Raw genomic sequence first — 72089 nt, 5'->3', positions numbered from 1 at the left:
ACGCTGATAAAAGGAGTGAATGGAGAAGTCCGGAACAACTACCTGTTGGGACACCACGACCAGATTTTCGTCAACAGAAAGTAATGTTGTCTGTTTGGTGGGATAAGACGGGAATAATCCACTGGGAACTGTTGGAAGTCGGAGCCACTATTACAGCTGAAGTCTATTGTCAACAATTAACAAGACTTCGTGATAAGCTTTTCGAAAAGCGTGGTTCATTGATAAGATATTGGGGCGTTAAGTTTCAACAGGATAACGCCCCATCACATACTGCAAAGAAGACCAAAGATCTATTGAAGAAGTTTGGGTGGGATGTTGTGGATCACCCACCATATTCACCAGATATTGCTCCTTCAGATTATTATTTGTTCCGATCAATGCGACACTTTCTTGATGGAAAAAAATTCAAAAATCGAGAAGAGGTCAAAATGGCAGTTCAAGAGTTTTTCGATTCACAACCAGAGGAATGGTATTCCAAAGGAATTTATGAGTTGCCGAACAAATGGAGAGATGTCATAGATTTAAATGGCAATTATATTATTAATTAATAAAAATTAACTTTTTTGTAAAATCAAATTAAAAACTTGCTATTTTATTCTCATGATTATTGCAGCGGATCAGTATTTCACAATCAAATGCAATGCAATAATAAAATTGCGCTAAAATTTTTGTGCCAATAGTTTATACTTTTATTACAGTAATACTGTATATAAATGACGTAACAATTTTCAATTTATTTTTTTTGTGCAAAATTATTGGCGTTTTTTCAGACATCAAACTTACCGTTATGTCTGGCCTACGGACGACCCGTCGGGTAAAAAAAATTTACAAAATAAATCATATTTAAAACTAACGTATAATTTGACAAAATTTTTCTTTAAGTTTTATTCTTTCTGTTTATTTGTTTGTTTGATGAAATCTATCGTAAAAAGTGACTACAAATTCATGAAATTTAATGGCAATAATTGTAGTGAAAAAAACGTTTTTAAAAAAAAACATTTACAGTATTATCGGTAATACTGTATTATAATTTAAGTTTCGGTGTCACACAAAACAACACATTTTTTTACTGATAATAAACATTAACCGTATATCCAAATATACAGTATATATCATAATTTATACTTTTGTCACATACTGTATGCCAAATGAGATACTTAATAAAAAAATTAAATGATATTAATTTTGTGTTAATTCGTTGACATTGATATTGTATTCAATAATATAGATGAATACACCACAAAAACTACATGTAATCAAATCGCTTAAATCCCATATAACAGGTAGTCTTAAACTCGAGATCGGATCATATCGTCATTCATATGTAGACCACCACTTGAACTCCAATTACCCATTGGTCTGATACGATGGTTATCGGCTCCTCCCGATCCGTTGCGGTAATAATTAGTTGACGTTGGCTCCCGTTTTATGTTATTATTATTATGACTGGTCGAAGAATTTGAATGCAAAAACAGCTCAATGTATCGCTTTTCTATAAGATATAATATAACCAAAAATAATTAGTTAACAATAAATTTTTAATTACTGTAATTAATTTATGATTTTTTTACGGATAAAAGCTTTGTCTTTGTTCATGGCTTTTACGGCGTCATCATGAGTGGCAAATTCAACATCAGCCTCACCACTGGGTCGGCCCAAGTCATCCATCAGTATTTGTACGCTAATTGGTCTCAACGGCAAAAAGAACTCATAGATTTCGCCTTCAGTTGTTTTAAATGGCAATCCTCTCATATGGACATTATGTCGATTTGAAAATGGCATCGAATTTTGATGCGAAGGTCCTTGAGGTGGGTATTCATCAAATGTAGCTCCAAATTGATCATCAAAAGAGGAACGACCTATAATAGGATTCAAATGAAAATATTCATAATAAATATTATAATAATATTTTTTATAATAACACTTTCAAAACCTCTAAAATCCATTTCTTCGTAATCGTAGACACGTCTGTATGAACCGACAGGTGGGGGTCCTCTGGATGCTCCTGTTATTGGCGATCCATAATTATCATTACCATTACCGTAGAAACCACTGCCACCACCACCACCACGAAATCTGTTAGGATATGGCACTGGACGTGATGGCGGATGTCCGTAACGCATCTTATGGTTAGCGGCGTATGGCGGAGGCGATGATTGAGGCGGCGGGCCGTAGCCACCCGATGGACCGTCGAGTCCGTAACCGTGCGGCGGTCCCGATGAATATTGTTTAGAATCCATATATGAATTTATTTGACGAAACTCTTGGAACGAACTTTTGAATATTTCAATGTACCTAAACATACAGCACAGGTATGCCATTTATACATATTAATTGTAACATTTAAGCCAATTTAAAACCCAAATGAGAAGCATATAGGCATTGAGATCATTAAAATAATCAACAAAATAAAGGATTTTTAAAAAATTAATTAATTATATAAAAATTAACTAAAATTTGGTTAGTTTTGGGGATTAAAATATAATCTAAAAATTGGTTTTGATATCCAAATATAAAACATTATTCTTAGATACGTATAGTTTTGTATATACATTAGATATTCGATATACAATAGATAATACTATACAGATATGAACAATTAGGAGGTTTAAGTGCCCTCCTGTTTGGTGGTAGTGACAAACCCAACATTTTATGACATATGGGGTGATATAGAGGATAGATTAAGATCCCAGTATGTAATAGCCCACCTGTGCCCAATCTTATCCTTGTGTTTGCTCATGGCTTTGTCTGCATTATCTCTGGTAGCAAACTGTATGTATGCCTCCCCTGTGCTCCGACCCGAATGATCTGTTGGCAGTACGATCCCATCCATCACTAAATCCAACCCTTTATATGAGGGATTTGAGTTAAACATTATAAGCCATTAACCGATATTATACCCACATATTATTATAAGTTACCGTTTAATTAGTTATAATATATAATTATCTAATTATTGTCTTAAACTAAATCGTTGTCTTTAGTATTTTTTAATCATTTTATGCTCTATAATGACATTATAAATGTTTTTATCTAATTATTGTAAATTTTCTAAACTAATTCACATCTACGGTCATCACATTACCGAAAGGATCCATTAGATAACCAAATGGTAATACAAAATACCGTAAATACCGATATAATAGTATAAACGATATGTATTTAAAGCATTAAATAAATGTCATCAACACATATGATGGCCTTAAAAGACATACCAGAAAAAAACTCAATGACATCGTCCTTATTGGCGCTGAACGGCAGTCCCCGAAGTCGGACAAACGAGTCTTCGTGGTGTTGATTGTCATTGAGATCATTGCCGTGTATTCGACCAACTCTTTCCATTTCAGACTTCTTTGAGGCGAACACTTCTATATATCTGTTCAATGGATTTCAATTGTGTTATTATTAGATCCAAATGTTGAAGTATAACACAAACAACAATCACAAAGTAATCTCTTTGATTGTGTCAAACCTCTGTCCCAAATGTTTGTGATTTCTGTCGAGAGCTAAGTTGTAGTCCTGTTCAGTGGCAAACTCGACGTACGCTTCACCAGATGGTCGACCCTCGCGGGACAGTGTCATCAAAACACCATTCAAACCATTCTTTATATTACAACCTTTAGATTGATTATATGACAAGATATATACATTTGATATTATAATCAATTGATCCAATAAAGTCATGTGTCATTTGCATACCATTGAAGAAGTCGACAATCTCTTCTCTGGTCGTTTGCCACGGAAGACCTCGGATGCGGACCACAAACGCTTCGTCTGACATCATAAATATGGTCACAATTAAGCGATTATTGATTCAATAGTCTGTTGTTTTGGTCGTCTATTTCACATTCAATGAGTGTTTGGATCAACTCATGTGATCATACATTACAATCAATCATACAATCAATCAGTCATTTATTATTTATATTCAAAAACACAACACAAAAGTGCCGAAAATGACAGTCAGTCTAATAATAATAATAATAATAATACTCTACTGTATAGTACTAACAGTCGATTTCGTTAATAATGTCTAATATTAGATACGAAAAGTTTGGATACAATTTAAATGATTTGTATTTCATGTAAAACATAAACTTTTTATAACAATTTATAAAAAAAAAATTAATAAAATAAATAAATATTAATTTTTGTATTTTTATTATTTAAATAATTTAATTTGTATTTTTAACATGCATAATCTTTTATTTATCATAAATTTTAATTAATTATTTAGTTACCAAAAAAAAAATTTAAAATGCTATTTTTTAATTTTAACAAAATGTCTATAATTTATCTATCATATATATGTATTAAATTAATATGTTTTATCATGCTAGAATAAATTTTTCAATCTATTCTATCATTCAAATATTATATATTAATTTAATATAATTAGTTGTGTATATAATAATATGATTTGTATGTATCGACAACAACACAAAAAAATGCAATAACATTGAAATCAAGTGAGTCATTGACGAGTATACACATAGTTTGTTATATATTAGTCCACATAATTAGTTACCCAAAAAAACAACTTTTTATTACTGATAATAGCAATGCATTTACTCTTTTTTTGTTGTGTTGTTTCGACTCAATTAATAGAGTAGTGAACAATCCGTTTGCAATAATAATCAATACGTTATTTGTGAAGATTAATGAAAAAAATAATATATTATGTGTTAAACTATATGTTTGTCAGTAATAATAAATACAATAATATTGTCAAACAAACAGTGGTTTCGTTTTTATTGAATTTGCAAACAAACAGTTTGTGTGACAATCAGTGTTGAGTTTGAATCAAATATTAATAAATATTTTATAGTTTTCTCATTTGAATTCATATTTTATTATTAAAATTATTTGATTTATAAATAAACTATAAATTAGTTTTGTTTTGTTTTTTTGATTAAAAAAATTAACGACACATTTATGTTAATGTTTTTGACACCGATTTGATTAACACATCCATCACTTCTTTGGCATTTTGTTGTTGTTTGGTCTGACATATCATAATCAATACACACATCGGCGGACACATTGCGGACATTGACAACACATACCACACATCAACACAAACACTAGCCATGAGTTTCCTATTGTAAGTATAAAACCAAATACAATGATAATTATTGATTGTTTTATTGTCTTCGGATGAAGTGGTGGTCGATCTAATAAGACATTCAAACCTAAGAAGAACATCCCGGAGGGCACCCATCAGTACGACCTGATGAGACAGGCGGCCGCCACACTTGGCTCCGGTAATCTACGGCTGGCTGTTATGCTACCCGAAGGCGAGGATATTAATGAATGGGTGGCCGTTAACAGTATGTCTTAAAGTTTTTTTTTAAAAAATATTTTGATTTTTGTTTATTTCTGACACCAAATATATACCTGTTCTCTGATATCACATATTCAATGATAAATCAAATTTTAATTATCATATAATAATCATTTATTTTAATGTCTCTTATTATTTATATTTGGGTTATAAAAAAAATTTATTTATAATATTTTTGTTTTGTAAAATTTGAATATTACAGTAGTATTTTTATATCAAATATTTTTTTTGCTATATTTTTAACGTTAATTTTATTATTTAAATCAATTATTTATCTATGATTTCTAGTATTGTAACTATGAAAACCTATAAAAAGCAAAATATGTGTGAAATTAATTAGATTTTTTGATTTATTTGTAACATTAGGTATACAGTATTGTCAATGTTATGTCAAATACTTAATGAAACACTTTTATGATGATTACAATATTTGTTTAATAATAAGCTATAAATCATACATATTCAAAAAAAACTTGAAAAGTTTTGTTTTCTGAAATCTATACGAGCCTTTTGTGTGTGTGTGTGTGTGTGTGTGTAGCAATTTTTTTGCGAATTTTGAAATTCTGACTTCAGATTCGGTTAGAGGACTACTAATAATGTATTGAAAAGTTGAATTAAAATTTTGATATTTCTTCGGGAACATGGACAAAATGGCTGCCAAAGTAAAAAAAATTTTAAGAAATTTTTTTAAAGTATAGATTTGAATAAAGCATCAAAAGCAAGCATAAGAAATATGCATTAAAATTTTGATATCTCTTCGGGATCATAAAGAAAATGGCGGCCAAAGTCAAAAAATTTTTAAAAACATTTAGAATTGTATAGAGCATCAAAAATATGATATAATATTTCAGCATATTTTTTAAAATGGCGGCAAAAGTATAAAAAAATTTTAGAATTTTTTTTAATTATAGATTTGAATAAAGAATCAAAAACAAAAATAAAAAAATATGCATTAAAATTTTGATATCTACGGGAACATTAAGAATAAGTATAAGCGGCAAAAGTATAATTATAAATGATTATTTTGTTATACTTAATCATTTGATACCCTACATGACTATAGTTGTTTATTTTGTCAAACCGAGTTATTTGATACCCCACATGACAAAAGTTGAATTTATTTTGTTATACCTAGTCAATTGATACCCTACATGACTATAGTTGAATTTATTTTGTTATACCTAGTCAATTGATACCCTACATGACTATAGTTGAATTTATTTTGTTATACCTAGTCAATTGATACCCTACATGACTATAGTTGAATTTATTTTGTTATACCTAGTCAATTGATACCCTACATGACTATAGTTGTTTATTTTGTCATATCGAGTCAATTGATACTCTACATGACAATATTTATATAATGTATATTTGACCAGTTTTTAAATTTTTATATATTATATAGCCGCTATAACTAATGGTTTTCAATGTTATTCAAGTTTTTTTTCTGAAAATGCTTTCTAGCATTCTTAACTGGTTTATTATTATTATTACATCTATTATATTATTACACATCACTTTATATTTAGACTATTTTGTAAATATAAAAGCATTGTATATTTATAAAAGTATTTTTATTATTAGTTATAATCTTATCTATTATGAGATCTAAATGAAAACAATACATAAAAAACATATTAATATAATAGGATAAAATCATTTGCCATATAAATTGTTAAATGAATGATATAATGAATACATGAAAACATGAATTATATATTTATTTTTTACTTTTTATGGGCTAAGCCTTCAAAACATATTAAGTGAATTATGTTGTTATGACTCTTCCGGGAAACTATTGTTTTTTTGACGACTCATTTGTTTTATTGAATCCAATTATTATACAATTGACTTATTTAAATGTCATCATTTCTCCCCTATGCCTGTAATCATCGCCCGACCCATCAAACAGCTGTCGATTTTTTCAATCAGATCAATATGTTGTACGGAACGATCACCGAATTTTGTACGGAAGAGTCGTGTCCGCTGATGTCTGCCGGACCCAAGTATGAGTACCATTGGGCCGATGGCCAGACGGTCAAGAAGCCGATCAAGTGTTCTGCGCCTAAATATATAGATTACTTGATGACATGGGTTCAGGATCAGTTAGATGATGAGACACTGTTTCCATCCAAAATAGGTTTGTTTTATTTTTGTTGTCTGTTTTTTATATAAAATATTTAACTTTTATGTCGATTTTGTCATTAAAGGAGTGCCGTTTCCCCGAAATTTTAACGCCATTGCAAAAACAATATTAAAACGACTGTTCAGAGTATACGCCCATATATATCATCAGCACTTCCAAGAAGTGGTTCAATTGGGAGAAGAGGCCCATTTGAACACTAGTTTCAAGCATTTTATATTTTTTGTTCAGGAATTTAATTTAATTGATAAGAGAGAGTTGGCGCCGTTAGGCGAACTAATTGATAAATTGGCTACCGGTCCACACACTACTCATCATAGCCATCATAATACACACACTTCCAATTCCGAGAGTACTACTGGTCATATCTCGACACTACCGGCCCGTTGAAACGCGCCTTAAATCTCAAATATGTCTACTTTCTATTACATATAAATAAATAAATATATATATATATATACGTAAACACTATTTATAAGTGCCTAACATTTTGAGAAAACAATAAATCAATCTAAACATAACATTGAATACTAACTTAAATTAAATTATAAATATTAGTAAAAATTTATTTATGTAGACACACATTTTTCTCTGTCATATTACATATTAATTATATTTAATTTTGTTTTGTTATACTTTGTATTTTTTTAGTTTTTATAAAGGAGTTAAAGTGCTTATAATAACAAATAATTAACAAGAATTATATAATTATAGTATATATTTGTTTTTATTACAGATTTTTTGTTATTATATATAAATATATTCAATAATTGTAAGAATGAGTGAAATGTTTTTTCGACATTTGAAGTGATAAGTGATATTTGTTTCTATCTTTAGGTTTGAATTTCTTATCAATTTTCGCACATTTTTTTATAAATTTAAGTTTATATATATATTTATATTGTATTTTCTTGTAATTCAGTTGTTTTGTTCAATACAATTATATAAATTTTGAAAAATATTAATTTTTGTAATGTTTATTTTTATTATCAATGAAGTTATAATTATCATATACAGTATATGAGTATTATTATTATTATTATGTTTTTTAATCTATTTTTTGCATTAATTGCTTATATTTGAAAAATTCTAATAAATTATTTACAAAGTTGTGTAAATTTTTACTTTATTATAACATATTGTTAGTTCATTTTGTTAAACATAGTATATATATATATATACTTTATTTGCTATAATTGCATAGTTAAACACCCGGATATGATATAATATATTCTAATACAGTATATATAATAATATCTGTGTTTTTTTCATTAGAATTTATTTTAGTTTTAATATTTCAACTAATTATTTTTATTTTTATATTTATAATTTTATTAGATTAATAAGTTAACTAATTTTAATTTCAATTATTTTATTGATTTTATCATAAATTTCCTGTTATTATTAATTTAAGTTATTTTATAGTTATTCTTAAGAAATCATTGTATAAACTGGATATTAATAATTTAGTATTTAAATTAAATATATAGTAATTTATATGTGTTAACGCCTTATTATATCATTAACGCCATAACGCCATTAACGCCTTATTATAAATATTTATTTTTATTAAACTTTATTTAGACTCTAAATTTTTGAATATAAACATATAATTTAGCAAAAAGTTTTATGTATATTAATAATATTGATATTATATGTGTATTATATATGATATCTAATTTTTATTCATTTTGTCATCTTTTCCGACATCAATCTTATCATTTGATTTATCTTTAGGAACACTTGTATTGCGATCTTTTGGTGCATTTTGGTCACCAATGGATACAATACTCATATTTATGAGATGCGGTGTCGACAGTATAGCGATTCCCAAGAATGTCAACAAAACGATTATCATATGTGCTATCATTGATGTAAACTGTGGACTGTTTGGGTCACTCCGTATCCAGCATTTAGATAAGGGTTTCAAACTATACTCATTTAACGATACATTCTCACAGTTGGACATTGAATTGTTGACATTATTGTTAATCTAGATATACAGTACAGTACGATATTTTTTTTTAATTTTTATAAATGTTTTTATATTTAAATAGTAGAATAGATAGGAATAAATTAGACATATATATCAGTGATTGACTACAATTAATAATGATTGTGTCAAACCTCGTAATAGCAGATAAAATAAATGTCATCTTTTAGCAGATACAGTGGTAGTGTGTGTTTATATATGTCATCAAAGTATGCAGCATTAAATGGTCCCTCCGATGATATCAATAGCGTATTATTCATAATATATTGCCATTTATTATCTTTAAATCTACACTCCACGGTAACATAATTGGTATCTGATTTTTTATCAAAAAAAAAATTATATCCATAAAACATAAATATAAAGCAAAATCAATTATACCTTGAAATATGATAACTGTTTCATATGCTATGGCAATAGCATCGATACTTTTATGCCAATCGATGATATCTTTGGTTACATTGAATGCTTCAAACTGTGACCACTCCATCAAAGTCCAGTTCCACGGTTTAACAGTTCCGTAAAGTATTTCATTTTTGCCATTTTTTTCGTTAAAATTTAACAAAACTAATTTATTGGTAAACTCAGGCATACATTTAACTGTCGATCCATAATAAATGGATGCATCGATTTTGGACCATTCAGTAGTTATGCCACTTAAATGTTTAGCATTTTTATAAGACACCTCATCCGACTCGCTAACTAACCAATACATTTGATTGTTTGTAGATATGAAATAGTGATTGTCATACAATTTGGACAGTGATGTTATGGTTGTGAGATAGCAATCAATATTATTATATGTGTCATGCGGTCGGACAACTGTCTCTGTTTGACGACTGTCCGTATATTCATAAGATATTATATTGATTATCACAAGTAGTCTAAAATCATACATAATTAGTAGTACTATAATTCAGTAAAATATAAATTAATATTTTGAATAAAATAAATTGAAAACATAACAACTATTTATTGAAAATTGTTGATTCAATTAATATCTCGCGAACCAAATATTTGAATTTAAATATTTTTAATTAACAAACGGTTTAAAAAAAAAAAATATCCGTTAAACTAATGGTAACTCAGAAGACTAGAAGTTTAGTTTATTTACCACTAAAAGACAATTTTTGTTAAATAAAAAATTAGACAATTTTTAACTATTTAAATATAAAATACAGGTTTATTGATATTTTAACAGAATTTTATTGCAAATTTGAATAAAACAAATACAAGAATTTTTTTTGAATAAAAACTACATTTCATTTGATTCTTCGATTGAAATCTGAGACCACTTTCTTCACTCTTTACTCGTCATCGCAACTCTTTCGGCTTCTTCTTCGTCTGCGACGGTGACCACCTTTTCGGCCACCAGATCGCGATCGGCCTCTTCGGGATCGGGAACGCCTTCGGCTCTTTCCTCCCGAATGTCTTCTGCGACGTCTGGTTTCCATAACCTCTCCACCCGAACCACCAGAAGGAAGTGTCTTCTCTTCAGACTCAACGTCGACAGCAATGGATTTCGTTTTCATTTTTGATTTTGAATTTTGTGAACTAATTGAATGAAAAATAAATATGAAATGATTTGAATTTAACCGAAACTACACTTTTTATACGAAACCAACAATTGATGAAATGTCTCGCATTTTATCTCTCGAGATATATATTTGTTAAACAATCAAATCTCTAATTATTTAATATTTTTGTTGATTTAAATTTAAATATTTTTTAATTAACGATTTTTCAAAATAACCGTTAATTTTATGATAATTCGAAGACTAAAAATATCAGTTATTTACCACTTAAAGACATTTTTTAGATAAAAATTAGACAATTTTAGAAAAAATATTTTTAAATAAATAAAATAAATTTATTAATATTTACAAGAATTTTATTGCAAATATAAATAAAACAAATACAAAAAATTTTGAATAAAAACTACAATTCATTTGATTCTTCGATTGAAATCTGAGACCACTTTCTTCACTCTTTACTCGTCATCGCAACTCTTTCGGCTTCTTCTTCGTCTGCGACGGTGACCACCTTTTCGGCCACCAGATCGCGATCGGCCTCTTCGGGATCGGGAACGCCTTCGGCTCTTTCCTCCCGAATGTCTTCTGCGACGTCTGGTTTCCATAACCTCTCCACCCGAACCACCAGAAGGAAGTGTCATCTCTTCAGACTCAACGTCGACAGCAATAGATTTCGTTTTCGTTTTCATTTTGATTTTGAATTTTGTGGACTAATTGACTAAAAAATAATTTTGAAATGATTTGAATTTAACCGAAACTACACTTTTTATACGAAACCAACAATTGATGAAATGTCTCGCATTTTATCTCTCGAGATATATATTTGTTAAACAATCAAATCTCTAATTATTTAATATATTTGTTGATTTAAATTTAAAAATATTTTTTAATTAACAAACGGTTTTTCAAAATAACCGTTAATTTTATGATAACTCGAAGACTAAAAAATATCAATTTATTTACCATTTAAAGACATTTTTTAGATAAAAATTAGACAATTTTAGAAAAATATTTATAAATAAATTTATTAATATTTACAAGAATTTTATTGCAAATTTGAATAAAACAAATACAAAAAATTTTGCATAAAAACTACATTTCATTTGAATCTTCGATTGAAATCTGAGACCACTTTCTTCACTCTTTACTCGTCATCGCAACTCTTTCGGCTTCTTCTTCGTCTGCGACGGTGACCACCTTTTCGGCCACCAGATCGCGATCGGCCTCTTCTGGATCGGGAACGCTTTCGGCTCTTTCCTCCCGAATGTCTTCTGCGACGTCTGGTTTCCATAACCTCTCCACCCGAACCACCAGAAGGAAGTGTCTTCTCTTCAGACTCAACGTCGACAGCAATGGATTTCGTTTTCATTTTTGATTTTGAATTTTGAGGACTAATTGAATGAAAAATAAATATGAAATGATCTGAATTTAACCGAAACTACACTTTTTATACAAAACCAACAATTGATGAAATGTTTCGCATTTTACTTCTCGTGATATTTGTATATATTTGTCAAACAATCAAATATATAATTATTTTATATATTTTATGCTAAATTGAATTACAAATTACCCGAAGTTATACTATTTGAAGGTATTTAAAAAATTCATTTTTTTAGATTTCTTATTAAACAAAATATGTCTTCAATTTGTGTCATATTTTTTATATCAATCAGTTATTATATGTTGTTTTTATGTGTATTATCCGATGACTTGGATTATGTCTATCAATATAGTAATGATAATAAAGACCAAAATGTTGATAAAAGTAATTCATTGGATATTAATAAGAAACTCATTAAAAGTAAAAGTGTCTCAAATGAGTCGTCCAATTCAATGATAGTTTTAGTGATCATTTTAGTCATACTTTTGATGATTATCTCTTTGTATGCATTTTATGATAAAATCTATGACAAAGTCGATGTCAATACTATTAGAGAACAGTTGGGTAATAGTAGTTATCAGTGTTGTCAGCAAATTAAAAATTCAGAGATTTCACAACAACTTCAACAAAAAGTCAGATCAATGAAAGCGTCTCTTTTAGGACAACAACAACAGTCATCCAAAGTAAATCCTGTTTACCAACAGTTGCCACAATGGGACAGTTCTCGGGAGTCAAGTCCCCAACACCTGACCGATCCATTGGTCAAAATTCAAACTTCATTTGGCGGCAAAAAATTAGACAATATTGTCGTCGAAAAGAGCTTTTCCAATGATTCCGATTCTGAAGAAGAGTTATTTAATATTAAAAAACCATTAATTGATATATCAAAAGCTAAATCACCGAAAACTAGTTTTGATGGCTAAAACTAGTTTTGTTTTTAAAGAAATATATATTTATATACTGTATATATATATATTGCTATCTTTATTACAACAGTATTATTTAGATTTAAAAGTATTCATATATTGTTTATTTACTGTATATAACTTTCTATTATTTATCCACAATAAAAAATTAAACTATAAAATTGATAACAAAATTGTAAACAATTTTTCTATCGTCACATGTATTAATATACAGAATAATGATAATTAATTTTTATTGCGTTAGTTGATTACATTAGTTATTTATAGTTGTGTTTAAATAATAAATAATATAATTTATTAAATAATTTATCATTTAATTATCAATTGACAAACACTTCAAATTATATTTTTAACAAATACAATGCATTTTTTCAATTGATTTATAGTTATTCATTAGTACACTGTATCTAATGTTTCAAAAAATATCGGAATAAAACAGAAAATACTGAAACTTGAAAAAATAAGACAAAAATATTTTTAAAAAATAAAAAATTTATGGCATTTATTATAATTTATTCAGCTTTTGGGGTATAGGGAGGCGGTGGGGGCGGCATATGTGCCAAATAATTGTGAGATTGTGATGATCTATCGTTATATGGATATAAGGGGTATCGTCCGTAAGGCTGTCTCATATGTTGTCCCGGTGTATAGTCATAGTAGTCTAACGGTGCCGTTGGCTCTGTTGATGGTTCGTTGTCAATGATATGAAGGTTTCTATCAATATAATTATCATCACATCTGACATTATTATCATCAAATTGAATGTAATCTTTTTGGTTATTCTTCTTCGACGAAGAACTACAGCAACACCAACAACAACAACAGCCACAACAATAGCACAGAAGGAACAGTGCTATAACTATAGCCATCATTACAATGATGGCTACCATCCGACTTGTCTGGCGATCGGCCAAACAGACGGTCACATCGGATAGATCTTCGCAAACTGTATTTCCATCGCAACGATATTTCGATGAAATGCATCGATTATGACCACACAATATCTCATTCTTCTGACATTTTGTCGATAATCTATATGTTGTTAAATTGATGTCAAAATTCTTATATTTTGTTGATTCCGAAGAGCGACCTGTTTTGAAATTAATCTTTACTTTTCTGTCCGTCACATATGAAACAATATCCGATGAGTCAGTGATCTCAGAGCCCGTCCACACGGGTTTCAGTGATTTATTTAGATCGATCTCCAGATGATCGACTACTGGCCTCAAATTGATACGATTGACTGTAACTATAATACCGTATCCCTTATTGACTTCGACTTCAAGGGAACAGTCAATAAAATTGTCATATCTTGAGGCTGTGATCCCGATTGAAGTCAGATCGTCATCCAAGTCGATGGAGGCGTCATCCGAGTATTTGCCACAAAATTTTGTTATATCATACTGTTTGTGGTGATCACCACTTAAGACTTGGTTAGTACACAAACACAATACTAGTAGTAATAGTTTTAGCAAATGGCATATCATTGCAATATTTGTCATAATTTTTAAATTTAATAATTATAATAATATTTTTACTACACTATATTAAATGTGATAATTTTAAAACTCTTTTAAACCATTATTATTTAATTAGTTATATTTTATATTATATTAAATGTATATACAGTACTAAAAAAATAAGTAATTATTAATTACAATAACTTTGATTATAATCCAGACTAAAAATTATGAAAATACTTTAATAACAACTCAAAACCAATTAAAAACATATTTATTGATATCTTATCATTAAATTGACGTAAAATGTTAGTCACTATTAGTGTACAATAAGCTCTCTATTTAGTCAAACAATTTATATAATAGTCTAAAACTAATATAATTTATTTACAATTAATTATCATTATTTTTTTTATTTAAATAAATGCGACATTTTATACATATTAGATACTAAATATTGTTGCAAACTTAAATAATAACACCTTGATAATTTGACAACTAACTTCTTTATAATGATTTTTTTTATTAAAAAAAACATTATGATCATATCATGTCTAAATAAAATTGTAATCATATAAAAATATATACATGTAACTATATAAACTGTACTATAGTTAATGTAAAATATTTCAATTCACCTATAAATTTATGTTTAAAATTTAGTGATAAACAAAATAAATATAATTTAAAATTATATTAGATATACTATACATATACAGATAATGATAGACGTATATAAACTTAGTGCACATTATTATATATAAATTAACAGTAAATTATTATCTTAATAATTATTTAAATGTTTAAATATTCTAAGCTTATTATGTACAGTAATATTAAAACAACACACACACACACACACACACACACACACACACACACACACACACACACACACACACACACACACAAACATACAATTTAAAATATATAAAAAATTTAACACTTTATTTAAGACATTTAAATAACATTAAATTATAGAAAACAAAATGTTATTAAACATAATACTTATAAATTTTATTTTACTTTTTGTTTGTTTATTATAAAGTTTAGTGTTTTCTCGAAAACTTTTCCAAATCAGACCTCAGTTTAGGTGCAAACAGATTGAGTTCGTGTTTCAAGTCCTGTACTTTTTGTCCCAATTTATCAAAATCATTGTCCAAATCAAACTGGTGTTTGGCTTTCCTCAGATCGGTCTGTATTTTGTTGACCAATTCATTTAAATCGATGAACTGTTTTGCATCCAATTTCTCCAATAGTTCTTTCACCTGACCTAATGAATTGTCCACTGAATAGACATCGGAGTCCACTTTAGATGGATTAGTGAACAGTTTGTTTTCATAGTTGTCTTCAATGTCTGCACATATGGCCGATGATACTAATGATACTATTAATACAATTAGTTTAAACATTATTATTGTTATTATGATATATTAATTGAAATTAATTGTAGTTTTATCTAACACCACAAATAGAAATTTTTAATAATTATTTGATTTTTATAATCTCAATTTGATACCTCTATTTTAAACGAAATTGAAATTTTTTTCTAAACCCGTATATAATAATAAAATTGACTTTTAAAATGCTGTTTAATTAATATACAAAAGTTATCTATAGTTACAAAAATATCATATTGTATTTATGCTGTAAATTAATTAAAATTACCTATATATACATATAATAATACTTTTAATGAATGTTTTATTTTTTTAGTTGACGAAAAAACTGGTAATTCATATAAGTTACAAATGAAAAGTTAGAAAATACTTGAAAAATAAAATAAAATCTAAATATATTTAATATATGAGTTTAAAATTCAATATTTAGCTTAATATAGACTATATTTTGATCAATTTGTTTCTTTTCAAACACACATCCATTGATTGTTATGAAATTGGGTTCAAATTCAAATATCCGTTTGCTTTGACTAATCTCTTTGTATAGCAAACCAACTGTAAAACCAATGATCAGATTAATCACTAGAAACATGACATCAAATATTGAGGCCCACGTCCTATCATAACTGTAGCCATAGTCACTAAACTTAAAATCTATTGATAGTAGTTTTTTTTAAAAATAAATTAATTTTATATTATCTATTAATTGATATTTTTTATTAACCAACTTTTGTATAGTTCAACAATTTGTGTGATTAGTCGAAAGTCAAGCAAAAGTGTGGACAAAAATACTGATATAAGGAACAGAAAGGCATACGATAGGCACTGTAGCCAACAAAATATGAAACCAGTGACCGATACGGACAACATCACCAAAATGAACATTATTTGCGCCAAAAACAATATCAAACCAAATCCAGTGAATGTTGTCTTGTGATTGACGTAAACTGTTTCATAGATAACTGATGTCAAATGTATGGCACGGATCAGATAGAGAAGCGAACAAAATGTTAAAAAATATTGCAAATCATAGGTTATGTATTCATCGTCTAAATCCGATTTATAGACTTCATCCAAGTCTTTATGTTCACTCTTGAGAAATGATGTCATATTGTTGTTGTTTTTTTCAATGCTTTTAATCCGTTTGCCTCCTCTGGTGGCCACCACTTGTGTTTTGCCTAACTTATGCATTAGTCTATATCTTTCATTGGGATCACCCATTTTACCGGCCCTTCCGATCACAAATATGTCCGGTGGTGGGGGTATTGTATTAGACATTTATTTCAAACTATTCAAAACCTATGAATCTTACTATCAAATTACTTGATCTTTTTAAAAATCTATAATAATTAATAATAATTATAATTAAAATACAATATTACAAATTCACGAGATAATCGATTTTTTGTCACTTAAATGTTTTATACAATTTTGTAATAATAGCATAGATTGTAACTAATGGATAATACTGTAGTAATATTGAACTTTATATATTAGTCTACATTATATCAATCTACACTAACTTATACTAACTTAAGTGAATATCGATAATAATAATACTGCATATAATTTAAATTAAGTATAAATAATATTTATTAAATTTTTCTATTGTTAAATATTATAAATGTTGATTTTTAAAAAAAATCATAAATACTCGTAGCTTTAACTTAATTTTTCTAAATGTATCTTAATAGTATTGATAATAAATAATATTACAAAACAGTTAATCAAAAAAAAATATGTATAAAATATCAATATTACTTTTTTTATTAATTTTTATTTTTATTTAAAACATTATAAAAGTTAGCTTCAAAATGCATGATGTGTGTCAATAATGTCTGTAATGAGTTTTAATTGATGTGATAGTTGTGGAAACAATAAAATTTTTATTATATTAGAAAAATTGTCCTAAATATGATAAAATTTGAAGTTTATGAGTGAATAAATTGAAAGCCACAATATTTTTTTTAAAAAAAGATAAGATAAATAAAATTGAATTAAATTTCTGACACAAACAATAAATAACATTTTAGAAAAAAACTATTAGATAAAAAAATCAATTATTTTTGATGTAATAAAAATTTATTGACAGATGAATCTTAATTATTATATAAAAATTTATTTTAAATACAATGGGATTCATTTAATAGAATATTTGTGTAAAATAAACAATAATAATAAGGAAATAATTTTTTTTTCATATATAATATAATATATCGATGAAAATATAAAATTTTTAAAATCAAATTAAATTCACGTTTCAAATGAAAGTTTGTAAACAACTAAATTTTAATGGGATTTTTTTAGTGTAACACAAAAAACTGGGAAAATTATTTTGAAGGCTAACAAACAATATTCATAATAAATATATTTAGATTGATTTCATTATGATATATGATATTGATTTATAATAAATATGTTTATTAGGTATCTAATGTAAAATTATACTTTTATTTAACCCCCTACTGTACAATCAAATAATACATAATTTTGTGTAATAAATGTAAATTAATATAACAAATTTTAATTATCTTTATTGTTTATTATAGTTATATTAATTAATTTTGAAAAGTTAATTTTTTTTTTTGAATAAAAAACTTAAATAATTTAAAACACAAATTAGATTTTATAAGTGACAATATTTGTGGTAAAGTTATTGCCGACAACAACAACAACAAAAAAGCCGCTGTCCTTGTCGTGTATGTATTCAATGATCAGTGATCGCTATAATTGTGTCAATGGTCTCAATATATAATTATTAAATAACATTAAACTTTTACTTAAAACGATAATTTCAAGTTTTTTAATATAAAAAAAATATTTTCCTATCAGTAATGCTTAAGACATATACAAAAAAATAGATGTCCGGTAAAAAATTGTTAAAACAATGTTAAAACAAATAATAAAAGTAATAATAATAATATTTATATCAAATATATATATATATATATATATATATATATATATATATTAAAGTTTTGAATTTCTAAAAATTTGTAATATTTATAAATATTTTTGTTGTGTTTTATAATAATAATACTAATTGTTAATCAATATGTTAATCGCTATATTTGTTGATTTGACATTAAGTTTGATTGTCAATATTGTGGATAAATTGCAAATTTTGTTAGACATCGGCAAACTGTTCCTATATTTAGGTGTTACCGATGTCTACAATCATGTAATCGCTTTTACATCATTAAGTCCCTCAATATTAATCAATGCCATTATGTTTTAATTTAATGATCTAAAACAAGTGCTTTACTATATTATTGATGTTATTGACTGCATTATAATATTATTGTAAATTTATATATGCGTGAATTCATGTAATTTTATGTATTGATTATTATACAATATATTATTTTTTCTGTTTCATAAAATGTTGTTTATCTAAAGTATTTATTTAAATAATTTCATAGATATAATGATTTAATAATCTATGCTAATTGACAATAATTTTTCCAAATTTATTTATTAGACATTATAATTAATTAATAAATATAATTTGAATAGTTTTATTATAATAAGCTCTTTATTATAAAGTTTATAAATATATCTAAATATTTTATTTTAAGTAACTTTATTAAATCAATTGTGTTATGAAAGTTATAAATAAATATAACATTAGTAATAATTGCCATTCAATTATAAATATAATGAATAGTTAATAATTTAATTTGCAATTTGACATTTCAATAATTTTATTCAAAACAAATTATATATATATATATAATAAAAGATTTAGATTATGAAAAGTCATTTAATGTATATTTACTGAATATATTCAGTATTAATTAAATCAAATAATTCATATAAATATTAAATTAAACACAGATCAATAATAATAATGTTTTTAAAAAAACTTGAATCTAATTTTAGTTAAAATATAAGTAATAGTAAAAATGTCATAACTTTTAATTGGCTAACTTTATGCTATAATAAAATAAAACATTAAATGTTTAGAAAAATATCTATATTGTTATAACAATTATTTAAAAATATTATTACAACAAAATATAGCAACAAAATATTAACTAATTATGCTATTATTATTATTACCGTTTTGTTAACTGTTTGTAACCAAGAGTTTCATTGATTAAATTGTGATAAATACCTAAAAACCTTTGATAACAACAAATATTTTTCTACTATTTATTTGTCTAATAAATTGTAAATATTTAATATCTTTTAAAATGTTACAAACACTTCAAATGTTATGATAATTAATTTATTAAAAAAAATACATTTACAATATAAATGTATAAATATTTTGTTGAAAATTTATTCTCATCTTAAAGTCAATGGCTTTTGCAGAGTCAGCCGTTTTGAGCTCTTGTTATGCAATAATCAATAGTCTATTGAAATCAATGGACTGTATGTCCTCTCCGATCGACAGTCTCGACGATTTGAAGGACGGATCAGTTTTGGTCGAAATAATGGAAAACTTTGATAACGCGTTTGACATATACTATGAACGCAAGTCTAATAGTAGTTTCATAAATAAATGGTTGGAAAGACAGGGCATATCATTGGGTGCCGAACGCAATGTCGACGAAATCTTCAAAAGCGGTCATAAAAGTCATCTAACAATGTTATGCTATGCATTGGCCACAGTTTTCTTACATAACTGTCCTTATCTGAGCAAAAAATTCAAATCATTCAAACTGGATGTAACACACAGTGAATTACTTAGCATTACATTGTATACTAAATGGCAACTTTGCGATGAGGAACTGGAGGTCAAGGAGATGGAGATTGTAAAAGCCAAACATAAACTACATGTCTATCGTAATGAACGTAAGACTATTCAAATGCAAAACGATTATCTGATGACTGAGTTGACAAAACTGAAGACACAGATCACCGAAATACAAGACAAGTCGAAAAAGACTGAAGAAGAACATAAAGTTCTTGTGGCCAGACTTATGGCAGAACTATCTCATCAAAAGTATAAATCTATGACCACTTCATTTGAATTTCAAATGTAAACATTGTTTTTTTAATTTATATTTTTTAAAAATAAATTAATTTTAATTTATATATTACAGTATAATAATACTATTGTATTAATTTTTATGTTTTAATAGTCTACTTTAGAAAAAATTTATCAAATAAGTATAGCTAACATATTATAGTAAACTTTATATCATATAAATTATACATTATTTTTACTATTAATAATTACTGTAGTGAGAGAGAGAGAGAGAGAGAGAGTTTGTGTTAATGATAATAATAGTACAATATATTGCTGATCGTAACAATAAAATTACACAAAAAAAAGTTATAACAAATATTAATAACAATAATATAAATTATTAGTAAATTATAAGTATGTTTGACTGTATCGTGACTTTATAGTGATATCATTAAATATAGTAAATTTTTATTATATATTTTAAAAAATATATTATTTCATGAAGCTTTAAATAAAATTAATATGATACATTGTTATTTTATATTATATCGCATTTATTTTATTTAATACTGTATATGATATATTTTTTAATTATTTAATATTTGTTGATAAATTAATATATTAAAAATATATAAATTATATACTGTATGTAAATTTGTTATAAATATTTGCTTTAAAAATACAATTGAAATATTAAGTGTTTTTCAGTAGTCTATAATTTATCCCAAAGTTTCATGACTAAGTCAATAAAAAATAAAAGTTGCATCAAAATTGTTTAACAATTATTTGCTAAATTTAATTGTTTAAAAAAAAATATTATTCACAATGTGTCTGTCAGTAATGTCAATAGATTTTATTGTCTAATAAAATAAAGTCTAATAAATTTCAAGGCTAACCATAAGGCAACAAAAAATTTATATTCAATATTTTTTTTAAAAAAAAAACTTGACTTTCAATAGACACCTATAAGTTAGTGAACCATTGGGTCAGCGAATCATTGTTATTTGTATTAATTTTTTGTGTAAAAATAAACAATTTTTTTTATTTATTAAATTACCTGTAAATAAATAACTCATACATTGGTTTATGGTTTTTTTATCACTGATAATGTCTACATAACTTATGGCAATAATTTTAAAATCGTGATCATGATAAATTTTTAGTAAGCATTCAACTTAGCAAAAAATATTGACTTTTTATTTAAACATAAGGATACTTATTATACAAGAGAAAAGTTATTATTATTATGATATTTAACAATATTATAGTTGTTATATAAAAATATTTTTTCATTATAAATAAATTGCCATTAAAAATAATTTTTTTTATTATAGTTTACATATGTTTTTTTATTTATGAATTTATTTTTTTAGCATCTTTATATAGAAATTGATTATTTATTCAAAAAAACCTAAACTGATGTTGATGAACTTTTTTTCTTCAATAAAAAAATATATACATACACTACCTGAGCATAATAAACATCAATATACTGTATAGTCAGCGGCTATATAGAAGCGATCGTGACGTTAGCTCGAGTGGAACCCCTTTCCCTTATTAAAACAATTTTTATTTCTCTATCAATAAAATAAGTATCTATTATATTAAATGCAAAGACAAATGAAATTATAATAAGTAATGAAAGATTATTTTTTTCTACAATTTGTTGTCTTGAGTTCAGTCACCATCACTACCTTACATATGAACTATAAACTGGTTAACAACTCAATCTTGAAAGAAACATAAGTTTTATTTTACAAACATTTGTTTCATAATAGAAATTGTGTGTTCACTAAGCTCTGGGATGTTTTTGATTGCAATTTTTTGATATACTCTATATGTTGTATATTTATATTTTTGTCATCATCAAACTTATCACATTTTCTTTATTTTTAGTTTGCATTATTACCACAAAAAATAGATAATTATTTAATAAACTATAGTTTTCATATACATTAATACTAAATAATACTTAGTTGACGATATGAATATCGGTTTATTAATTGTGATATTAAGTATACTATTAGTATATGTCAAACATGCGGATAGTTATCGCTATGAAAAGACTACAAACATATGCGACCGAAATAAAGGTACCAATAATTCAGTGTATAGACTGCCAAAAACGGTTACTCCTATTAGATATCGGATCAGATTTCGATCGGATAATAGTCGATACAAGTTTTACGGATCAGAAACAGTTATGGTTATGATTAACAATCGGACCGATACTATTGAATTGAATTCATTGGATCTTTATATAGACAGCGCTTCCTTTAAAACACGGAGACTAAGAGGTATGTAATTGTCTACTAAAAAAAATGACTATAAAATTATTTTTAAAAACATTTAATATTTGTGTTGAAATTTTTTTATGTGTAATTAAATAACACTTATTTTTTTTCAGTCGAAGTGAAAAACATTTTTGTTTGTGTGGAGAGAGAGACAATAATATTGCAATTTTATAAGTTCTTGGATAGAGGACAGGGAAATTTGACCATTAATTTCAATGGCAATCTTAATAATATGGTTACAGGATTTTATAGGACCCGAACCAGTCAAACGCTGGCAGACGACGGCTATATAGCGGTAACCGATTTTGGACCGTCCGGTTCGCGCCGGGCTTTTCCTAATTGGGACGAACCGACATTCAAAGCAATGATTGAGTTGACAATCGTATCGCCAAAACATGTAATCACTTTGACAAATATGAATGAAGAAAAAAGAAGGACACATATGTCCGGTATGGATGAGATCAGGTTTTACACTTCACCGCCGATGACCACATCGCTGTTGGCCATTGTTGTCGGTCAGTTTGATTATATTGAAAAACTTACCGATGATAATGAAGTACTGGTTCGTGTATTTACACCATTGGGTCGACAGGACGAAGGAGTGTTTGCTTTGGACATTACAGCAAAACTTTTAATGTATTATAAGTATTATTTCAATACATCCTATCCATTGACAAAATTGGATTTGATTTCGATCACTGACTTTCCCTCATCAATGGAGACCTGGGGTCTCATAACGTTTACTGAATCACAAATTTTGGTCAATAATATGACTACTGATGCGGACCGTCGGACAGTGGCCGCTGTGATAGCACACGCTTTGGCTCATCAATGGTTCGGCAATTTGGTGACACTCGACATGTCTAACGAGCTCTGGATCAGCGAAGGTTTTGCCACATTTATCGAGAACGAAGCCATAGATATTTTATATCCAAATTGGAAAACATGGCACACATTTGCGGCTAAAGAGTTGCAAAACGCTCTGGAATTGGATGCACTCAACAATTCGGTGGCCATCGACACCAAAATAACGGCCGCCACTGTTGATCATCAGTTCAGTGCACTGCCATATCAAAAGTCGGCGGCTATCATAAAAATGGTCAGTGGTTTTGTAGGCAAACAGGTATTTATTATTTTCAATTAATTTACAGTATTATATTCTGTTTGAAATATCAATTATACCCAATTGTTTTGACCATCGGTTTACTGAATTTGAAGAGTTTTAGAGATGGTATGCGAAAATTTTTATCAACACATTCCTATAAAACTGTTTCATCTACTGATCTCTGGCAAACCTTTGAGGAGATCAAAGAAATTAAACTCAAAGAAATTACAGAAAGTTGGGCCAAACAAAAGGGATATCCCGTTATTGATGTCAGTTAATCAAAGATTTTTTAAATCAAACAAAAATTATATTATTTATTATTATAACTATAATAACTTATGGTATTTGTTTTGATAGGTAAAAGAGGAACACCAGAGAGATGAACGAACCTTAACTCTAACACAGGAGAGATTTGCACCGTTAGATAAAAGCAACAAATCTGATCAACTCTGGCAGATACCCGTCCGGATAACTAATATGTATAACCCGTTTGTACCGTCAGTGGAGACCGCTATGCGAAACAAACAAATTAATTTGACAATGAAAGGCATTTTTGAAGGCGAATGGATTAAATTGAATCACATGTATGAGGGCTTCTATAGAGTCAACTATCCCATCGAAATGCTCCAGAAGTTTGCCAATTCAATTGAGGACAAATCGATGCCAGCAATGGACCGATTAAATATTATTACTGACTTATTTGCAATGATACAATCGGGCCGTACGCCCACCCATACAGGACTCATGTATTTATTGCACTATAAAAATGACGACAACTCTGCAATTTGGGATTATATGTTGAAATTGTTGTTCAAATTGGATCTATTGTTTTCGGACACCGATATCAGGGAACAGTTTTGGTTGTTTGGCCGACAATTACTGTCTGGTATTCACACAAAGTTTGGTTGGGATCCAAAAGATAATGAAGATCTAAGATTAACTAAACTAAGACCACAAATATTGACACTATTGGCCACATTTAAAGATAAAAAAGTTATTTCGGAAGGACTTAAGCGATATGAAGATTATAAAAAAGACAATTTAAATACAACTGATAACAACATTATACTTGTCATCTATAAGATTGTTGGCGGCAATAGTGATGATACAGTTTTAGATGAATTTTTTGAGGTAAACTAAATACAATAGTTATTGCATTATATTATGTTAATATTAAATTTATTAGCAAATTATTTTTGACTTAAATTTTATTATTATAAACAAATCATAAATTATAAAATATTGTAATTAATTTATTATGAATTAACAGTTATATAAAACATCTGAAAATCCAATCAAACGAAATCATATAATAACTGCTTTGACGGCAACCGACAAAAAGGAAAGGATTCTCAAAGTATTGGACTTTTCACTATCGGTTAGTTAATTATGTTTTTATTTTATTAAATCATTTTTAAGACAATTTCTTTGATCTATTTTTTTTAATTAAAAATTTAGGAAACAATTCGTTTCATCGACAGCTCAAAGATTATCTCTGGTTTGTGTCACTCATGGATTGGTAGAGACAAGACGTGGAAGTTCTTTGAGAAAAATTTCGATGAATTTGTCCGTATGTTTGGCTCATCGACTGTCGAAATCAATATATTAGTGAAGGTTTTTATTTTACTATTATTTATATTTTTTAAAAATGTATAGTAATTACTCAATAATAATTTCAACAAAAATTTTACAGAATTTTATTGAAATGTTTTCATCTGAAGACAAAGTAAACGAATTCGAGCTGTTCTTTGGTCAGCGAAGTCGAGGAGGAATTGATAAAACAATTGAGACATCACTGGAAAAGATAAGACTAAACGCCAAATGGCTTAATAGAGATATTTTGCAAATTAGAGAGTTTTTAAATCAATACAGTAATAGTAGTGAAGCTAAAAATATTTAAAATGTTTAAATAAATTATTTAATATTTATTAATAAATACTATTTTTTATATTATTTGTTAATTTTACAATAGTTGTTCAATAATAATAATAATAATAATATAACCATTTTTTTTAAATAGTTATTTTGGTAATTTTTATTTATTTAATTTTGTCATATTTTCAATTCATATCATCTTTTAAACAAATATTACAAAACAATAGACAAACCTTTATATTAAATATTATTATTATTTTATATGTACTTATATGTAATTACTATATATGAATTAGCAATAAAATTGATTTTAAATTGTATAACATTGTATATTTTTAATATTTATTTATTGATATAAAAATATTCCTAAAAATATTTACATTTTTAATGATTATATACTACAGTATGTACAGTATTAATAGATTATTAACAAATTGATTATCAATAGATAGTACTCATAATGTATATTAATATTAAATAGGTATGTAAGTATGTAATAATTATAGGTTTTATTTATTAGTTATATTGTGAAACACTATCATTATCTTGGACTAATGTTATGGCAACTTATAATTAGTTTTATTTGTAATAAATAAAGTAATAATTTAAATTATATATAGAAACATGTAATATCATCTAGGTGCATTCTTAATTATATAAACCGATAGAAAATTTACAAAATAATTGTTATCAATAATTATGTTTGCATTATATTTTTGCACACAGTTGTATTGCTATTTATAATTAATGCTATTGATCTTTAATTATTGTATGGATTCAATAATTTATTTATTTATTTTTTATTTTTGTTTGTGACACAAGAAAAATGAAATTATATTTAACATTTAAAAAAAATGAGTGAAACAAATGAATTAATATCTGTAAAAATTGCGGCAAATTATCCGGTTTGTTATCAATAGTTTTTTACTAAAACAGAGCTAATATTAAATATAACAATTAAAATAAATTTATATTTAAATATTATCTATAAAAATATTTAGAATCCTCCATACTTTTATACCAGCAAATTAAATAATAATTTAATTATCAATGGCATAGACTATTGGCTCATCAAAACAATGTTAACATATCTCAACATTTCATACGAGTTTATATATGCCGACAACAAATGGGGTAAACAAGTAGATGGAGTTTGGGACGGTATGATTGGACACATTGTCAACGGTACAGCCGATATTGCATTGGGTGCGCTGTCGGCTGACACTGACAGGGAACTGGTGGTCGACTTTACTATTCCTTATTACTATTCGGACATAACTTTTTTTACCCGAAAACAAAAGTTGAGTTCAATTAATGCCAAAACATTGCTAATTGAACCGTTCACTACATATGTGTGGATAACATTTGGTGCAACCATTGTAATCACAGTATTAATGATGAAACTTGTCAAACAAAATTTGAAAACTTTAATTTCTACTATTGTTAGAACTAGTTTACAACAAAGTTTGTATTATTATTATTAATTAATTATTAATTATAATTATAGTTTATAAATTTTTTTAAAAAATAATCATAATTACAGGTATACCAAATATATTGATTGAATTAAGATTTTACACAATAGTATGGTTGATATTTGGCCTGATATTATCGCACAGTTATGTTTCAGTCATATTTTTGTTTGTTAGTGAACTTTTACCTAAACCAGGAATTTCCACTATTGAAGAGTTAGCCATTGCTATCAATGATGGCCAATATATTCCGGCCACGAGTGCCGGCGGTTCATTGTATAATCTTTTAAAGGTTATACTTATATATTATAAGTTATTATTTGAAATCTAATACTGTATATCATATAATTGATACAATTTTTTTTCAAACAATTATTTAAATTACATAACAGAATATTACGACTATACCAATGAATTATATTTCCAATGAGTTGATAAATATTAATAAGATCAACACTGCCATTGAGTTAATGTTGGCGGATATGCCACAACTAACATATATCTGTCCCCGATTGTTGATTATGGGTCGCATTGCTAACTATGGTCACCAATATTTCAATCTTCCGCCGGAAAATGACGAAACAACTATACTTATGGAACAGTTGACAATAGCTGTAACCAAACAGTACAAACACAGGGACCAAATGAACATAATGTATGTTATTATATATCAGTGTATATACAGTATATTAGTATATATATTAAGTATTGCACTGTTTTAATCAATTTTAATTTTTGTTTAATTAAATTATTATAAAAAACTAAGATTAAGAAGACTGGAATCGTCCGGACATTTGCAACATTGGGAGAGATTATCGCTGAAGGAGTCGTCGAAAAACTCACAGAACAGTACTATAATGGATAGTATGATGTCTAACGAGGATAAGTCAAACGATGGCATGACTTTGAATACAATTCAATATATTTACTATATGTATGGCATCGGTATTATTGTTGCCATAATTGTCATAATAAGTGAATTAATATCTAAACATTTTAGATATATAAACAAAAGAATAATTTATATTTAATAATTCAATTGAATTTATTATATTTATAGTCAAGTATTAATAAAACTACAATATTAGATGTTTTTCCACTAAAGTCCAGTATTAACAACTAATTAATTATTTTTTAGCTTTACATAAAAATATTGATTTTGTTGTATCATATAATATGATTCATATTATCAATACAAATAACATAAATAGTTTGCTTAAACTTGAACTTAAGTTATATAAAAAAAAGTATTGTAAATATTACATCACATACCGGTAATTATAATCCTTACTACTAAACAACTGTTGTTATAATTGTTATATTTATTAAGTGTACTGAATTGAAGCAATTATTTTATTGACATTTTAATAGTCTATAATAATAAAACTAATTAAAAATTAAAATGTTTAGTTTAAAAAGCAGTGATTGATAAAAGTTTGTTTAAAAATATTCATTGAAAATTATTCATTATTACTAAGAAATTCAAGAAATTTGCTAATTTATTGTAAATTAATGTAAATTCACAATTAATACACTTTAATACATAAATTCACCTTGAATAAAGGTTAAACTTATTATGGTCATTGTAAAAGTAAAATTAATTATAGTTTTATATTCTATATTTTTTATGAATTAAAAATAAATTATTAAATTATGAAAGAATACAGAATAAAGTATAAAAATTTAAGTCACATTACAAGTAATAAAACTAAATTTATAAAAAAATCAATTTAAATATATATATATTAATTAATAATTTTTTCAAATTTAACCACCCTGCTAATCAATTAGTAATAGAAACATTTAGTTTCTGTTATAATATATAACATTTTCTATATAAAATTAGACATTTTCTATAAAATATTTATTAAATAATAAGATTTAATTACTATTATTTAATACTATTTATGCTATAAGTAATAACAGTTAAAACTTAAATTATACTAAAAAAATATATTAGAATATTATTAATCAATTATTTAAATGTTATTTTATTTAATAATACTGTTATAACTTGAAAACAGACAAATATTTTAACTCAAAAAAAAAAATTAAATTAACATCAATTCATCTTATATGTATTCAAAAAACCAAAAAAATATAAAATACAGTTTAAAATTATACAAAGAAAAACAAGTCCTGTATTGCTTGGTTTGAATGACTATCAAAAAAAACATTAGTAAAAATTAAATTAATAAAAAAAATTATACAAATTATTTCTATAAAAAAAAGATCAGAAAAAATTATATAATATATAATTTCAGTACAATATGTGTCCGAAATTTTGTCAACAATTTTTATAAGATGTTTGTCAGTTAAAAAAAACAATTTGATTGTCCATTCATCTCAATCATACTATACATATTAACAAACATATAAACAATCGTATATAATGTGGACAACAAGTTAAACATTTGTCTCCTTTAAAGCACACAACAAAATAGTGGATCAAATATACTTTTAATCAAATATATATATATATATCTCATGAATAAACTTATTCTTCTTATTCTTCTGGTGTGACTACAACTTATTGTGTCTGTTGTGAGTCGACAATGCGTTTCATATCCATAAGCGCTTCGTGCAGCTCCTGTTGTAGCCGTACGGCACTGGTCTCTGGACAGCTCTTGTACGACGAGATGGTAAACGAATATTGATGCGATTCAATGCCGTAGAAAAAAGAGTAGCCGTTCTCGACCATTGGCGGTACTGAACCGCAAATATTGAGATAACCGACACAACTGGACGATAGCACAAAGTTACCGTTACCACCGCTCTTCACATACATCGGATCGGTGTACAGATCGGGCACTTGCATACCGTTCTCCAGTGCTGTCAGATAGAGGCCAAGTAAGTGTCGATCACAGCCGGCGCCGTTCGTAGCGCTTGCCATCGTTTGCTGAAACTTTTTGCCAGATTTTATAAGAATTTCATACAATTCCGAGTCCTAAATGGTAAACAAAAAATATATATATAAATAATAATCGGAAAACAATATGTGATAAAATAATTGTTTACATCTTTGTTGCCCTCAGTCACGGCTCGAGCAAAGTCTACAGTCTCTGAAACGCACGGTCTGCACGTCTCAGTACGTCCTCTATAAAACTTGCGTGTAGTGGCCGTACAATAAGTGGGAGCTGCCTTCCCATGTATTCTATAGTAGGCCAACTGTACGGCCACCTGAATGTACGCTTCGGGATGTATCTGGTGTTTGGCTGATACGGATCGGCCGTATTCGGTAAAAACTTTGTAAGTAATTTCAATGGAGTCGCACATCTGCCGGTGCGCGTATTTGGCAATTTCTATCTCATTGACAATTTTATCGTCAATTTTGAACTCCAGAAGCAGCGGTTCCGGTAGAGTGCGCTTTGTTTTTGGTCCGTTGTAGACACCTTTACACTCGCTGAGCGACATCAACACGTATTGCGCTTCTGTAGCTATGGCCAGACCGTCAAACGGTGTGTGATCTAAGTTTGCGGCAAAGTTTCCGTTAACATAAGCAATGTTTGTAAACGACTTATCCGCCCATCTGTTTTCGCATCCCGAGCCTAACAGTGCTTCTCGTAATATCTATAAGACATTTAATGTTAATTTCAAACACTTAACAAATTATGAAATCAAACCGACCTCTTCTTGACCGATGGGTTGGTTATCATCTAAAGCCACCACAAACATAGAGTTCTCAATAGTATTCAATATGTCTTCATTGTCTTTATTTAACTTAATGAGATAATCCCTATTGTCCGCCCATTTAGTCCTATCGGTTGTGGTCAGTGAGCCAATACCTGAACCAGTTGTGCCATTTTGTTGACACCAGTTCTCAATATGTTTTAACTGGTGTTCAATTTCTGGTGCGGTCAGCAGCTGATCATTTTGTACCAAATCAAATGAAAATATGTGTCCCTTATATAGTAGTATAATATTATTGGGTGAAGAGCCTCCCTCTGACTCTATAAAAATGTAATTTAATATTTTAATCAATTGATAATTGAAATGTTGTCTTCAATTAATAGATAAGATGACTGACCCGTCTTAAAGTTTTCAATAAGTGAATCCTTGTGTTTGCCGGGTATACGACATGTATTGAACACCCGATGAAACTGATTCATTGCCAATGGTTGTCCACTTTTGTTTAGCACTGGTTTCAGTTGTTCTCTAAAAATGTTTGAAAAATATTTGTTGATATTTTTAAAAACTGTATCCAATAAATACACACAAAAAAAAACTATCAAATCTAATTGTCTTACTTTCTAAGCAATTGCCAAAACTGTAGATGAAAATAGATGAGTAAAGCCAGACGCTCGAGTCGTGTGCCGGTCTGTACGGGCCAGTAGTCATAATTGGGTAGCGAACCGGTCATATTTGAAAATGGAATCAATGGCAACCGATTCTGGAGATAAGCCACGTCCTCCCACCATAACTCCAACTGTTTAGAAAATATAAGATAATTTCATCGATTAGATGAGCCATCAGTGGATTAATGAGTTAATTTGTACCCAATTTTTGCTACTCTCGGCTCGTTTCATAAGCATCTGTTGCAAATCATTGCCGATTCCGTTCTCAAAGTTGCGGACAATAGTCTCGGTCCGAGCGTATTCATCATCGGTGGCCACCGGTCTCACAGTCTCCAAGTACAGCTCTAGTGATGTCTTGAGCGACGGTACCGGTAGTGCCGGCAGTTTGTCCTCGTTTTCAAATGTCTTGTTTGTGGTCGACTTGAATATGGCATCCCTTCCGATCACTCTTGAGGTGAGACTTTCGGGCAAATATTGAAGAATTCCTGTTAAGAAATTCATTGATTCGTATATTTTTTGTCGTCAATTAATTTTTAAAATAATTTTCTTATTAATATTATATTTAATTATTTCCTTTTTTAAGATTGTTTTTCACACACATACACACAAACTGCTAAATATATTGATTTAATATACATTTGTATTGAAAGTAATTATATATAAATATATTCAAATTAAACTAAGTGTAATAAATTATATTGAATTTCATTATTATTATTTTTTTTACTTTACTACACTCTCACTTTGCAGTAATAATTTATTAAAACAAATTATTTCTTCACCTAATAGTGTAAATGAAATAACAATTTTTTTTTCAATACAAGGTACTAATAGAAATATTATTATTATTATTATTGTAAATGAAATACACTTTTCATTACAGTATATGAATTGAAAGATATTCTGTTTATTGATGTCTTTATTGTTGTTTTTGTTTTATTTTATACAGTATTTTGTCGGCAAATTGAATCAATCGCTTTGTTTGCTATTACTCTACTGTACAGTACTGTCGGATCCAATCCTATTGTATTTTATGCTCTCATTTGACATTAAAGGCAATGAATATATCGATTTTTCTCTTATAGTAATATAAAACTTATAAAATAAAGTGTTAATATATTGTATATTTGTTAGACTGATATACGATTTATTAGAAAACTAATATTTTTAACATACAAATATTTATACAGATTTAAACAATGTATATTTATTAATAATTATACTGTATTTAATGCGATAAAATTATAGTCAAACAAATAAAAAATATGCTAATATGACAAATGATTTGCAAAATTGCAAATCTACTTAAATATCTAATATCTTAATTATATAATAAATATATTATATTATATTCAGGTATATATATTGTAAAGTAATGTTACATATTTATGATAGATATTTTATATGACAATCATAGGTGATTTTAAATGGGAAAACAAATCAAATAAATAAATATATCTTAATCAACAAAAATATCATCAAGAAATAATTAAATTAATTATAGAAATATATAATATATAGATATTATTATATAATTAGAATAATATTAATAAATTGTTTTCAATGAGTTTGTAAATAAGTCATTAATAATAATCACTTTTTTAAATGAGACACATGTTAGGCAATAAAAATATTTTTTAAAAAATAATAAAAACATAGTTTTTATTGATTGAAAAGCTTTAAATTATTAATATCTCATGTGACATCACTTTTCACAATTTATCCTTGATTATTTTGTTATTACATATGATTATTATGTAGTTGTGTGTATTTATATGTGTTTGTGGGCTATAATGTACATGCATTGTGAGTACATAAGAGTACATTTATCAATCAAGTTATATTGTACTGTACTGTACTAGTTTATATTATATTATATTATTGAATAATAAATAGTATAATAATAATAATAATAATACAGTAATTATTATTATTGCTGCAATATTTATTGCAATTACTGAATCATCAAAATATACATATGTTTGTATATAATGTATAGCATACATACAAACATGTATATGAATGTTATAGTACTTATATTAATTATATTAATATCCTCAATGATATAATTAGCGGAAAAAATATGTTATACTTTTCAATATAAAATGGCATAAAAATATTCATCGAAATTAATCTATCTATAAATTTAAATAGGAAATTATTTTTTTGCACATTATATTTAACAATTTTTTCAGATCCTTGATATTTAAAAGAAAAAAAATCTCCAATGTTATCAAACAATAAAATATTATAAATAATATATTTTATAATAAATAATATCTTATAATAAAACATAATAAAAATCAGGGTTTCCAACAAATTAGTAATTTTGTCGCAATTTAAAAATACCCATATTTATCAAAATTATTCCCAAAATTATTTATTATAGTAATTTAATATGCAAATATAGAAAATATAGAAAATTTATATTTAATTTGTAATTTAATTTTGATTTTGATTGATCTATTTAAAGGACAATTTTTATATATAAATATACTTAAATTATTTATCAAATATTGTATTAAATATTTTTAAAAAATTGTAGTATTGTTATTAAAATCTTGTTTATATAAATGCAATATATTTTCAATACTATTTATAATAAATAATAATAATAATAAACAAAATAATATTAATATTAATAAATCTCAAGCCATGAAAATTTTTATTGCAATTCATTGACGTTATTATCATAAGTTTTCTCAACACTTTTTATAGCATTTCTTATCTGAAGAAAATTATTTATTTATTTAAAAACCTCGAAAATGGTTACTGAAGTGGTTTTCATATGTTAAACACAAAAACCACTTTTTATAGATATTTATATATGCAATGAACTTACACTAAATTAAGAAAAAAATATATTCAATAACAAAAATATTTAGTGTATTAATTAAAAATAATATACTTTATATATATATTTAAAAATACATATATATTTTTAATTAAAACTACCAATGGATTCATTGAATGCTAATAATAACAAAATCAAGTATATATACACTGCATCACTATATTATTGCTTCATTGCTTGCGTAAGTGATTTGTTTGTATACCTAATTATAATTTATGTCTCTCTCTCTCTCTCTCTCTCTCTCTCTCTCTCTCTATGTGTATGTGTGTGTGTTGACTAAGATAATAATAAGATATACGTAATGATCATTCAAAATAATAAGTAAAAAGTTTATAGAAATAATTAACTAACAATAAGATAGTAATTAATGTCAAATAAAAATATAATTTTAAAACATTTAAAAAAAAAACAATGATTTGATTTTTGTCTCCCAAACTATACACAGGGTCTATGCTTTAGTATATTTAATCCGACACTAATTGACTTAAAGGACATATTCAGCACTACCCTAGAGAAGGCATCATTAGCTTTCCCTATCAGATCAGCCGGTTATGTAATCGGGTCGCTATCATGTGAGTCCACTCTCTCTCTCTCTCTCTCTCTCTCTCTCTCTCTCTCTCTTTCTAACATAACTTTTACTATAAACACAATTGTGAGCTACAATATTATTTAGTTTCACCTAAATTATTGAAATCATTATTAAACAAAAAAATTTTAAGGTTATATGGTATATGTTATAACAAATTATATAAAATTATAATGTTATATAGTATTGTATAATTTATATTAATCTGCACTCATATACCGTAAACGATATATAAGGTAAATGTTTATAATATCTTATCCTAATTTCAATCACAACAAAAAATTAGTTTTTCTTTTTGTACAAAATTTTTAAAAAATGTTTTTTATTGCCGTCAGGTTTTTACAAAAAATAAAATATATATTTTTAATGTGTTTTTATCACTTGTTTTTTTTAAATAGGAATATATAGTAATAGCATATATACTTTATATATTTAAAAATGTTTGTTTAAATGATGTATAAAAATAGCAAATCAAGTTTTTTTTGCGGGTAAAGTGCACTAAACTTTACAATGACTATTGTGTTAAATTAATTTTAACTAACAATTAATATTTTTATGTACGTAAAAAGCAATTATTAGTTAAATACAATTAAAATATATAATGATATTTTTCCGACTATTAGAAAATAATTAATAATTCAAATCATTTTAATATCAATTTACAAACTAATGCTTTTCATGACTTACTTGACACTTGAATTGTTTTTTTTATTAAAATATATTTTCTCAATTAATAATAATAATTAATTGATGAAATATATTGTTGAATTAAAAATTATAATATATTTAAATCTAATTACTAATATAATTAATTATATTTAAATTGACAACTTAATTGAATGTTTTTCAATAAAAAAAAGGTTAACCAATTTAAAGGGACTTTTTCCAAAATACAGGTTTTAAAACTATAGATATAAATTGCATATAATATCGATATAATTAATATAATAATTACACTAGAAATAACATGACACAAAAAAACATTAAAAACTACCAAAAAAAAAATATTTCAATATAAATATCTATTATAAAATTTTTATTAATAATGATAAAAATTAATTAAATTATTTAAAAAAAATTGTTTATTGTACTGTCAATCTATTCAACTAACAAATAAATGCCATTAGTTTAACCTTTTTTTGTTGCTATATAATAAAATTTATGATAATAAACTACATTATTATCATTATAGAGGTTAACGAGTATGGAGATAGGCTATGATTTATGATTAAAAAATTAAACAATTTTCAAGTCAATGATATCCATTGATACCGATATATTCATTGCATTTTTTGACAACTAATTTAAGTATTCATATCGCTATCATATGTCATTATTTTATTTTGTAAACTAAAATTAAATGATTAGATATTGGGAAAAGTAGATAAATTAGAAATTATTATTAAATATATATATATATATATACATTGCATGCATGTATTATTTATATACATATTGATATAAATAAAACATTTTGATTATGAATAATCAAATGATTTAAAAAAATAAAACAAAATTTTCAAATAATAATAAAGACCTGAAACAAGCCGTTGTCGCCAATTGTTGTTGTTTTTGTTTGCATTGTTTTTAGTAGTTGTCTTGTTATCCATTTATTGAATATTTCAGATATGATTTTAAACTAATAATTATTTTCTCTTTGTCTTATAAGTTGAATATGAAATCTGTTGAAAATTAGAGAAACACATAATAAATATATTTATATATATATTAATTTCACTCATTATTTAATTAATATGTATATATATATATTAGTAAAAACATTTATATATTAATATATAACATATACATATTAAAAATATATAATTCTGATATAAAATACAACATACAAATAAAATAAATATATAAAAATTTATTACTATTAGAAATTAGGGCACAACTTGTATGCAAATGTAATATTATTAAATAATGTGTCACAAAAAAGCCAATAATTGTATTATAACTATTAAATCGTTTGAATAGATGAATGAATGGTTGATTTGCAGAGAGTTTTGTTTGCGATTTGTTATTGATTTGTAGTTTAGAAAAGCGTTTTGATTGAGGAATATGTTATCACTTTATGATATATAATATAAAGCATTTCATTCAAACAAAACACTGAAAGCAAGAATTTTTCAAAACATTTAACCAAAAACCCGACAAAACTTGTCAAACAAGTCGAGAGAAAAACACTGGTTTCACATGTATTTAGGTATTAGGTATATATAAATAAATAAATATATATATACAGTGTATAGACTACTGTATATACTATAGTATTAGAAAACAGTATTTTGGCTATTTTTAGGTACTTTTAATGTATTTTCAACCAAAATATTTATATTATGGCAGTAAATAAGCGATAGTAATATCACACAATCTATTATTAATAATATCATCTAATAAGATAAATATATTATATATGGCAATAGGTCTCTAAACAATTAATGTATACCTTTTTCATTACACCTACTTTACTGTATATTATATACCTGTATATTGTAAAATAAATATAATTTGCTATATGGGTAATAATAATATTATTATTATGATTCACTATATAAGTCATCAAACTAATAATAACTACATATAAATAATTTTATTATGACTATTGTAAAAGTTGTTTAACATTTTGATAACACATGTTATTTGTCTACTCAAACAAAAAAAAGAAATTAGTTAATGTTATAATTGTTTTTTTTCTAAATATATTGTATTAATTTATGATAATAAGTTTAATAATACCTAAACTTAATAGATATATATAGATATAAAAAATGATTTGCAACTCACCATTTCTGTGTGAATTAAAATTAATTATTAAACTTATTATTTATGCAATTAATATAAACTTTAAGTTAAATAATAGAATTTATTTTAGTTGATTATTTTTATACACGTTTATATAGCTGTTATGAATTTCAAGTAAACCAAAATAAATACAATAAATCCAAAGTTTTCAAATCCAAAGAGCAAAGGGTTTTTTACATTAGCGCCCAATGATTAACATTATTAGAGAATCATCCGATTGTATTATCAGATATTTCATATAAAATACTACATATATCTCTAATTTATCAGAAAAAAAATCATTAGTTAAATATATATATTAAAAAAATCGATTAACATTAAACTAACAGGACATTTGATAATCTATGTATATAAACCTTATAAAAAACAATCAAATATATTGTTTAATTTTAACAAACATTTCTAATCAACTGTACCGAAAATAAATAAACTTAGATTACATAATAGATTAGAAATAATGGTATCGTTAAATAGATTTAGTCTAAAGTCCGCAAACAAGTCATTTACTAATCATTTATGTGCCAAATATAATACATAGCTTTATGACTATTCGACAAAATATTTTTTAATAAAATAAATAATAAACTTTAATCTAAATCATAATAAAGACAAATAAAATTTATAATTATTAAATTAAAAGTTTATTAAATCAATTTTTTAGGTGGAATTGTCACTACATTATTCAATAGACAACTGGTTTTAATTATATTATTATTACTAAAGTCGTTAACCATTGCATCGGTCCCCCACTGGCGTAATGTCTATCAATTTTATGGAAACGCCGTATTTAATGGGTTTTTTACGGCCGGTATCGATACAACTGTCAACGTTTGGGTTAACGAAATGTGGGGTACGGATGGCGGTCCCTATATGCAGGCATTGCACTTCTTTTTCGGTATAGGAACCATATTAGGACCGTTACTTTCGGAGCCATACTTATCTCCCAAAAATGAGACTCAACCGCACCCACAAATTGGCCAAATATATGGCTATTTATTTAAAAGTAATACTAATAACAATACAGATTTTGAAAGTAAACTCTATATACCGTACTCGATATCGGCGGCCACTGCCGTGATATCGGCACTCATTTTTTTAATACTCTTTCTAACCATACGCTATAAATCTGATGAAAGTCAGGAAACTGATGGGAGAAGAGGAGATAACTCAGAAGAGACCGAACAATTGGTGGCCAATAGTGAAGAAAACTTACGAATAAAGTTTCGGTGCTTTGACTGTACAACCATTTGGTTGATAGCCATTAGCGGACTCTTTCTAATAGTCTACGCGGGACAGGAAACGGTATATTTTCAGTTTTCGGCATCGTTTGCCACACAAACAGATCTACACATATCGAAAACGACGGCCGCATTTATGGCTTCGGCATTGGCCATGTCCTTTACTATAACCCGAGCGCTGAGTATATTGATAGCCATTAAGATCAGTCCTCAGTATATGATATACATCGACTCATTGGTGATATTTACGGCTCAAATAGTGATCTTAGTCTACGCTAACACCAATGAGAACTATCTCTGGTTCGGTAATATATTAATGGGCGCCGGGTTTGCGTCGGTGTTTCCCAGCTTTTATCCCTTTATTGAAAGATACCTAAAGATAACAAACATCGTTAGCTCAATGTTTATCTTTTGTACGGGACTTTCCTCGTGTATCTGTCCACTAATTGTGGGCCTATTTATTGAGACCAAACCATTTATGTTAATATATTTGTGTCTTTCATCAACAATACTGACAATCGTTGCATTGATTTTATTGCAAATCACAACAAAATTAAGCAATAGATTCCTAATTAATACTAATAATGAACAAAATGAGACTCAAAATTGATATTAAGTACAATTTTAATCAATTATTAATTAGAAATTTTTTATTATTTAAATAAAGTTCAATTATATTTTTTTATAAAAATAATTACGATAATTATATTATGATAGAATAATTAATTTTACATTTATTAAATTTACATTTAGAAATTGAATAACATTTTGCTAACAAAATTAAATTTATATGCATACTCAAAGTTTATCGTATAATTAATTTTAACAAATGCAAAAATAATATAAATAATATATTATTTTGCATTTAAAATAACTAATTATAATATCGGAATACAAACAAGTTTTTATTTCTAGTTATTTAACCTTGATAAGTTTTCTCAACTAATATAATGTTTAATTCATTAAATTTATAAATATTTATCACAATTACTTATAAAAAAACTATTTACTGTAGAATAATATAAGAATATACCTAAACTAAAGTTACAGCAAATATATTTTGATTATAATTTTAAATAGAGACTCAGTCTAATGATTATTTATGACATTATTGTTCAAATAGTAACTTAATTTTATATAAATCAAAATTAATATATAGAATATAAAAATACTATATCTATATTTGGAATAATATAAAAATATTGAGATTTCATTTAAAAAAATAGCACTAATAATGAAAATTTGTTTTCTTTAAATAAAAGACTAAAGTTAATAAAATATAACAAAATAAAAATAATATAAAATTTTTGGATTAAATAAACTTATCAAAGATTGTGTTGAAGTGTAGTTGAGTTTGACTTTTGAGAGTCTAAAATATTTCGCATCTCAAGCAATGATTGACGCAAACTATCATAAAACCGTTGGGCACTGGTATCGGGACACGACTTGAAAGTCATTATATTGAAAGAGTACTGATGATTCTCAATGCCGTAGAAACACGAATAGCCGTCCTCACGCATCGGAGGCATTCCGCCGCATGACTTCCAATAGCCGGAACAACTGGTCGACAACACGTATGTACCGCTGCCACCGGATTGCATGAATGACGAATCGGTGAATAACTCGGGTAACTCTATGTTGTTCTCTACTGACGTAACATATAAGCCGAGAAAATGACGATCACATCCTTGTCCTTAACATTAATTTAAAATTATATTTAAAAAAAAAATATAAAATAATTGTTAAAAAACAATTAAATAATAACCATTGCATGCGTTTGTCATCGATTGCTGAAACTTTTGGCCGGCTTTCAGTAGCAAATTGAATAAATAATTATTCTGTAAAATAAATAAATAACATTAATCTTTTAATTTCATAAAAATTTATTTTCTCAATATCACTATCTAGACTAACATCACTGTTGCCTTTGATCACAGATATGGCAAACTCGACGGCCTCGGGAGTACATGTCCGACACGTTTCGGTTCTACCCTTATAGAAGCGTCTGGTGGTGGCCGTACAGTAAGTGGGTGCAGGTTTACCATGCAATCGATAATAAGCCAATTGCATTGCAATTTGAATATACGCCTCGGGATGTATACGATGTTTGGCTGACAAACTGCGGCCATAATCTTTGAAAACTTCGTGATGATAGTCAATGCCATCACAGATAGTACGATACGATTGTTGCGCTTTTGTTATCTCAGTTCGCAATTTGTCATCAATTTGAAAGTCTAAAAGCATCGGCACTGGTAGTTTTCGGTCCGGTATCTGACCGTAATATTCTCCTTTAGTCTCAAACACCGATAGATTGATATATTGCGAGAGTGTGGCCAATGACATTGCATCAAATGGTGTGTGCTTTAAGATTCAAATACAATATTATTAATACAATATGTGTTATATAGGGGTTATCTAAAATCCATTTTATGTGTTTAACTAACATCGGCACTGGAAGCCAGGTTCCCATTCCTATAGGCAACTAATGTAATAGATTTATCCGCCCAACGATCGACACAATTACCGCACGCTGTTTGATAACATGTCTATATTATACAGTAGTAAAATAAATGTTAAAATTACCGGAATTTTTAATCAAAAAATAAATTTAGTAAAATTAAAACTATTATAAATAATGTTAATTTATGTATATTATAATATTCTGAAATCTACCGGTAATATATTATAATATATGTATATATCATGATACTGTATATACATACACTATTATGCAAGATTAACATAAGGAAAATTTTTACTTACCGGTAATATTTATTAATAAATTAAACTCAAATTAATAATATTGTAAATTATAATTACTTTTAAAGGAGTGTTAGGCTGGTTATCATCGAGAGCACAGACAGACAATGCATCCTCAATAATGTTAAGATATTTTTCATTTTCATGAGTCAATTGTTGCAAATATTTTCTGTTTTCAGCCCATTTGGTTCGGTCTGTTGAAGTAAGTGAACCAACACCGGGACCCGATTGGGTCTGCGATTGACACCAATTCTCAATATAATTCAACTGTATTTCTATTTCCGGTGCCGTAAGAAACTGTCCGTTAACCAGATTGTCAAAAGCAAATATATATCCTCTATAGAGGACTATAGTAATTGTCGATGCAATCGGTCCTTCCGATTCTGTCAACAAACAAAAAATTATAATTTTCTAAAAATTCAGATAATTTTTGAACAAAAAAATAATAAAAATATTAAACCCGTCTTAAATGTGTTTTTCAAAGTATCTTTCTCTGGGCCCGGTATTCGGCAAGTGTTATACAAATACTTGAACTGATCCATTGACCAAAAAGCGTTGCGAACTCGAGTGGCTTTCAATTGTTCCCTAAAATAACAAAAAAAAAACAAAACAATAGTTAACTACACTTAACATTATAAATGTCTCACTTTCTTAAAAGTTGATAAAAATCAAGACTAAAGTGTGCCATCAATGCCAGCCTTTTAATACCAGTTCCAGTCTTAAGCGGCCAGAAGTCAAAGTTTGGTTGAACTCCAGTCATATTTGAATAGGGAATCAATGGTAATCTTTGCATTAGATATGCGTACTCTAACCACCAATCGGTTAACTAAGAAGAATAATTTGAAACTAACAATACAAGTGATGTATTGAGAGATAATGTTTTACCCAATTCTTGCTATTTTCTGTCCGTTTTTCAAACAAGTCTTGCAATTGTTTACCGATTCCCGACTCAAATTGGCGACAAATTTCTTCAGTTGCCTCATACTGTTGTCCATCGACTACGGCTCGCACTGAGTCCAGGTATACGTCAAGAGTTGGCCGCAGTGTCGGCACCGGCAACGATGGCAGCGACTCTTCGTTGGCAAACGTCTTATGTTTGGTTGACTTGAAAAGTGTCTCTTTTAGACTCATTATTATTATTATTATTACTTTCTATCAACTGATGGACACTATTTGTGAGTTTAAAAAATAAGTTTAAAAACAAACAAAAAATACAATTAAAATAACTGTTATTTTTTAATATCTATACAATTAATGGTAATATTATTTATCATAAAATTATCAAATATATAGGAAATTCATATTTACTTAATATTAATAGTTATTTAACTGATTTTTCTTGTGTTGTATTTTCGGTTCAAATGCTCTCAATTTATTTTATAAACTTTATCTGAAAAAAACACTAAAAATTTATATAATTTATTAATTGATAACAAATTGTAATACTATTGGATTATTATATGTATGTATTTTTTTTGGGTATATCTAATGTTTGTTGACAATACATAACACTATTTATATTTATTATATAAACTGTTTAATTAAAGCAAATTTATATGATTTATGATATACTATACAATACTATAGCTGTATATAACTTGACTTACCATTTGATTAGATGACAACAACAAAAAATTATTTAATTTTATATAATTAAAATAAAATTTTATTATTAGTTGTGTTAATTAAAGTGTTGTTTGCTTTTTATTGATTAATAATAATAATTTTTTTTGACAACTATTATAGGTTTTGTAATATTAATATATAATAACTATTTTATTTTACATTTGACACCCATATATCATATTAAGTATATTTAATAAATAATTAAATTTTTTATTAATAATCTTAAATACCTTATTATTGAACATATGTTTTACTAATATATATATATATATATTGTATATCATTTATGATATCCTATGAAAATATAATTTACATTATATTTTGTTACATAAAAATTATTGATAACAATAAGTCAACAATAATTTAAAAAAAAAGATAATAATATCATATTTAAATAAATAAATAAATTTATTAAATTATTTGGTTGTTTGCATTTTTTACAATATAAAACACACAATTGATTTTTTTTTTAAATTGCAAACTAAATAAAATAAATAAATATAAAGTACTTTAAAAATATATAAATGTTTTGATTTGTCATTAAATCTACAAAAACACTACAATATTGTTATGTTTTGGTGACCTTCGAGTCAAACAGTGAACTACTATTGGATGACAACAACAACTACTACTGTATGAAAAACTCTGTCTATTATTAATCATATGAATAGTATTATTCAATAAATAGCAACAATAAACATAACAACAGTATATATAATATGAACACTAGAGGGCCAATAGTTATCAATAAAATAAGTTTTTTTGTGGGTTTTGGTTAAACCCAACACATATTTACTCTACAATATAGACCACCGATTATAAAAAAATAAAATAAAAAAATATATATATTTACTAAACTTTAGATAGTTTATGGTTTATATCAATATATTGATATAATATTTAAATTCATAGGTTTTTATTCAATCTATTGCATAATAGTTGTATTTATGGTGAAATAAAATATCTCTATTGTAAAAAAACCATAAATATAAATAAATTTTAAAAATAAGTTACTAGATTAATTTTTTTAAAAATTTCGACTATTGAGAAATTTATTTATTTTTATTTGTTTGTTTGTTAATTTAAATAAAATATTTTTCATACCAATAACACTACAATTGTATATTAACATAATTATTTATTTTATAAAAGGAAAATATAATAATTTTTTTGACATAAAATGGGTTTATATCGTTTATATATCAATATAATTAATTAAAAAATAAATAAAAATTATTTTAATGAATTTAAATTAATACATTTAATTAATATTATCAATTACAAATGTGTTACTTAATAAAATAAATATTATTTTATTATTACATAAATATTAATAGAAGAAAAATAATTTTTATGTTTATACGAATAACAATAAATTAGACTCAATTTTTAAAGTTTATACAATTATAGTCTATAAATAATAATAATTTAATAATATTTTTATTTTATTATAATTAATATTTATAATTAATAAATTTGATTTTTATAGCAAATCAAATGTCAATACAAAATATAAAACAATGAAATAATGATGACTTTCAATATAATAATAATTAATATTAAAATAGCATTTAAGTTGTCTGTAAAATGTTTTACCAGCATTAAGTGTATGAGAAAATGATAATAACAATAATAATAATAAACTTTAAATTAAAATAATAAAAAATAATTTGATTATCTTTTAGCGGCTAAAACACAGACAGCGATGAACAATGAAAACGATAGGATAGACAACAAAACTATGGCTACAATAAACTTCTGTTCCCTTTCGGTTCGCCGTTGAAACCAATTCTGGCGATGAGTGGACCTAATTGTCATCAAATTAACAAATAAAAACAGGGATTATTAGTAATAATAAATTAGTATTAATTATATATGAAAACAAAAATTATTTTTATAAAAATATGGAAATGAATATAGTTTTCAAACATACGCTATCTCCGGGAAAGGTGACGGGTTATTGATGTATGAACTACTGTCCGTAAATTGCATCGACATGTTTGACAATAAAAGTGAATTTTTTTCAATTGAATTAACAGTTACTTTAATTATTTAAATAAATACGACAATGAATTGATTGTTTTACTAATATATTTAAATACAGTGAATCGTCCAAAAAATAAGAGTCGTATTTGTCTCAGATTTTTATGCAATTAAAATGACAAATACCTTTCAAGTTAGTAGTTATTGAATTGAATATATATTTAATCATTAGTATTGCTATTATAACTATGGAGGCGTTTATTTGTATTAAAATAACAATATAAATGATAATTGTCATTAACAACACCGTCTTATTTATTATAATAAACTTGAGATAATAACTCAGCAAAAAATACCTATTTTATTATAAATTATAATTTTTTATATTTATAAAAGTTATTGCAATAGAATATTAGTTTATTAGATAAAAACAAATGCAATTTACTATTAGTTACAATTATTGATAGTTTTGTTAATAATATCACTAATAATTTATATAATATTAATCAGTTCATTCACTTTTGATTTTAGAGTTTAAATTATAAAATATCTTATTAATTAAATTAATGTTTAGCAAAAAAAATTAGCAATTTAGCATTTTTGTAATTTTTCAGTTTTATGTTATATTATACAGTATTTATCATTTAGTTAATGTCAAAATATGCAGATAAGTATTTAATTTTAGTTAATTTTATTATAATATTTATTATACAATATTAAAACTATCTCATTTGTAAAATACTATTAATTGTCTACTAATGATCACCAAACTGTAACACTGATAACAATGATAACCAATGACAGTACCTAAAATATAATTAATATAACATAATTTATATCAATAAACGATTTAGCAATTATTTAATAAATTATTTAACAATTTATTTATAGAATATAGTTTCATAACATATGATAAATAAATTGATTACAGACTTTACTGATATTTTTCTTTTTAAAGTACATATTATACAGCATAGTATACAATATTAATAATAATATGTTAGCCATAATTTATTATAAATTTAATTCTAGTTAATAATCACAAATAAAATTTTAACAAAATATAGGATTACTCATGTCGTCATCAAAATTACATTTAAATTTTTTGGCGAATTGATCTATGGTTGAAGCAATCAAATTGATTCTGTAATAAAAAGTTATATATATTTATATTTAAATTAGATTTATTAACAAACATATATATATAAATATATAATTAATATAAATTATTACCTGAATTCAATCAAAACTTTATCATCAATGAGTCGTTTTTGATAATTACTGTGTTTATAGTAAGTATTGGCTACAGACAGCCAGAAAAGCGTATCCGCGGTCTCATTGAATCCCATAATACCGGAATCGACACCTTTGGCACCAATGGCTAACTTGTAGGCATCAAATGTCAGACTAACAGTCTCTTTGTCTTTCATAAACATATTTCTAAGAAACTGGATGTGACTCTCAGTCATTGTCTTTCTTGCAATAATAACATCAAAATCGTTCATTTGTTTTTCATAACAATTAGCATAGGTTCGGAAGCCATTTGTTGTGGTACTGTCCCACCAATTAGTGCCATAGATTCCGTGTTCATCATAATGTCGACCCTTATCGTCAAACATCGACAACATTTGTTCACTGATTAATAGACCTAAAGTGCCATAAATAATGGATCTATTGATCAAAATAAAATGTTCAAAATATTTAAGAACAATTATTGATAACAATTTTGTCAATTATTGATAACAATAAACTATCAATATAATATAATATATATATATATATATATATATATATATATATATATATGTTTAAAGAACAATTTTAAACATATATATATTATATTCTATATATCTAAAAATATAAAAATTTATTACAAAATTTTGATATATAAAAAAAATATTTTGTTATATGATATATATTGTAAATACTCAGCAGTAGTGATAAGACATGAAAATAATTTATAAAAATAATACTATAGTTTGTGTATTTTTACTGTATATATATATATATTAGTGTATATGTCTCTGAATTCTACAATCTATGAGATCTATAATTGAATTTAGTGTCAAATTTAATAAAATATTTATTTATTTTTTTATTTGTTAATACTTTGGCAAATCTTGTTTGAAAAATCCATTTATCATTAGATCTGATATCATTACAACATTGTCTTCGTGACGATATTTGACAGCAAATTCTGTTGGTTTCATCCAATTCTGTAAAATTCTGGTAAAAAACAACAAAATAAACAAATATTTTTGACAATTGATTTAAAAAATTTGTTAAAAATTATTATTATTATATATATATTGAATATTAACTAACAAAAAAAATATTGTTTGTTAAACCTGATTGTTGTGTTTTGATTTAAATCAAACAATAGTTCTTTATGTTTATCCCATAAAAATTGATTCAATTTCAGTGTATTGGAAAAGTAATCATCCGTTATCTCAATCTATGAAAAAATATATATAAACATAAAAACTACTGTTTTTTATATCTTAACTAAAGTTTTTTTAAAAAAAAAAGTTTATATAATTTATGTTTATGTAATACAGCACAAGTTTTATTAGATATTATTATTATTATTATTAGTTAATCAATAGTTAATCAGTAGTTAAAATAATTTTTTGTTAAAAAGTTGACTACAATTTGATTATTTTGTTGTTGTAGTTGTTGTTGTTGTTGTTGATTACTTATGTCAACAATACACTACATGAATATACAACTAAAATACAAGAGATATACAGTATATACTATATATATGTATATATATATATATATATTTATATATATAAGAGATAAGGTCATACATTAGGACTGAGCCAACTGTTCACTCTGTAGTTGTGGTGATCCGTGAGTTCAATTGGAAATCCAATTCTTGATTTCATTAATAATATTTTCCTTTTCGCTATCGTCTTCACTGAAGTAGTCATCCATTTATTTTCGTCAACACTTTTAACAAACGACTCCTTAATCTTATCAATCATTGAAATAGCCTTTTGTTGTGCGGAAAAAAAGAGAAAACAAATAATAGACGGAAAAAATTGAGATAAATAATAATAATAATAAATTAATACACATTATAACTAGAAAATAGAGCTCATCTTTTTTTGTGGTAAACTTATTATTATTACTTATTATTATTATACAGTACATATCGATATAGTTTTTACTATAATATTAACAGCTACTAAATATTTAATAATACTAAAATTAAGATTTTAAAAATAATGTACTGATATTTTTTTTAATTTAATATTAAATATCACTAATACTAATAGTTATACATATACTAGTATATGTAAATTTATTTAATTAGATGTTACTAATAAATAATTATAATCATCGCAAATCACAATATGATTATATAAATTTTATTTAAAAAAAATACTATACAACATGTATTAACTATTTCTTATTTTTAATGATTAATTATTTCTAAAAATGTAAATTAGTCAACAATTTATTAATTTTATATCCAATGTAAGAATTATTTATTAATATTATCATAATTATAACAATTAGTTAAACAAACCTCATCTCTATGTTGTTTATTGAAATATTTATTTAGATAGACGTTTGCCATCTCTATCGGCATCATTGTCTTCATTTGTTGTACACATGTTTGCCATCGACTGGGTCTCAGGTAGTCATCAGTTATGAGTCGAAAATTAGTAACAGGTTTTTGCCACTTCGGGCTTAACAGTGAACTGTAGTGATATATAACTTTCCAAATAAGATAATTGGCCAAAGTTCTGGTGGGGGATAAATTAAAATATATATATATATATATATAATATACATGTGATAGCAATTGTTATAATTTATCATATTTACAGTACTATTACCTGGGGTTAGTGTGCGGCAATTTTGGACTTAATTTTGTGATATATAATGGCGCCAATAGACGGACTTCCATATCATCGTTAACATGTGAACCAAAAAATTCAGTCAACAATTGAAGCCAATTAATCTACAGTTCATTTAAATTTATATATTTAGAAAAATAAAATAAAAATATAATAATTTTTTTGATAACAAAAATATATATTACATTTGGAGCCCTATTATATAACTCTTTAACAGTGATGTAATCGTTTGTCAAATTTTGATAGTTTTGTTTATATGAAGGCCAGTTGGATAACAAAATGAGTTCCTCTTCGAACACCAATACCTCAAGTAAATCATTGTTTGCATAATCTTTGTTTGCGCCCATCATTGTGGCAAAAGTGACCATAACATTGATATAATCTTTTGACATTGTTTTAAGCCTATCGGCAGTCACATCAAAGTCAGGTGCGTCGATGGCAATGATATACTGGGAACTGTTCACTTGTCGGATGTCTTTTTCAATGGAAAACTTGATCAAAGTGTCGGCATTCAAACCCATCTTTCGGATCATAACATATGTGTTAATCCAATGATAATGTTTTAATCCCCAATCGTTGCCCTCTAATACTGGCCAACCATTTAGACTATTTATTATAGATCTTAACGGATTCACTTCTTGTGCTATAATGGCGTCTTTACATTAAAATATATTATTATTTTTATTTATGTTATCGTAGTTTAAAATTAAATATTTAATATACCAGTATTGAGACAACTATTGTAATACTTAAATAAATTTGCCATATATTTGTGAGATTCATTGTTTTGTTGTTTTTGTTGCTCTTCAATAGCATCTTTATATAATAATAAAAATAATTCTTGAACTTTTGTATATTTTTTATATAAATCTTATTTTCTTTTTTTATTAAGCAATGGATTTAATTTTAATAATTTTAATAATTTTCATACTCTTAAGATCAACATTTGATTGATATTCAATGGTATCGATGAAAGTGTTGATATCTTGTAATGCAGAATATTCTTGTAAACCACAAGAATATTCATAAAAATTATTGCATGGATTGATATTTGTTTTTATTGGACTTATTAGTGTCGAGGCTATTCAATTATAATTACAAATAAAAATACTAAATATAACGGAATTATATTTTAACAAATTTATTTTTGAAGAGAAATATCAAATTTAATTAATATATAAAATGGTATATATTGTACAATACATAATCTATAATATACTACTGTATGTAATAAAAGTGTGATTTTTAAAAAACATTTTGAGACTACAATACCTAATAAAATGCAATCCATTTGTTGGCATTTTTTCTTATTATTTGTATCGGCTATACATTGGTTCTCATATCGTACCAAATAATAAAGGCATACAATAACCAATGCAACTAATATGAGAAAAATAATGGCCAAAACCCATTTACAGTTACATGAAGACCCCCCTCTACGTTGATCTCTCTGTGGGCTTATTATATTTATTGCAAATTATTATTATAATAAATCAAATAATCTAACTTTTAATTATTTTTATTTATTATAATTAATGACCATATAAGCATTTTTCATACCTAATATCCATATTATGTATTTTATTATAAGTAGTAGTAGTATTAGTGGAAATTGGTCTATTAGTACGGGTATTATGCTGTTGAGTACTCATATTTGGGCGACAATTAATCCTATTATTTTTAAATAAATATAATTTTTAAAATTTTCATATCAATCAATACACACATTTATATGTTTACATTTGTTAATAAAATACAAAAAAAAAACTTAACTTTCAGATGTACACATTTAAGTTTAAATAATATCGTCTGTCTAATATACAATTTTCAATTGTTTTCAAACTATATAATATTGATTATTCAGTTAATGCTAAAACTATTAATATAAAGTATGTATTAATAACAGTAGACGATTGAAATACTTGTTAAACATTGACAGACATTAAGTAACAAATATTATATTATATTTAATATATATTATAATATCATATTTAATAATAACATACAAAACAAATTGTCATGTTGTGATACGAAAAAATAATAAATAACTTGTATTATATATCATTGTTAAATGTTTTCTACTATTATTTTTTAATAAATATCATAATAAAATTGTCAAATGGATGCGTGACTTATAATTAAATATTATTATTATTATTATTACTCACTACTACTACAATATTACTATTATTATATATTTGTTTAATATTACAAAATATGCATCAAATCGTGCAAATCTAATAATTCAAACTTTGTTTTTCAATATTAAGTTACATTATATTTCATATCACACACACATATATATAAAAGTTTATATAAAATTTTTAAGTAATGTGTTGTTTAATTAACTAATAAGCAAAAGAGTTAATTAAACAATTTTATTTGAAAAAAAAATTAAAGTAAAAATTACTAACAGTTTTCAATGAAATATATTTTTATATTTATTCTAATTTATATAAATTACTTACAGTAAAGTAAAACTAATATTAATTATAAACTTTACGGTAATATAATATTAACAAACAAAATATTACTGAATATTGTTAGTCATTGTAATAAAGAAAATATTTACTGCATTTCAAATTATTTAGCTAACAATGTCAATCATATTAATAATGAATCAATAAGTTTTATTAATTTTTAAGATAAAAATTACATTTAATTTATTTAATTTGCTTAACAATAATAACATATTAATTTTGATTTTATGTGATAAAATGCACTGTCATTTCCATACATCCATTATTAATGTATTTTGATAAAAATGTTAATTAATTTTTATTTAATATGATAAAATACATAATAAAATGTGACAAAATTGATACCTAAATATTATTATAATAAAAAATTATTTTAATAAATAACATTTAAATAATATTAATATATTTTTAACATTTTAGACATATTTACAGTAATATTTTTATTAATTATATACAGTATCTTAGCTTAAAAATAAATATACACTCAAAAAAAGATGTATTTAAAACAAAATTTATATCCTAATTATTATCAAAAATTATCTTATCATATGTTTATATTACTAATGAAGTCATGGATACATTTGACAAATGGTGTATTATTATTGTAAATACAAATACTGTTAGATTTAGATAACAATTATTTATTTTGTATATAAAAACAACACACAGAAAATAAATCAATTGATAGTTAATTATAATTATTAATTATACAAAAAAATCGTTAAAACTATGGGTAGAGTTAAGATGAGAGCCGACCGTACCGTCGGATTCATTGTTGTTAAAAACTTTTTGCTAGTATTTAGTATATTTCTATTGATGTCATCGCTGTATGTGTTATATTCATCTATAACTTACTACCGGAGCGCACTTCAGGCTATCAGAGCCGACCCGTACGGACTGCACCGACAACAGCTACTGGTGTGGCGATTCATATCGGTTGTCACCATATGTTTACAAGACTTTACAGCATTGGCCGGCATTATAGGCGCCTATAAAGAAAACTATGAGCTGACCCTAACCTATGGTGTCATCACAAGTGTTGTATTAGTGCTCAATATAGTGGACGCATCGTTGAGGCCGACAATCATCGGTCCAATACTGGACGTCTGTGTCCTTATCATTGCATTTGCTTTTTCACAATATCTTAAATCAACTGATTATGAAATCAACGACAAAAAGGCAGGAATTAAAGTCTAAAAAACTAAATAGTATTAAAATTTTATAATACTATTGTCTCTATATTTTGTACTTAATTTTTAGACATTTTGTAATTAATTTTATACAATAAATATAAATTATAACATATTTTACAAATGATTTATAATATTAAGTAAAAAAAAATTTTTTTTTTTGTTGGTATACATTATTGTAAAAGGTTATTTATCAATTATATATGATATAATAGCAATTTTATAGCAATACTAATGTTTCTAAAACTGCATTTATTTATTATCATATAAATATCATATAATTGCATCTAAATTATAATAATTAATTATCTTGAGAAAAGCCATACAGTGATAAAAATGTTAATTTAGGATCAATTTGAAAAACATATTTATTTATATATAAAAATCATATAAACAGTATAAAACTCAAATCTTTATTATACTGTGGTATATAAGAGTATAAAGTTTATTAAATTTATATTAATAAGTATTTGTAAACATACATAACTATTATAGAAAAACATTGTTTATAAATAGTATTCTTAAGTTTAATCTAATATTAAGATAAAATTTATCCAAAAAAAAATCACTTACTTGTTGACAACAAATTGTTGTTGCAGTATATTTAATATTTATTTAGTAACAAATTAATTTGATAGTGAATATTGAATTAATGCATATTTATTTTAATTAAAAACATTTATTTAGATAATATTTTTTTTGTACTGATAAATATTCAAAAAAAAATATTTAGATATAATATTTTATTTTATTAATATTTATAAATAATTATTATATCAATAATTATAGAGCAACAATTTATTTTAATTTATATATAACCTTAAATTTTGTTTAAACATTTATTTTCAAATTTTTCATTTATTGATCACAGAAACAGCTTTGCTTATGTTCTAAATATAACATATATATTGATATATTATATAATATATTTTATATATACTGTATTAGTATTAGTTAATACAATTGTGCAAAAAAACAAACATTATTATTATTTATTATTATTACAATTTCATAATATTTATACATTTAACTTTTTTTTACAACAAGAGTCTATAATATGTCTGAGTGTGCAAAAACAGCATAAAAATTATATTAACATTTAATAATTATTTTATACGTGACTTATATATAATAACGTGGGTGTACCGGTATATTTATTTACTTTTTTTTAAATATTTGATTTATATATTTTATTGATTATGAATTCAATCAATCAATTTAATAATATTTATTATTTGCTTATTGTTATTATTGGTGTATCACTAATATTTTTTTTAAAAACACAAATGGATAAACACTGTATTGTAACTTACCTGTAATTTACATTACATTATTTTTTAAACAGGTACAATATAAATAATATACTATAATTTATATACAATAAATAGTGTATATAAATTTATATATATATATATATATATAGAAATTTGCATCACATAAATTTCATGCATTAGATATTTTATTGAAAAAACGTGAAAAATGTGAAAAAGACAAATTAATTAAAAAGTATTAAATTTATGATATAATAAACAATGTGTTTTGAAAAAAACATTTTTTATATGATGATACTATTTACTATATATGTGTGAAATACAAACAAAACTAAACAAACTTATGGATCAGTGATTGATGTAATTACATAACAATACAAACACCGGAATCTTTTATTTGAATGTATTTGCCGTTAGGATTGGTATCCTTTGAAACAGTCGAGTTTGCATCGGTTTCCTCCATGGATCGGGATCTGCCCTGAGATCCCTGACCCAGATATGGACGTACGGATGGAGGCAGACATTTGATTGCAGCAATTTTGGGACTAATTGTACAAAAAAACAAAGAAATGCACAATATTTAGAAAATTATTAAATAAATTATAATTAAAACATATATTTATAAATATAAATAAATAATAGGATTACTTTGTAGAGTCGGTGCCTAACTGTGAATTGATCAAAGGACTGGGCGCTTTGACAATTGGTTGACCACCCGGTGCCGTAAACTCGGAAAAACAAGCAAACATTGACTGCTGTTTTTTCAACATCTTCTGTTTCGGACCAATCAATTTAGAGATCATACGCGTCGGTCTCATCATTGTCGGCGTCCGTTCAACGTTAACGTTGGCCGAAGCTATTGGACTGCCATCCCATATATTGTCGCGCGAGCCCATCGGCGACTGGATCTGTTGGGCGGCCAATGGCATAATTTTGCGAAAATCATCGACACTCTGTCCCCGATGTAACAAATGGTCCCAATAGAAGGAATCAAATGACTGTTCCCTTTTCAGTGCACCCTTCATGAGTATACGTTGGCGGCCATCGCGCGGTACAATTCCACGCCAGGCTGCCGGTGCTTTGATGTCGTCGCCACCGGGAGTTCCCGGAGGCAAATCAAGGGTCAAGTCTTTTGCTGAATTGTTGTGGTAACGAATGATTGGAAGCAACTGATTGTTGGCTAAATGAACTACAAATGAATTGAGATTCAATGAGAACGATAAGGACTGGAAGTTGTGGTGCATATCCATGATTGCCAGTCGACATCCAGATGTTTTGGTGTCCCACACTTGCAATGTATTGTCTTCGGATGCGGACACAGCCGTAGAGCCGTCGAGTGTCATCTTGACTTGAGAGACATTGGCGTTATGACCGGACAATGTAAACAGATCCGAACCAGTGGTCATATCCCATACAATTAGATTACAGTCTTGTGAACCGCTGATAACCAGACTTGAGTTGAGTGGTGCAGTGGCCACACATGATATGCTGCCTTCGTGTCCAACCAAAACTTGTGTTAGCTTAGCGCTGGTCACTTCCCAGACCTTGAGCGACATGTCCTGAGAGCCGGTAATGATTGTCTGGCCATCGTATGTGCACGTGTAGCACGTGATGGGTTCGCTATGTGAAACAGTTTTCTCATTTTCATAATCATATGATGACCAAAATCGGACACTAAAATTCAATGTTTTAAAATAAATGTTTGTTAATAGAAAAAAATTTATGAAATTTTCGCAAAAACCTGTTATCATTTTTTCCGGAAATAGCGAAAACTGTGTTTCCCTGATATATCACATTATTAATAGGTTTTGTCGTCACTACCAATCGGTTACCATTGTCTGCCTGCCAGAGCATATGAACACCCATAGCATCGACCGATAGTATCTTTCGGGAATCGGATGACACTTTCACCACAACAATACTATTTTGATGTTCAGTAAATGTGGACACAATCAGACCTAAAGTTAGTCCCCAAACACGCAGTGTCTTGTCCTCAGAGCCCGAAACGGCAAATAAACCGTTTGGCGCAAAATCAACACAAGTAACGGCTCCAGTATGACCTTCCAGTGTCGTATGTGTCTCACCAGTACTCAGTTGCCATATCTTAACTAAACAATCACGACTACCAGTAACAGCCAGAGAGCCGTCACGCGATACGGCCACACATGTGATTGGCTCTCTATGATTGTCTACTCTTTTCTTTTTGCGAGACGAAGGTCGCGAACGCGGCTGTTGTTGGCTGTCCTTTGGATTTAGTCCATCAATATTGGCGGCCAACAAGTCTTTGTCTTTGTTTCGGGCACTGAAATTCCAGATAACAATTTTATTTCCGCCGCAAGTAAACAAAAACCGATCGTTCGTCTGCGGAAGGATCGCCGTAATCATCTCCGTGTGCGCCGACAGTGTCTGTAAGAGTCGGGCCGAGTGTATGTCATAGATATGCAACTTTCCGTCGCCGCAGCCAAGTATACAGCGACAGTTGTCTTTGGCGAACCTCAGATACGATATGACAGCGCCGACAGAGTGTCCCTGAAGACAGTGTACATTGGATCCGGTGGTCAGCGCTCGTACATGAATGGAGTTGTCCTCACAGGCCAACAGTAAGAAAGTCGAGTCAAGGGATATATCCATATGCATAATGGGCTTCATTAGTATGATTTCATTGAGTATACAAAACGTTTCCAAAGACCAGACGGCAACCGTACAATCGGTAGATCCCGTGACAAAAACATCGTCACCCGAGTTGACACATAGGCATGTAATCATACCTTTGTGATGTTCAAGTCGGGCTAGTATTGTCCCGGAGTCCAAACTAATGGCACATACGGCGCCTATTTCGGAGCCGCTGAGTATGACTTCCTCCGAGTGCGATATGACTACACAGAGGACACCAGCGATATGTTGACTGAAATATTAAAAGAAAATAACAATTTTATTAAATAATAATGAAATAAAAAATATTATTTTCATTTAAAAATAATTACTTTAAACGATGTTTTAGTTTACAAGAGATCTCTTTATTATCGATATTCACTTCCCAGAGATTTACGTTCGTGTCTTCACTGCCGGTGACCAACCATTTGCCCGAATCAGACAAATGAAGACATGTTATTGTCGACCGATGACCTAATTTATACAATAATTGTGCAAAAATAATGAATTTATAAAATTACTTATTATGTAATTTATTAGTAAATATTTAGTATTTTCTAAAACAGTGTTTTAATTTTTATTAATTATTAAATAATATAGAATAATATTTAAATACTAATTTGCAAATAATTTTTATTTATATATGCAAATGTAACATTATGAATAATGAAATAATATTTTTATTTGAACATGCTCATTTAAAAATATTATTATACATATTTGTTATACAATATATTATATGTTATATAGTATTTATTATAATATCTTTTCTATAGAAAATAATTATCAAATTTCTAATAAATTCTTATTAAGTAATTAAGAATTTCATATTTCAATTATATAATAGATATCTAAACAATTATTTTTAAAATAAAAATAATTTATATTTTATTCAACTAATAAGCCGGTAACAATATTTTCTATTATAATCAATAATATTCAACTAAATCTTATTATGAAAAATACTTTTCTATATAGATTTTCAATTTTTATAATACATTTTTATATTAAAGCTAACATTGCTATTAGGTTAATAATATTAGTAATACAAAGTTAAATGTTAATACCAAACATAAATTTTATAAAATTTAAACATTGGATTGTAAATATTGTAAATATTTTTATAATAAGATTGAATAAAATTTTTGAATCTATAAAAACTGAAATATATTTAGTTATAAACATTTTTCTTTATAATTAATGATTGTATGTATTGTACACTAGTATGTAAAGTAAAATCTAATTAAAATTGATGATATATTTATAAAATATGAGATACAATTGCGTGATATTAGCGTATAAAAAGACAGTCAACATTATCTAATGTACTGATATTACAACACATAAAATGGTTTTAAAATGTTTATGACTTTTTTCTCTCTGTTTTACATTAACTACTTATACAGTATTAATATAAATATATTAATATAACTATAGTGTACAACAATGATCAGTGTATAAACAGTATTGCATTATGAATAAATATATTATGATATAATATACAGTATAAACAAAAAAAACCTAAATATAAACTATGGGTACAGTATTTAGCAAACATTTGTCATAAAAAAAATCTTGGGATTATATAAGCATAAAATCATAGATATTATTGTTATGATTATTACAGTACTATTACTGTTTACTGTTAAGATAATATTAAAGATACTAAATGTGGCAAAAAATAATGGAAAACTAAGTAAAAGTAAACTTTATTATAAGTAGGGTTAGATCAGATTCCCTCCCTCGTCTTATTTTCCATAAGTTCCTTATATTCCCTGTTCCCTGGGAATTCCCTGGGAAGACATTTCCTTGTGGTACCACCTATCGTACCCTAACTCACATTACATAATGTTTAATTAAAAACACGTTTGTATAGTAAATGTCTACAAAATGTATTTTAATGTTTTTACTAAATGTTTAATAATATTTGAATCATATTTTGATTGAGTTATTACTAACATAATGGTCCCAATTGAAACACATAGCCATTGAGATTATGTACTTTTTAATGTATGACAAATTATATTTTCCCTTTCTAACGATCAAGGGAAGGAATATAATATATTTTCCATATTTTCCGGGAAAATTGGAGGGATTTTATTTGGGAACTTCCCTCCCTGGGAATCTCAATCTAACCCTAATTATAAGTAAAGATATAAATGTTTTTTATGTGTCACCAAATCATCGCTATATAAATGCTTGTTTGAAAAAATAAAACATCAGAAAATAAGATCTAAATAATACAACAAAAAATATGTACATTTTTTGATTACTAATTTAATGTATTTTTACTTTATAACAACTTTTATTATCTTACAACGATTTTGTTAAAAAAAACTTTTGTCACTTTTATTATTACATTTTATCACTTTTACCGATTAAATAGCATTAAAAGTTTTGGTGAAAAAATAAAAAGATTAAATTACTCTCTCTCTCTCTCTCTCTCTCTCTCTCTCTCTCTCTCTCTCTCTCTCTCTCTCTCTCTCTCTAACTCATTCACCTAAATTTTTTCATACATTTTTCATTTAAGTCTAAATTTCTAACATTTAATTTATAGTTTTAATGTTTTTTTCCTTAGTTATGATTTGTTGAATAAATGTAAATTATTTTTATTTAAATTACGTAATCACGTATAAATTGTACAGTACAAGTATTACATTTAAATTATAAAAATTATTTTTGTTTCAAGTCTACGAAAATAAAAATTAATTAATTATAAGTTATATATATTATGTCTTAAAAAACAATCTAATCTATACTATAATTAATCTACAGTGAGATATAAAAATCCTATTTATAATTCACTTTTTCATTATTCATTTTACTGTACTATTATTAATACATTTTTAGTTAGAAAATTATAAGTTGTGATGAAATGTGGATTTAATTTGAAAATGAAACTTTATATATATTATATACAATAATACTAAAATATAAAAGTATAATTAGAGAAAAAAAACTTGACATTTTAACATTAATCTCAAACTTAGTATAATTAACATCAAACACACACACATTCACAAAAAAATGATTTATTGTTTTAAATAAAACAAATATTACACAATCATTGTATTACATTGTATAAGAAAACATACCTTCAAATGATTTGATGATAGACTTTGCCGGCAAGTTATAAAAGTGTATCATTTTGGTCTCACATGCAATCAAATACTGGGAGTCGGGTGTGGACACGGCTCGGGTAATACTATTCCAGGTGCAGGTAATCATAGCCACTTGGGGCGGCATCGGCAGGTTAAGCCACGAATTGGATGGTATCAATAGTTGAGTGGTCTTCAAATTATTGCACCAATTGATGGTATCGTCGACTAATTGTTTCAGACACGTCTCAATAGATTTGTTGCTACTATTGTCTGTTAATTGATAGCTACCACTGCAGCTATCAGAGCCGGCACCGGTAGTATTAACAAACTGTTTGAGCCATAATAGTATTTCAATGGCTAATTGATTGGCATCTTGCGAGACTACATGAACCGATTGTTTGGTCATATTATATAACAACTCTATCTCCCAGTCCAGCACTTGACTTCTAACTACATCTAAAATGCTCCTCAAATAGCTAATTGAATTTCCCTTAACCACAGTCATCAAGAAATCGATGTTCAAAATCGCCAATTCCTTCAGCTTCTGGCGATCGTCGCATCGCAACAAATGATACCACAGTTCGTCCGCCTCTCTCACCAGTTCTGTCTCTTTGCGTATACTATTTGACTCATTCAGTGCCTTAAAAAAACAAATAATTAAAATTATTTTACAAATTAATCATTATATCATATAATCGATCATCAAATATACAGTAGTGTTGTAGCAAATGATGTATTGATATATAAATAATTAAATAATTTTTTTTGTTAAATTATATAAGTTTGTCGAGTTATTTAGTTAAAGTAAATATTTAATATAAAAAATACAATATTAAGTACTGTACAGAAAATATATTATATAATTATAATCTCTCTCTCTCTCTCTCTCTCTCTCTCTCCTCAATATACTGTATATAAATTACAATTTTTGTGGTCTTAATAGAGTAATTGAAACGTAAAATAGGTTTCCCTTTAGGTATATTTATTTTTTCCAGATTTTATTGATTTACTAGTAGTTATTTATTAATAGATTTTATTTTTATTATACCCGGCACTACTAAATTAGTATTAAATATGTTTTAAGCGAATATTAATTATTAATGTAAAATTATATTTGAAAAAGCTTTATATGTTAAAGTGTATAAAATATATTATAGATATTAAAATTAATAATAGAAAAAATATAAATTAAATTAGTTTGTTTTATAATATATTCAATGTTTAACTTACTAAATATAAAGTACAGTATAAATACCTTATATTTAAATTAACTTAAAAAGTAAAATATATCACTAAAACTAAACAATAATTTAATAAATATATGTAATTAAATTCAATAATTTTGTCAATTATAGTAAATATTCATTTTCTATAAATTTATTGCCCATCAAATACCTGCCGACCTTTTTATGTTAATTACGATTTTTGATGTTAAAAGATATAATTTAAATATAAAATTTAATCTTATTATATGTTATATCATATGACTCATATGAATTGAATATTATAAATTATATATTTAAACAAAATAATTATATAATCTATTTCTATTGTAACAGTTTTGATAATAAGTAATTTAAATTAATTAAAAATTGTAATAAAATATATTTTGTATTTTTAATATAATATAAATTTTTAGTTTTTAAAGCTTATATTAAATAGAAATTTTTTCAAGGTATTAATAATACATAGATATTTATATATCAATACTGTATAAGATTATTAATCTTAATATTAAAGCTTACTTTTTTTACAAAAAAACATTTTACAAGTTTAATGTTAAATTTTAAAGCAATGGCATAAAATATGACAAAAATTGTATATAAATTATAAAAAATATTTATTTTTTTTGTTTTGCTTAAAAGTGACATTTCTAGTGAAATTTTAAATTAAATTTTCACTGAGATTTGATTTCAAGTAAATATTCGTTTCATTTTGTACGGCATATTAACTACTAGTTTGGGTACACTATATATAAGTTATATCAGGTGTAAACCAGTCATGTAAAATAAAAATAAAATATATTTATATAAATATACACATAAATTGGCATAAAATAAATTTTGTTTTATTTTTAAATATTAAATTGCTTAGATTATATTATAATAAATCATGCAATGTTACATATATCGGTATATATATATAAATATATATATAGAGTATATATTGATATAATTAAAATGCAGTGATATATGATATAAAATGTTAATATAAATTATTATATATACTGTATATTCACTTTTAATGCAATTATTTATCACAATATTAATGTAATTAATGATTACAAAGACAAGCTTAACTGTAAATTGCAAATATAATTGCAAATACTTATACAATAGTATATACTATACTAATTACAAATAGATTTATTTGATATCTATTTATTTTATTTCAACTATCTGTTAACAAATAAACGAAACCAAATATATGATAATATTGCAAATAAATTTATACTTTTATACTAAATACAAATCAATTCAATTCAATTTTATGTTACATTATTTTGTATATTTTTGTTTATTGATTCATTTTAGTAATAAAAAAAATCAGACATATATTTGTGATAAAATAGTTTTAGACGGCGATTCTCTAGTTTTACGTGGATTTCAGTTTAACTTTAGGGCAAAACAACAAAACATTGAAACAGATGATACAAAAATATATTATTCAGTGAATCCACGGGTTAGTAATGCACTCAACATTTGATCACAAGATTATATATATATATACTGTATATATATATATACTATATATATATATAATATGAAAGAATTGTAATAAAAGTGCGGAAATGAGAAAAGCTTTCATTTTGTTGCTTTTGTTTTGTAAAAAAGTGAATCAATGAATAAGTGAAAGAGTAAGTTAGTGAGAAAAGAGAGAGAAAGAAGAGAGAGAGAGAGAGAGAGAGAGAGAGAGAGAGAGAGAGAGAGAGAGAGTTTATCTAATATGTAGTAAAATACACCTACCGTAATAATATCAGATATATACTGAACACACAAATTGTTATTTATTTATATGATAAAAGTGTTTATAAAGAATCATAAATATAATAAATTATGATTCATAAAATAATTTAATATATTTATAATATAAAAAATAAATTGTTGTTATTAATTTAAAGTCATGTTTAATAAATATCATTTTATATTTATAATAATTTCTTATATATCTATCATCTATTCATTCAATTTTATGTTAAACATATCTTAAGGTGATATTTATGTTTAACATTGAGACACAGCTATTAGCGATCAAAAAATAAATAAAAAAATAAATAAAAAAATAAAACATAAATATTAACACAACAAATGAATAGTCTAATTGAACGACATTTAAGTTTTATGTTTACTAATGGTGTGTGCATTGAATTTCAATATATAGTCTATAAAAAAAATAATACGAAAAATATTTGTAATGTAAAAGTCGTTTTCCAAGTATTTTATGTGACTATTAATGTCACAGAGCTATACACGACATGATTGTAGTATTAGACTGAATGTGATTATAAATTGAGAGACAATTTTTATTTTGTTGGTCTCTTTGGATGATTACCTCATTGAATGCTGAGTGAAAAGCCAGTGCCAGTTCCTGGTGTATTGCCTGCAATTTTGCCGGATCTTTAAGGTATCGGTGCCGGAGGGCATCGCTGATACATTGATTTTTCCATTTGATATAATTACGGCCTAAAACATAGTACTGTTTCCACAGCGGTGTTAACTGCTCTTTGATGGCCAGCCATGTATTGGCGTTGGCATCGGCTATACAATCGTCGTTGATGACCAGGTCGTAGATCTCCACCTCCCGGAGCCCATAACGTGTGCAACACAGATATGAGCAAATTTTTCTGATCAACGCCAACCCGAACCGATCCTCCAGATCGCTGACGGTGTGCGCAACAATACCGTTGATATCACTGGGTATGGAGGCTATGGTTGGCTCGTAAAAGGACTCCCAGTCCGTCAACAGTGTACACGACAATAGATTGGCATACAGTGGTGTTGTATGAGTTTGTTGAAAGTATGAATTGGAAAAGCGCTCCCTTATTACTGACCATTGATCAGCTGTCAGATTGTGTTTTTCATCCCTGAGTTTGCACTGTAGTGTCGATATAAAACTGTTTGCGTTGGCAATGGGTGTCAATCGGATAAAATTGTCGGCACTTATACGAGATCTTAAAAGCGAAAGTACTTCGTCGGCTGTTTCGGCCACTGAACAGATAAGATGAACATTGGCCGGTAAATTGAATGGCAACCAACCGAGCAGTGCCGTGGCCTGAGTTGACCACATGAGATGAATGTCGTCTAAAATGATGATTAGGTCCGTATTCTCAGAGGTTGTCTCAACCATTTTGAGCAAATCCTGGAACCAAATGGACAGTGCGGACAAATCGTAGCTTATGGTGGTTTGGGCCTCAAATCCAAACACCAGCGATATATGAAGACACAGATTGCGTAACAATTCCGATATATAGCTCGATCCGGGACTCTGGCCAATGTGTCGCACAATTCGTATAACTTCTTCGCCGCCGACCAGCCATTCGGTGGAATGGGTGAACACTTGCGACAAAAATGTCGTTTTACCGACACCTTCCTTACCGGTTACTACAATAGGTGCGTGTCGTGGACTTGCGTTGGCCGATGCTATCAGTTTCTGGATCTGTAACAGTGGCGCACAGTCCGAGTCAATGGATTGGGACACACCTATTGCACCGATAATGTTGCGAAAATTGCACAAATGGGAATGGGATTCACAGATCACTTCGGCCGGGTATTCAAACGCCGTCCGATTCATGTGATTGTCGATACCGGTGCGCAAACTGTTCAACAATGTTGTACCAAATTTGTCCAAATAATCGCTGGACAGAGTGTAGACAGTGGTGGCGGCCGTCGATGTTGTTGTCAACTCATCATTATTTTCATGTTTACGCGTCGACTCCTCGTCCCATGAAATACTGTTTATCAAAACATTATATAAAAATAACAGTAAAATTTGTTGTCTATATTTAGACTCTTAATTAGTAAATATAGAGTATATATAAATAAATAATTAATATAATTATTTTGCTAATATAGCTTTAATTATATTATTTAATGATTACTCTTAAATTATTCATCCATTTAACTATAATTAACAATTAATTACTTGTATATATTTTTAGTTTAATTATCTTTCTACTAAATTATTATTATTTTTTTATTAATTAGTTACACAAATAATATGATTAAAAAAACTATGTATATTATAGACATTGAATACATACTTAAAATAATGAATATTTCCCCGTTTGAGGCCACAGATGACATCGTCGATGAGCTGATGGACACCTTGAATAGCAGTGGCCGAGCACTCAATAGCGGCACCGGCGCCAGTGGCCGATGACGACGATCCGGTCATAGGTGTACTGGCGGTGGTAGGGGTGACATCAAAATATTGGGACACAGATGCGTGACCAAAGTCAACACCTAATCACACATAGCGATGATAATATAAATTATAATATAAAGATAAATGTAATAAAAAAAATTTTAATACAAACCTTCAAATTGTCGGATAAAACAAAGAAGTCTATCCGATGCAACACAAGAAGCAGTGGTATTGTTATTATTGTTGTTATTATTATTATTATTATGTGTTTTAACTAATTTCAAAGCGTGAAGTATCTGTCTGTGAACGGCTGACAACAGGGGCTCAAAATTTTCGCTGAGATTACCCTCCCGTTGGGCCACTTTGGCGCCATATTCAACAATTTTGGCAATAATTTCCATCTCTTCTTCGTGCTGTCGGGACGGCCGTCGCGGCCGGACTAACGAGTACTGAGCCGACGGATAGAGATTTTGGTTTTCGCGGTAACACTGTTTCAGTAGCGATACGTCGCCGAGTCCGGCCTCGTTGGCCACCGCATAGATGTGCTTGAAGTCACTCGAGCTGATACAAGTGGGTAATGCCATCGGTTTATATTTATGACCGATTAGACACTAATAGTAATATTTTTTAAAAATATAATAATTTTTTTTTATTTAATTAATTGTTCATTAAATCTATTAAACTAAATAGTTTTTTTACAGACCAAGAAAAATGTGGTCAATGATTGCCGAAAACAGTCATCAATTTCTTGCATCTGAAGAGCAAATTCGTGTGGATTCACTGATTCTGTATTGCATTCATAAAACAACTGTTGAGCCGCCAGTGATGGCGACTTAGGAACCGACGGTGATCTGAGTTGAGCAGCGGATCCGGTGTCCAAATAGATGGTCGAGTGACTGGTGGTCAGACTACTTGTGCTACGCCATTGTGGATCAATTATCAGCAGATCCAGTGATAGACTATTACAGTAGCGCTGGAGCTCTGGTATTACTACATCGTGTATGTGTCGGCGCTCGCAATCAAAGTCTAATATAAAAATATATATAATTTTTTTCGGATTATTTTCAAAATATTTATTTATACACAAGTTTTTCGTTTAATATATATTTTTTCAAATTGTCGTTTTAGAAATATATTTTTCTGAAGTTTGTTTGTGTGTTTGTATAAAAAGTATATATTTTAATATAATATTTACTAAACTCGCTAAATATTTTTTCATTTATTATATAAATACTGTATTTTCTAAATATAGAGAAAATTTAATATAAAATCTGAGTTCACACAAAATAGTATTCTAATAACTAAGTGTATATCAAAATGTATTGTAAATACAATTTTTTTGTGGTATTACAATATTTTTTCTAACACATTATAAAATCATATTAATCGTTAAAACCGTGAGAAATATTAGAAACTACTGTATATTATGTTGAAAACTCAGTTATTGTTAGTTATAACACACACACACAACAAACACACACACACACACACACACACACACACACACACACAACACACACACACACACACACACACACACACACACAACAAACACACACACACACACACACACACACACACACACACACACACACACAACAAACACACAATGTAACTATTAATATACTTATTTCAGCAAATTATAAATATTTGCAAAAATCTAAACATTTGGTGTTTTCTCACTATTTTTTTATTGCCAAATAAATTATATTTATAAATTTATATAGAATATAATATATTGACGATATTATACTAGTAGTCTATACAAACATATACGTTATAGTGGCTTATAGTTTATATTATGCTTAATCATACATTATCTAATATGCTTTATATTTATAAGTAAAATAATAATAGTATAATAACTAAATAAAGTATTATATCCTCACATATATTGATATTTATAAGTACATGTCAACTATTTTATGATTAATGTAATACATTATTTCTAGACATAAATATAAACAAAATTAAAGTTGTATATGAATTTAAAATTGATAATATAATATATAGAGATAAAAAACAAGCAATATAGAAATAAAAATTATAATTATTAACTGTTTTAGATACCATTTTTTGTACAGTCTAATAATTTTAATAAATCAACAAAATAATGTAATTATAAATTTAATAATTATTATAAGCAATTTAAGGATTTTATATTTTATATACAGTATTATTATTATTATAAAATATAATTATTATAAACAATAAAAATAATAAAAAATATATAATTTTCAATTATTTAGTATATTGTATTTTAATAACTTATTTATTTGTACTACTGTATTTATTTTTACACTATTTATTTTGGGTGTTTAGTTAAAAGCTAATATTTATTGTATAATTTTACGATGATCTCAAAAAAATTATTTTTAATAAATAATTTTAATGTTTTCTAAAATTTAATTTTAGGTTATAGATTGATAATAAAAATAGTAAATTATTGTTAAATATTATGATAAACTGTATTTCATTTATTTTAATAGACATAATTTCTGCTTATTATATAAATAAGTATCATTTATATAATGAGCACAAATTTATATAATAAATGAATTAACTTAGAGCTGAAAATCGTAAAACTTAAAAGTCAAAAACGATTTCGGTTTTAAATTTTTGGTTTAATTTAGGTTTTAATGTTTTAAATTTGGTTTAAATTTTAAACATAGAGTTCTATTTATATCTATAAAATGATGAACAAATTTTTAATAAATATATAAATAAATAAATAAGATATCATAACTAAACCATAGAAGAGATAATTTTAACAATTTAAATGAAACATAGATTTATTTTAATATAAACTATAGTCTAATTATATGCCGTTGGCTATAGAAATGTTTGAATCAATAATATATGAAAGTTATTATATATGAACAAAATATGAATTCAATTCAATGAAATATAAATAGAAACTAGAAATTCATTAATAATTTTTAGTCAAATAATAAATTAACAAAAAAATGCATAAAAAGAGAACATTAGATTTGCATATTATTTGTTTTATTTATACCAAACAAAAAAATCGATTAAAACTACTGCACATTATTATTATAGTCATATAATTTAATGATGAAAATTTCTTAAAAATGTTTCTGAAATTTAATTGTTACTATTATTACTATTGTTATTATTACTTTATTGCAAAAATTTTGTATTATTTTTGTTTTGGTTTTTATTAGATTTATTTTAAACTAAAATGTCATTATATAGCTTACAAACCATTAATTCGAAACAACAAAAACTAAAAATTTGCACATTTTTGTTAGCTTTTAGTTTAAAAATAAAATAATTTTAAGAGTTTTATTAAAGTATTTTATATATACACTGTATCTGAATATTATAATAAATAATCTTAATAGACATAAAATATAATTTTAATTAAGCAAATGTAATTTTTTAATTATTTAATCTTATTATAGGCTATAAACTATTGTTTATCAATTTATAAATATAAAATACACATAATATATTAAATTATAAATAAATATTATAAAGAAAAAACAGTTTATTAAAGTTTTTTTTAAAAAAAATTCAATCAATTATTTACACTTAGTTAGCTCAATGTCGTAGTCTTTCAACGTTTAAAATAAACGCAATTAATATTTTGTTTAGAGTGTGTCTATATATCTAATTTGTGTCAAAAAAAACTAAAATATTTTTAACCCTTATGTAAAAGAAATGTGTTTTTGATTTATTTTTTTCTAGTTTACTACACAACACAGCAATGTTATATAATAATGTATATAAAAACTTATATTTATATGACAGTTTATTTTTATAAATATATTTATTATATATACTAGTATATAAATTTATATATTAGTATAGACTATACATAGTGTATAATATATATATAATGTTAAACATGAAAGATTTTTATGTATTAAATAACCATTGCGTAAAATTAATTAATTGCTTTTTGAAAATAACAACAAATGTGTCACATTATTTGACAAATGAGTTAACTGATCTAATATAATGTAAAACAAAAATCCTATTTTATTATATATATTTCATATTATAATATAATAAAATCAATATCCAATTCTTGATAATAGTTAATCATAATTATATAATTAATAAATTTTCATAACATAATAAAATGTTACAATTGTGTAGATTGTACTCTATTGATAATTACCATACTATGTAATATTATATAAATATGCAATTAATATTATTTATAGAAAAATCAAGATAACAGTTTGAGTGAATAAATCATTAAATAAATAAATAAATTTTATAAATTTCATAAACTATTGACAACTATTAGAAATATACTTTCATAAATAGATTTAAATATTTATAAATATTCATTTAATAATTTTACTTTAACAATTATCATTAATTTATTTTATATAATATTAACGATCACTTTATATATATAAACATTGTTTTTTTGTCGACATTAATAAAATGATCTATGTAGAAATTTTTATAACCTTATATATAAATTATATATTCAAATATATATTCCTAAAAATAATACATATTTTAAATGCAATAAAACTATGTTTTTTATAATATATGTCAGTCTGTGAAAGCTTCACAAACAACATATAAAAGCGATTTCCTATTAAAATATTCATGAATTTATTTTTCATTCTTATTATTTGGTAATAATAGAAAAAGCAACAAAAAAAACATTTATATTATATAAAAATATATACAATTTTTGCTTATTTAAATATATTCAATATATCATATAAAATACTGTATAAACAAATAGTCAATAAAATATTTATTTTGTATTTATAAATACCTATAAATTTATGTCATAAAAATTTAAATATTATATACAGTGAAATCCATTTATATAACATTAGCAAAAAAATTATCTTTTAAAAATAAATCAATATCTATAATACATAAAAATTATTAAAATATTATTTAAGTACTGTACTATACATATAAAAATATTTTAAGCTATTATATAATTTAAAACTTTTAATGTTTAAAAGTCATGTTATGACATAAAAATTGGTTGCATTCAAAATACCCATAACTCAAATCATTTAAATTTATTTGACCTAACTTATAAAACGTTTAACAATTAATTAAAAATTTATATTTACATATGTATCATTATAAATAAATAAAATAATGTTTCATTATAATATTTGAATTATTATAAAGTATAATTGATTTTAAAAATTACTCAATTTTAATATTTTAATAATTAACAACAAAATAATAATTTAGACCATTTGATTTGGGTGTTTTAAATTTAGGTAGTTTAAAAATATATGCCATTAAAAACGTGTTGGTATTTACTTTATATAATATTGATTTTTATTATGATTTATAGTTTTTTTTAAAAAATAAAAAAAAGTGTATTAAGACATTACCAGCTTTTGTTGAACCGATGAATAGTTTGACGACCCGTGAGGGCGGATCGGGAAAGCCTTTTGTTATGTTTCCGTGAAGTATTAGATGCAATATCTCGTTTGGATCGCAAATGGTTGTGACAGCACTTGAGGTCGACATTGTCGGTAAATTTGTGTATTTTGATATATATATTAAATAAATAAATATATATATATATATATATATATATTGTGTATTTATAAATGTCACTTTCAATTATAAATTGATGTCAAAATAATGTTTTAATTATTTTCATCACTTTTTTATCATTATTTGTTTGCCAATTATGTGCTAATGAATATATTTTGTTGTTTTTATATTTGTATCTGTAATAGAAAAAAAAATTAGTAATAATAATAATTATAATAAAATTTGATTTTGTCATATATTTAATTATAATAAATGTCGCATTTATTATTAACTACACAAATGAAAGTTTTTTTTGTCTATTTAAATTTTTATTCTCTATTATAGTATAATACTGTATAATACAATATACACACATAAATTATCATTAAAATATTCATGTATATCGATTTAAACATAATCAATGTTAATATAAATATTACACATAATGTTAGCAAAGAGAGAGAGAGAAAGAGAAAAAAAAGGAAAAAAGTTTTGTTAATAAATTAATTAAATTCAACAATCAGTACTACAGTATATTAATAGTAAAAATTTTAATTATAGCCAAACAAAAATCTAATTTTTCCTAATGATTACATGTTTGCTACAAATATAATGATAAAGTTTCAAAATTTTTCAAATAATACTTTAGTGTGATTTT

The 72089-nt window shown here is 26.0% G+C and overlaps 10 protein-coding genes across 10 annotated transcripts in view; 3 read left to right on the top strand and 7 right to left on the bottom strand.

Annotated features, from left to right (window-relative positions):
- Positions 1 to 548, top strand: part of LOC128964306 (histone-lysine N-methyltransferase SETMAR-like) — a 1044-nt gene extending 496 nt beyond the window's left edge. The window contains exon 1 of the mRNA XM_054310890.1: positions 1 to 548. This exon is cut by the window's left edge and continues 496 nt beyond it. Coding sequence (XP_054166865.1) covers positions 1 to 548 — 548 coding nt within the window.
- A 592-nt stretch (positions 549 to 1140) lies between these two features.
- On the bottom strand, positions 1141 to 3970 carry LOC128963868 (heterogeneous nuclear ribonucleoprotein F-like). The gene is made up of 7 exons (XM_054310398.1): positions 3700 to 3970; positions 3473 to 3617; positions 3216 to 3376; positions 2709 to 2847; positions 1934 to 2295; positions 1572 to 1859; positions 1141 to 1492 (listed from the first exon to the last, which is right to left on the bottom strand). Exons 1-7 carry the CDS (start codon positions 3782 to 3784, stop codon positions 1290 to 1292), a joined length of 1383 nt encoding a protein of 460 aa, XP_054166373.1. The 5' UTR covers positions 3785 to 3970; the 3' UTR covers positions 1141 to 1289.
- A 771-nt stretch (positions 3971 to 4741) lies between these two features.
- On the top strand, positions 4742 to 7953 carry LOC128964302 (MOB kinase activator 1B). The gene is made up of 4 exons (XM_054310886.1): positions 4742 to 5104; positions 5164 to 5330; positions 7260 to 7487; positions 7558 to 7953. The coding sequence occupies exons 1-4, from the start codon at positions 5091 to 5093 to the stop codon at positions 7878 to 7880; spliced, it is 732 nt and encodes a 243-aa protein (XP_054166861.1). The 5' UTR covers positions 4742 to 5090; the 3' UTR covers positions 7881 to 7953.
- A 1211-nt stretch (positions 7954 to 9164) lies between these two features.
- Positions 9165 to 10310, bottom strand: LOC128964038 (uncharacterized). Its single transcript, XM_054310596.1, has 3 exons — positions 9865 to 10310; positions 9618 to 9799; positions 9165 to 9483 (listed from the first exon to the last, which is right to left on the bottom strand). The coding sequence occupies exons 1-3, from the start codon at positions 10196 to 10198 to the stop codon at positions 9166 to 9168; spliced, it is 834 nt and encodes a 277-aa protein (XP_054166571.1). The 5' UTR covers positions 10199 to 10310; the 3' UTR covers position 9165.
- A 5524-nt stretch (positions 10311 to 15834) lies between these two features.
- On the bottom strand, positions 15835 to 17504 carry LOC128964164 (uncharacterized). The gene is made up of 3 exons (XM_054310723.1): positions 16914 to 17504; positions 16663 to 16839; positions 15835 to 16172 (listed from the first exon to the last, which is right to left on the bottom strand). Exons 1-3 carry the CDS (start codon positions 17461 to 17463, stop codon positions 15835 to 15837), a joined length of 1065 nt encoding a protein of 354 aa, XP_054166698.1. The 5' UTR covers positions 17464 to 17504.
- A 12516-nt stretch (positions 17505 to 30020) lies between these two features.
- Positions 30021 to 37266, bottom strand: LOC128964289 (peroxisomal carnitine O-octanoyltransferase-like). Its single transcript, XM_054310870.1, has 7 exons — positions 37122 to 37266; positions 32346 to 32629; positions 32097 to 32275; positions 31877 to 32004; positions 31477 to 31799; positions 30868 to 31419; positions 30021 to 30796 (listed from the first exon to the last, which is right to left on the bottom strand). The coding sequence occupies exons 1-7, from the start codon at positions 37192 to 37194 to the stop codon at positions 30380 to 30382; spliced, it is 1956 nt and encodes a 651-aa protein (XP_054166845.1). The 5' UTR covers positions 37195 to 37266; the 3' UTR covers positions 30021 to 30379.
- On the top strand, positions 35432 to 40240 carry LOC128964163 (sodium-dependent glucose transporter 1-like). The gene is made up of 2 exons (XM_054310722.1): positions 35432 to 35570; positions 39054 to 40240. Exon 2 carries the CDS (start codon positions 39236 to 39238, stop codon positions 40238 to 40240), a length of 1005 nt encoding a protein of 334 aa, XP_054166697.1. The 5' UTR covers positions 35432 to 35570; positions 39054 to 39235.
- Positions 40241 to 40814: 574 nt separating this feature from the next.
- On the bottom strand, positions 40815 to 43759 carry LOC128963890 (peroxisomal carnitine O-octanoyltransferase-like). The gene is made up of 9 exons (XM_054310429.1): positions 43699 to 43759; positions 43276 to 43559; positions 43038 to 43216; positions 42851 to 42975; positions 42451 to 42773; positions 42075 to 42176; positions 41545 to 41991; positions 41396 to 41468; positions 40815 to 41323 (listed from the first exon to the last, which is right to left on the bottom strand). The coding sequence occupies exons 2-9, from the start codon at positions 43519 to 43521 to the stop codon at positions 40956 to 40958; spliced, it is 1863 nt and encodes a 620-aa protein (XP_054166404.1). The 5' UTR covers positions 43522 to 43559; positions 43699 to 43759; the 3' UTR covers positions 40815 to 40955.
- A 2967-nt stretch (positions 43760 to 46726) lies between these two features.
- LOC128964161 (neprilysin-2-like) lies at positions 46727 to 51575 on the bottom strand. The gene is made up of 13 exons (XM_054310721.1): positions 51432 to 51575; positions 51144 to 51328; positions 50803 to 50952; positions 50595 to 50687; positions 50057 to 50526; positions 49851 to 49975; positions 49538 to 49757; positions 48813 to 48998; positions 48348 to 48454; positions 48109 to 48225; positions 47233 to 47670; positions 47094 to 47143; positions 46727 to 46806 (listed from the first exon to the last, which is right to left on the bottom strand). The coding sequence occupies exons 1-13, from the start codon at positions 51521 to 51523 to the stop codon at positions 46727 to 46729; spliced, it is 2313 nt and encodes a 770-aa protein (XP_054166696.1). The 5' UTR covers positions 51524 to 51575.
- A 3533-nt stretch (positions 51576 to 55108) lies between these two features.
- On the bottom strand, positions 55109 to 71422 carry LOC128963861 (protein qui-1-like). The gene is made up of 10 exons (XM_054310386.1): positions 71284 to 71422; positions 66633 to 66955; positions 66102 to 66540; positions 65826 to 66027; positions 64118 to 65516; positions 60560 to 61205; positions 57797 to 57938; positions 56554 to 57717; positions 55461 to 56486; positions 55109 to 55357 (listed from the first exon to the last, which is right to left on the bottom strand). The coding sequence occupies exons 1-10, from the start codon at positions 71420 to 71422 to the stop codon at positions 55177 to 55179; spliced, it is 5661 nt and encodes a 1886-aa protein (XP_054166361.1). The 3' UTR covers positions 55109 to 55176.
- Between the last annotated feature and the right edge of the window lie 667 nt (positions 71423 to 72089).

Source organism: Oppia nitens, unplaced genomic scaffold (genome assembly GCF_028296485.1).
Source record: "Oppia nitens isolate AA-2021 unplaced genomic scaffold, nextdenovo-longstitch-racon4-pilon3 scaffold8_pilon_pilon_pilon, whole genome shotgun sequence".
Lineage (NCBI taxonomy): Eukaryota > Metazoa > Arthropoda > Arachnida > Sarcoptiformes > Oppiidae > Oppia > Oppia nitens.
This window is presented reverse-complemented; position numbering and strand designations above follow the sequence as displayed.

What these genes read in the sequence shown, in the direction of transcription:
- LOC128963868 (XM_054310398.1), bottom strand. Translation starts at nt 3,784, where the DNA reads ATGATGTCAGACGAAGCGTTTGTGGTCCGCATCCGAGGTCTTCCGTGG. An exon ending in AAGGATAAGATTGGGCACAG is followed by an intron (nt 2,296 to 2,708) that starts GTGGGCTATTAC and finishes CTGTATGTTTAG; the next exon opens with GTACATTGAAATATTCAAAA. An exon ending in CGAAGAAATGGATTTTAGAG is followed by an intron (nt 1,860 to 1,933) that starts GTTTTGAAAGTG and finishes ATCCTATTATAG; the next exon opens with GTCGTTCCTCTTTTGATGAT.
- LOC128964302 (XM_054310886.1), top strand. An exon ending in TGAATGGGTGGCCGTTAACA is followed by an intron (nt 5,331 to 7,259) that starts GTATGTCTTAAA and finishes CCCATCAAACAG; the next exon opens with CTGTCGATTTTTTCAATCAG. An exon ending in ACTGTTTCCATCCAAAATAG is followed by an intron (nt 7,488 to 7,557) that starts GTTTGTTTTATT and finishes TTGTCATTAAAG; the next exon opens with GAGTGCCGTTTCCCCGAAAT.
- LOC128964038 (XM_054310596.1), bottom strand. Translation starts at nt 10,198, where the DNA reads ATGTATTGGTTAGTTAGCGAGTCGGATGAGGTGTCTTATAAAAATGCT. An exon ending in AACAGTTATCATATTTCAAG is followed by an intron (nt 9,800 to 9,864) that starts GTATAATTGATT and finishes ATAAAAAATCAG; the next exon opens with ATACCAATTATGTTACCGTG. An exon ending in ATTTTATCTGCTATTACGAG is followed by an intron (nt 9,484 to 9,617) that starts GTTTGACACAAT and finishes CTGTATATCTAG; the next exon opens with ATTAACAATAATGTCAACAA.
- LOC128964164 (XM_054310723.1), bottom strand. Translation starts at nt 17,463, where the DNA reads ATGTCTAATACAATACCCCCACCACCGGACATATTTGTGATCGGAAGG. An exon ending in AATTGTTGAACTATACAAAA is followed by an intron (nt 16,840 to 16,913) that starts GTTGGTTAATAA and finishes TACTATCAATAG; the next exon opens with ATTTTAAGTTTAGTGACTAT. An exon ending in TTTCATAACAATCAATGGAT is followed by an intron (nt 16,173 to 16,662) that starts GTGTGTTTGAAA and finishes TTGTATTAATAG; the next exon opens with TATCATTAGTATCATCGGCC.
- LOC128964289 (XM_054310870.1), bottom strand. Translation starts at nt 37,194, where the DNA reads ATGGATAACAAGACAACTACTAAAAACAATGCAAACAAAAACAACAAC. An exon ending in AACCCATCGGTCAAGAAGAG is followed by an intron (nt 31,420 to 31,476) that starts GTCGGTTTGATT and finishes AATGTCTTATAG; the next exon opens with ATATTACGAGAAGCACTGTT. An exon ending in TGACTGAGGGCAACAAAGAT is followed by an intron (nt 30,797 to 30,867) that starts GTAAACAATTAT and finishes TTTACCATTTAG; the next exon opens with GACTCGGAATTGTATGAAAT.
- LOC128964163 (XM_054310722.1), top strand. Translation starts at nt 39,236, where the DNA reads ATGTGGGGTACGGATGGCGGTCCCTATATGCAGGCATTGCACTTCTTT.
- LOC128963890 (XM_054310429.1), bottom strand. Translation starts at nt 43,521, where the DNA reads ATGAGTCTAAAAGAGACACTTTTCAAGTCAACCAAACATAAGACGTTT. An exon ending in AGCCTAACACTCCTTTAAAA is followed by an intron (nt 42,177 to 42,450) that starts GTAATTATAATT and finishes TGTATAATATAG; the next exon opens with ACATGTTATCAAACAGCGTG. An exon ending in GATGACAAACGCATGCAATG is followed by an intron (nt 41,324 to 41,395) that starts GTTATTATTTAA and finishes ATTAATGTTAAG; the next exon opens with GACAAGGATGTGATCGTCAT.
- LOC128964161 (XM_054310721.1), bottom strand. Translation starts at nt 51,523, where the DNA reads ATGAGTACTCAACAGCATAATACCCGTACTAATAGACCAATTTCCACT. An exon ending in ATACATAATATGGATATTAG is followed by an intron (nt 51,329 to 51,431) that starts GTATGAAAAATG and finishes AAATATAATAAG; the next exon opens with CCCACAGAGAGATCAACGTA. An exon ending in TTGCCGCACACTAACCCCAG is followed by an intron (nt 49,758 to 49,850) that starts GTAATAGTACTG and finishes ATCCCCCACCAG; the next exon opens with AACTTTGGCCAATTATCTTA.
- LOC128963861 (XM_054310386.1), bottom strand. Translation starts at nt 71,422, where the DNA reads ATGTCGACCTCAAGTGCTGTCACAACCATTTGCGATCCAAACGAGATA. An exon ending in GGAAATATTCATTATTTTAA is followed by an intron (nt 65,517 to 65,825) that starts GTATGTATTCAA and finishes TTTGATAAACAG; the next exon opens with TATTTCATGGGACGAGGAGT. An exon ending in TTAGGCACCGACTCTACAAA is followed by an intron (nt 55,358 to 55,460) that starts GTAATCCTATTA and finishes TTGTACAATTAG; the next exon opens with TCCCAAAATTGCTGCAATCA.